Source organism: Rhinoraja longicauda, chromosome 6 (genome assembly GCF_053455715.1).
Source record: "Rhinoraja longicauda isolate Sanriku21f chromosome 6, sRhiLon1.1, whole genome shotgun sequence".
Taxonomy (NCBI): Eukaryota; Metazoa; Chordata; class Chondrichthyes; order Rajiformes; family Arhynchobatidae; genus Rhinoraja; species Rhinoraja longicauda.
In genome coordinates, this window is record NC_135958.1 from 16,973,171 (window position 1) to 17,043,832 (window position 70,662).

Genomic DNA, 70,662 nt, shown 5'->3' on the forward strand with positions numbered 1-70,662 from the left:
ATGTTTGAAGTTCCTTTCTGCCAGACTTTCAAACATGTCCACAACACACAATATAGATTGACACCTCTCCAACGCATACAAAACCAGGACATATTCCAACAGTCAGGATGGACTGATAGCTCACTGCATTGCCCATCAAAGCAAACTATCGTGGGTACTGACAGCTGCTGCAGAGACAGAAACAGAGTCAACTTTCCAGGGTAACGGTCTTTCAACAGAACTCGAAGATGATAAAAAAACAGCTTATAAATGGGGACAAAGCCAGATAGGAGAAAGAAAGAGACTGTATGGAAGGGAGTCCAGCAAGTGGCTGGAAATAAGGGCCAGGAAATTATATAAAAGAGGTACCAATATGATGTATGAGAAGATATGAGCCCAGAAATGGGATCAAATGGGCATTGTGCAGTGGATTCTTGTGGGTGTGGGTAAACAAAAGAAGGAAGTCTGCTCAGTAATCCAATAGATTATAAATTGAGAAAGGATATCTTTAATTTTGCTCGGATGTGCTCATTTTGCTCAACTGAGTAATCTCAAGCAGCTATTATGTGTTAGTTGCCAACAAGATCTTTCAGTTGCAATCTCACAAAACTGATAATGAGCCCAATCTGTTTGTAAAGAAGCAAACTTATTGTGGCGAGGAAAGGAATGATGTCAAGGCCGCACCATCGCCCGTCTGCACCACCCATCCAAGGCAGGTCAAGTGAAGCAAGCTGCTCAGTCCATTTGGTGACACAACAGAGAGCTTTTATAAAAAGGTCAACAGGAAACAGATGTGAGCATGTTACTGGTAAACAGAAGTTTCCTCTCCTTAAAGTAATTGTAAAGGTTCACAGCTTCACCACCCAGTGTTATATTCATCACAGGCCTTTCCAGGTCCAACTTCACACAATGAAGGCAGGTGGAATTTACATCCTTCCATCAATATTATATATCACCCACCTAGATCTTATAAAAGCCTCAGATAATAATCAGCAGTGGGAAATAGGGGAAAAATCAAATTCAAAACCCATTTATACTAATCCTATATTAATCCCATTATTTTATTCTTGCCACATTGTCATCAACTCCTCCTGGATTCTATCACTCACCCATACTAGGGCCAATTTACAGTGGCCAATTATCCTCCTAACCCACATTTCTTTGGAATGTGCGAGGAAAGTTGAGCACCAAGGAATCCCATCTGATCGCTGGGAGAACGTGCAAACTCCGCACTGATAACATCAGAGGTCAGGCTGGGTCTCTAGCATTGTGGGGCAGCAGCTCTACCAGCTATGCCACTGTGCCATACAGAACATTGAACTGGACAGCACAGGTACAGGCCCTTTGGCCCACAATGACTGTGCCCAACATGATGCCAAGATAAACTAATCTACTCTGCCTGCACATGATCCATATCCCACCATTCCCTGCACATCCATGTACAGATCTGGTTGCCCCAGTACAGGAAGGGTGTGTTTATAAATCAATTCAAACTCTGCACAGCTTCCAACCTCCTCCATTCTCCCGGTTGTCAACTCATCTCGACATGCAGCTTCCCTGATTACATTTCCCCATAGTAACTGCCAGTCTAACAGAAGCAGGCCCTGTTTGTGTTTTGTGCCTTGTATTACATATTCAGGTCGTAAGTGTGACTCCTGCACATGTGAACGTGACTGAGAAATGTAGGTTGATCAGCGCCTGTCAGATTTAGCAGATTTTTAAAGCGAAGATTGACAGGTTCTTGATTAGTAAAGGTGTCAAAGGTTATGGGGAGAAGGCTGGAGAATGGATTTGAAATGGAAAGATAGATTAGTCATCAATGGTTTAATGATTCAATGCTTCAATAGTTCTTTATTGTCACGTGTGCACCGCATAGTGAATTCGTTTTACATAGATTACACACGCTATTTTTTGGTACCATTTACACAAAGAACAGGGGACAAAGTTCGTCCACATGCTGGATGTACTGGAGCAGGATTGAATGGTGGAGTAGACTCAAAGGGCTTAATGGCCTAATTCTGTTCCTATGACTTATGAAAAAGTGCACGTATGGCCGTGGACAAACGGCAAACGTTTGTAATTTGTGAACACCATTATTTGAAGTGGTTTGTGTGTTTTCTTAACTGCTCACTGCTTCTTGCTGGCAAGCCCACTTAATGCTCACCCCAAACGGTTCCTAAGAAGGTGTTGTGATTTGTTTTCTTCAACCTTTGAAGTCCTTCTGGTGAAGGTGCTCCCACAGTGTTCTTGGGCAACGGGTTCCAGGACTTAGGCGCAGTGGCAATGAAGAGTGGGAAATATATTTACAAGTCTGGATGGCAAGTGGCATGGAAAGGAAACTAAAAGATGGGTGTTCCCGGGCACCTGACAGACCCATTTGAAGGAGAGACAGTGCGGGAAGAGGGAGGAGGGACAATGCAGGGCCGGGGGTGTGGGGTGAGGGAGGGGGTGACGGTGGGGGTCGAGGCGGGGACAGTGCAGGGGGAGGGGGGGGGGGGGACAGTCCGGGGAGAGGGAAGGGGGCAGTGCGGAGCTGGTGGGAGGATCTGTGCGGTTCGAGGGGGTGGGACAATGCGGGGCTAGGGAGGGCATGGGGGTGGGGTGGGACACTGTGGACTAAGGGACCGGGGAAGTGGGGAACGAGGGAAGTTGGCTGCACACTGTGTCCGGAGCTTTCGGCCCTGCCCCTGCCCTCCCTTTTCCTGACTGATGCCGATGTGCAGCATCCGAGGCCGGGCGCAGGGTTCCGGCCAGTTGCTTGCCCTCGCCCTGTGCCGGCCCTCTCTGTAGACCCATGCCCTCTCCCCATGCCCCCTCCCCACCTCCCCATGCCCCCTCCCCCTGCCCTCTCCCCATGCCCCCTCCCCATGCCCCATGCCCCATGCCCCATCTCCCCATGCCCTCTCCCCATGCCCCATCCCATCCCCATGCCCTCTCCCCATGCCCCCCCATGCCCTCTCCCCATGCCCCCTCCCCACCTCCCCATGCCCCCTCCCCACCTCCCCATGCCCCCTCCCCATGCCCCCTCCCCACCTCCCCATGCCCCCTCCCCACCTCCCCATGCCCCCTCCCCACCTCCCCATGCCCCCTCCCCACCTCCCCATGCCCCCTCCCCATGCCCTCTCCCCATGCCCCCTCCCCATGCCCTCTCCCCATGCCCCCCCATGCCCTCTCCCCATGCCCCCTCCCCATGCCCCCTCCCCATCTCCCCATGCCCTCTCCCCATGCCCCCTCCCCATGCCCCCTCCCCATCTCCCCATGCCCTCTCCCCATGCCCCCTCCCCATGCCCCCTCCCCATGCCCCCTCCCCATGCCAGCTCCCTATGCCCCCTCCCCATGCCCCCCTCCCCATGGCCCCCTCCCCATGCCCCCCTCCCCATGCCCCCCTCCCCATGGCCCCCTCCCCATGCCCCCCTCCCCATGCCCCCTCCCCATGCCCTCTCCCCCCGCCACTGGAGCCTGGTTTCTGAGTCTCTGGAGGGCACTGACGGAGCGCCGGTTGTCCACTCTCCTCCTCCTCCTCCTCTCCTCCCCCTCAGCTCCCCGCCCCTCTGACCGCTCGTCAGCACCCAGAGCCCGTCGGCGGCCGAGCAGGGGATGTCGACAGAGGCTGCGAACAACGACAAGCGAGGTAAGGGAGCGGGCTGCCCACAGCAGCCGTACCGCGAAGCCGCGGCTTGTGTGTCGCCCCGGGAGCCGGGGGCTCGGCTCCACCTTGGGGTCGTCCATCAATTGCCCAGAAGTTCAGAGCCGCCCCGCTGCCAGACAATAACAGACTGCGGCTGTGGGCGCACGGTAACTGAGGGGCGACAAGCAAACACCAGCATATTACCCGCTGTCCCTCTCTCTGACTGGGCGATGAGGGAGACAGACAGACAGACAGACAGACAGGCAGATAGCTGGGGTCTGGTTTAGTGAAGGGACAGGTGCTTCTGAACTCCTTCGCTGCGTTTAAACGAGAGATTCTTCAAATTCATGACTTTCCCCTGACTTTCAGTCTGAAGAAGGGTCTCGACCAGAAACGTCACCCATCCCTTGTCTCCAGAGATGCTGTCTGTCTGTCTGTCTGACCGACCGACCGACCCGCTGAGTTACTCCAGCAGGCTGTGTCCATCTTCGGGTTAAACCGGCAGCTGCAGTTCCTTCCAACACATAATGACTTTAATCAGCCGCTTGTCCCAGAGTGAGGTTCTCACTCTCTCTCTCTGACCCACCCACCCACACACACTCACCAAAGTCCTTCCTCTCCCGTCGTGTTTGCTGGGGCAGAAGCGTGACCCGAGGAGTCGCCCACCCACCCACCCACCCACTCGCTGCCCACCCACCCACCCACTCGCTGCCCACCCACCCACCCACCCACCCGCTGCCCACCCACCCACCCACCCACTCGCTGCCCCTGATCTGTGAAGGGATTATTGGCGAGGTGTCCGGGTGGGGATGGCTGGTGGAGGAGGGCGGGATGGATGAGGTTGCTCGGGATTATGTGGGCTGCTCTCGCCGCGGGGTCTCGCTGCTCTGTATCGGGGTGGACGGGGCAGGGATGTGCGCCAAGCTGCCTTGCAGAAAGTTATTTTGCCTGCGCCCACACACCGGGGTCCCGCAAGGCCAGTGTGTGGAAGGTGAGTGTGTGGAAGGTGAGTGTGTGGGAAGGAACTGCAGATGCGAGTTTACACCGAAGATAGACACACAACACTGGAGTAACTCAATAGTCAATAGTCGTTTATTTGTCACATACACATAAATGTGTAGTGAAATGAAACATTACCCGCAGTTGAACAATAAGACCAATAAGAATAATCAATAAAAATGCAATAACACATACAATCACAAACTAACACCAAACAGCGGGGCAGGCAGCATCTCTGGGGAGAAGCAATGGGTGATGTTTCTGGTCCAGACCCTCCAGTGTGAAGAAGGGTCTCAACGCGAAACGCCACCTATTCCTTTCTCCCAGAGATGTTGCCTGGCCCGCCGAGTTACTCCAGCTTTTTGTGTCTTCTGGAAGATTTGCTCCAGTTGTTTGAACACAGACAATGTACCCACTGTTTTTAAAATAGAGACAGGAACCCTGGCGGAAATGAGCAGGCAGCGTATTGTCGGAGGTTGACCAGACTTCCCTTTGGGGAGCTAATGGCTGGGGTTAGATCCGATGCCGTTATCGGAGTATGATTAGCCACATGTAAACAGTGTACTGTGGTGTCGTGCGTGCATGAACCAGGTTCACCGGTCTGCAATTAAGCTTCATCCTTTGCATCCCAGAAGCAGCGTTGCCCAGCGCAGACAGAGAAGGTCCCGACCCACAGCACCTGGTGACAAAAGCCCAATGACCCCTATTTTAAGTGGGGTATTGTAATGTAAAGTAGGGGTGGAACAGATAGGTGTCTGACGTCAAGCGATGACTTTAACCCCGATCGAGTTTAATCCAAACAAGTGTGTGAATGTCAGGGGGAAATATACAGACCCTCAAAGCCAATGATGTGCAGAGGGATCGGAGGATCCAGGTCCATAGCTCCATGAAAGTGGCAACACAAGTGGATAGAGTGGGAAAGAAGGCGTATGGTATTCTTGCCTCCGTCGGTCAAGGCATTGAGTATAACAGTCACTGAGTCACCCAGCAGCACCTTAAAAAAACACACCTTGATTAGCCCGCGTTTGGAGTACTGTATTGTGTGTGGTCCATTATGGGAAGGAGGTAGAGGGTTTGGAGAGGATATAAAAGAGGTTTACCAGAATGCTGCTGGAATTAGAGGACTTAAGCTACAGGGAGAGATTGGACAGACTTGGATTGTTCTCTCTGGAATGTGTGTGTTTGATAGATGTATATAAAGTTATGAGAGGCATAGATTGGATAGACAGAATCTTTTTCTCTGGATGGAAATGTCAAAGACGCGAGACAGTAGACTACAGACTCACAGCTTTAAGGTGAGAAGAGCAAAGTGAGAAGGAAATGTGCAGGGCAAGTTTTTACACAAAGTGGTGAATGCCTGGAATGTGTTGCCGGGGGTGGTGGTGTACGTAGATACTATAGAGTACAAATGGATTGGGTGCCACAAGTTACTGATGAAATCAACAATCCATATTACTTGTTCATGGAGTACCTAAACAAACAATACTTGCTGATGGAAAAAACAAACCAAATACTTCTTGGAGGAATATCTTAGCCAGTAGCTTGTACATCTGAGCCCATTATGCTGATTGGTAGTGTATTGACCCACAGTATATGGCTGATGGTGTACCTGAACCTGTCGTACTTGCTGAAGGGGTGTTTAGACTGAGGCTAACTAATGGGCCGCCCTAAACCATTACAATTTGCTGATGATGTGTCTGTAAAAACAGTACATGAGGACCTGTGTTCGGGGTAAATAATAGTTCTTTCTGATCACTTATATGAATCTTCAGTGCTTGCTAATAGTGTATCCAGTTGGTTTCTCCTTTGATTTATTTGTACTTTTCTTTGGATGGTTGGGACCTTGCGCTCATTCTCCTCTGTGGTCCGATCCTGTATAACCCCTCAACCATTCTGCCACTTCATGATTTCTAATTGCGATTTCACATCTATCCTTCCTCACCGCCATTACGGAGCTCACACTGAGTACCATCTTGCTCTCCTTCTCTCAATATGTTTGTAAAGATCTTTAGCTTTGCCTTGATGTCCTTTCTCTAGGTATCATTTTCTATACTTGCCTTCGGGAACCCACTGATTCACAGAGAGTTGAATCTTGTCTAGTTTTCATCACCTTATAACATAGAAACATAGAAAATAGGTGCAGGAGGAGGCCATTCGGCCCTTCGAGCCAGCACCGCCATTCCTTGTGATCATGGCTGATCATCCACAATCAATAACCCGTGCCTGCCTTCTCTCTGTTTCCAAGAACATCTTCCTTCCCTGGGTTTGTTGATAATTGGCTCTAATTTCTTCAGTAGAGCACTTTTTCTATGAGAACAGCTTCCATCAAATACCATTATAAACAGGTTTCCACTCCTGAGCTGCAGCTTAATCCACTCACAGTACAACTGTCTCTGTTGTAAAGGATCCCTCCCAAAGCTATCTTCAGGTAAAGTGAAAACTTGTTCTATTGTATGTTCTCTTTTTAGTACCTGCACTGATGTACAGCACTTTGGTCAACGTGGGTTGTGTTTAAATGTGCTATACAAATAAAATTGACTTGACTTGACTTTCCGAAAACTTTTTGGAATTCGAATTTCATTAAATTCAGTGTTTTATGCATAGCCGCAGAATGATTAACGGTTACACGTGCTTTGGTTTGCATACATTTATTAAACCACTTAATAAGTGTAATGTTGTGGGGAGTAACAAAGTAGTCAGGGCAGAGTTATCCGTGTGGTCTGGGTGATGTATGAGGGTTTCTGATGCCTAAAATTAAAAATGTTTCTATCTGACAACTTGCTGAAGTGCACCTTTCTCTGTGAGGTGATGATGGGATCAGGCGTGGTTGTGGCTCCCCACACAAGCAAACTTCCTCCTGACAGCCCCAACCACGTATGATTAATGGTCACCTGGCTGAGATGTTGCCAGGCGTGAGACTGGTGCCTATTAAGAGTCAGTCAGTTCCCCCAGGAGAGGAGAGACTGTAGCAGTTGGGGAGGGGCTGGTAATTAGTGACATTGCCACATATGGCAGGGTAGTGCTGGTCTCTGCAGTCAAACAGCAGGATGTTGCAAATGCCAGCTGACAGAAGAATATTGGATGACTTTGCCAAGGGCTGCTGCCATCTGTATCAGTTGTACTCCAAGCTGCTCCCTTGTTTTTATCTTCCTTTCTCATTCTCTTCCACTCCATCTTTTTTCTTTTTTTCCTCACGTTCTCTCTCCTTTTACTCTTTCCTCTCACCTTCACAATTTGCACCCACTTCATACCTCTAATCATTTGCATTTTATTCTTCTCTCATTCTCTCTCCCATGCCCCTTCCCCTCTTTATTGCATAATTCTCCTATTCCTGTCTTCCCTCTCTCCTTCCTCTCTGCTTATTTCCCCTTTTCCTCATTCCCGTCTCCTCCCTTTCTCCTGGGCTGAATGTTGCAGTCAGTGTAAGCGGTTCAGTATTCTAAGACCTGACCAAATTCAAGGGGTCAGCAGTATCTCAAAAAACTTAACAAGGGCTTTCTTGGTGAAATTTGAAGTACAACATATGAAACGAAGCAAAAAAAGATTTGAAAATGCTTTCCACAACTTCATGCCCAAACTACTGTATAGGCAATGACATGCAGTGCCGATGAAAAGGTGAGAAAAGCAACAGCCAATTTTTACATACAAACAGCAATGCAAAAGATATCTGCCTTCAGCTCTGTTGATTGAGGGATAACTACGAGCCAGGACACTGGAAATACTCGGAGACAGAGACTTGTCCCTCGTCTTTGCCAGTTAAAAACCACACCTGTGACAAGGCAGCATTCACTCAGATGCAGACCGGAGAGTTGCTATTATTTGAGGTCTTCCCTGCGAAGAGAGAGAGACACACGCACACAGACACAGACACACCTGCTTATTTTTCCATCCAGTAGTACTAATGTGTGCACTTAAACAGACAAAACCAGGAATGGTAAGTGCGCCTACATTACTTGGTGAGTGAAGGATATAATGCCTTGCTTGTCGCATTCCCTGAACAACAAATTCTAAGCACTTAATCACTGATGCAGAGTCACTGTGAGCGGTCTAGAAAGGGAAACTTTTGTTAATGTTCCTCTGCATAAGATATGTTCAGCGATGGTAAATAATTGTTCCATTTCAGTGTTGCTAGGCTGTCATTAGTGACCTTTGCAGTCCTCTTGCTCAATATCGATCTTGGCTGCGGAATGATTTCAGCACAGAGTGATTTCATTTGCACTGACTGATGCATTACCTCCATAGCATGCTGCCCTGCACTTCCGTTAGCACTGGCAGGCTGCACGTGAAGCTGTTTGTTTTGGATGAAGTGACTGATGTGGGGCAGGCGACCACACTCTTTGCATTGACTGGATTTATGTCAAGAAAGAGAATGGGTAGGAGTGAAGCACTGCCCACTGCTTAGACCCTTGCAGCTTGTCTGCAAGATTTGTATTCACATCCAGTTTGAGCAGATGGAATGAGAGCCTCGAGGATGATTCTAAATATATATAGCTAATGAGCAGGTATCCCCTAGAGTCATAGAGTATGGAAGCAGGCCTTTCAGCCCCACTCATCCATACCGACCAAGGCGCTCATCTAAGCTAGTACCATTTTGCCTGCAATTGACCCTAATGTCCTTCTATTTGTGCCCTTTGATGTGGTTTGCCAAGTGCCCCAATGGTATCATCTCAATATTTGTATCCCAATTCCAATATTATAACCCTCTGAGAGCAATGAGTTTACTGGACTTTCTCTTGCACTAAACATTATTCACACTGTTCCCTTTATCATGTATCTGTACACTGTGGACGGCTCGATTGTAATCATGTATTGTCTTACCGCTGACTGGCTAGCACGCAACAAAAGTTTTTCACTGTACCTCGGCACATGTGATAATAAACTAAACTAAACTCAAATTCAAACTCAGTTCGACGTGCACATGTTCTTTTATCCAAGCATTTGGTGCATGAGGTAAATAACTAATTGCTGGAGGACCCAATGGAACCTCAATTCTCTAAAATCAGCCGAAAGCCCATGAAACTTTGCTGCAGGAGTATGATCATTTACAAATGTTAACCAATAGTGTATCGCATGGGATCCCTTCCAAAAAAACTCCCTCTTCATTAAAAAGAAGGAAGTACCATGCTGTTAGCACATTACCATTTGGTTAAAACTGACAATCAGATTTAGTCGCCGGAGACTGCAACTGCTGGAATCTGAAGCAACAAACAATCTGCTGGAGGAACATCTGTGGGAGAGAAAAGTATAGTTGGTGTTTTGGATATCAGTTTATTATTGACAGGGAATGGAATGGAATACTTTATTGTCACATGTGGCGAGGCACAGTGACATTTTGTTTGCTTGCATACCCAAGGTATGCAAATAGTGGACACCGAAGGCACTGACAAAGTTACAAAGTACACCGGCTCCTCCATTGTTCTCCTGCCTTCCCCACACCGGGTCCTCCATGCCGGGTCCCCATTGTCCGTTGTTCTTCCTGTCCCTTGCAGCGATCCCCCCATGCCCTCACCGATATGTGCACAGAGATACAGTGCACTTTGCTCGTTACCTTGGCGGATCTTACCGTACGTGAATACAACAGGTAGTGCAACAAAAAAAAAGGAAAGAGTGCAGAATATAGTGTTTCAGCTACAGAGAAAGTACAGATAAAATAAGTGCAAAGTCTGCTACATGGTAGATTGGAAGATAGGTAATATCCCTGCAACAGATTTAGTCAGTTTAAACTGTGAACCAAAGCAGAAAAAACAAGGCTACGATTCTCAAAGGCGAACACTAGTTTTACAGAATTCACAAGGCGCCTGAATATTAAAGAAAGAATCTGAACACCAGAGTTTCATTCAGGTCCTCCTTTAAAATCCTTGCCTGCTCTTATCTTATAGTGTGAACCCCAGAGTGAGAATCCCAGTAGTATTCTTCAATTACATCACTGTCATTTCTTAGTTATTAACGATTTGATAATTAAAAACTTAAGAAATCTTCAACAGGATGAGTTTTGTTCTTGGGAGTGAACTAAATGTAGGTTTGAACCTTGAGATTGAAAATCTGTGCCTGAACAGGGACTTGAACACTGGACCCTCAGGTTAACAGTCTGATGCTCTACTGGTTGAGCTATTCAGGCACCAGGACAAGGTCTCCCTAATGTCCCAGTCAGCTGGACTTTGATGCACTACTTTGGAAAAGTTCTTCCAGAAAAACAACACTGGACTAGAAGGCCATCAGGAAGTGGTCAGCACGGAGTGTCCTCCAGACAAAGATGTGATGGACGCTATGTGGTGGCTCCCAGAGCAGAGCATCCAAGTGATCTGTTGGAATGCCTCACTGCTAAAACTCACCAACAAGCACCCAGATCAAGTTGGGTGGGCAGTAAGAGGGGTCCTCTCTGTCAGGTCCCTTCTGTATGTTTGGAATCGTTCCCAATGAACTCTGCGCTCAGAATGGCCACAATGAAGAGGAGATAGTCGCCCACCTCTTTGCAGTCTGTGGATTGGCAAAGAGGGTCTGAAGAAGGATGCAAGGGTCTTTGTCACGGTTCCTCCTGAGTAGCATGTAACCGATCTACAGGCTGTTCCCAGGGACACACGAGAGATGGACAGCAAATGCTGCTGGAAGATGATCAACTCAGCAAAAGGAGCTCTTGGTCTTCCTGAAACTCGTTAGTGTTTCGACAAGATGCCCATAAAGGATATTGCCGACTGGCACATTCCAGGCTGCAGGAGTACGTGCTGAGGGATACACTGAAGCTCGGTGCAGCCATTGCAAAGGCTCTGTGGAGAAGAACTGCAGTCTAGAATTCTTCCGCTACTGGGCATTGAGAGGCTGAGTCCAGTGGGAAGACTTTTCAAGCAACTGGAGTTTATATCTTCCCGGTAAGCTGCATTAGTGGTAATGATGCCCTGTACACAACAAGTGTGCTAACATTGCTAATGTATAGAACCAACTGTGTACGTAAAGACTGAATGTAAATAACCTTGAAATGAGAAAAACTGAATGAATAAGTCCTTCTTAATCATCAGCAAATTGAGGCATTAGCTTACTTTTAATACTTTCGCAGATCCAGGAATATATTTTCACATTTGTCGAGTCAAGTTGTGTTTATTGTTATATGCAGCATCACAGGCACAGAGACTCAGACAGCACACAAAACAGAATTATGCGTAAAGTTTACACAGGTTATACAAAATAATGGAAAAAAAAACAAGACATTCGTGCAAAGATACAGTAGAAACAAGTCCAGGGTAGTGCATTTGCTGGCATGAACGGCGAAACATATGCCTGTTTGATAAGCTTGGTTTCACAGGCTATTGAGTCATTGCTCAAGAGACCTCTTGTGATTAGATTTCAGAGTGAGGATAATATCCATTTAAAAGCCAACTACTTTAAAAATTGCCTGAAATAATGGACTTTCCAGAACTGATAAAGGGTGAGATGTTTGCTTTCAGTAAAGTTATCCTGGTCTTCCTACCCGACGTTAGAGGCAGTTCACTTGATGCTGAGCCTAGTTCCCCCATGGTAAATTGATCTTAATCGGTAGAGGCTGAAGGTCGGCACAATGTCTCAGCCAGCAGAGCTGTTGCCTTGTAGACAATAGACAATAGGTGCAGGAGTAGGCCATTCGGCCCTTCGAGCCAGCACCGCCATTCAATGTGATCATGGCTGATCATTCTCAATTAGTACCCCATTCCTGCTTTCTCCCCATACCCCCTGACTCCGCTATCCTTAAGAGCTCTATCTAGCTCTCTCTTGAATGTATTCAGAGAATTGGCCTCCACTGCCTTCTGAGGCAGAGAATTCCACAGATTCACAACTCTCTGACTAAAAAAGTTTTTCCTCATCTCTGTTCTAAATGGCCTACCCCTTATTCTTAAACTGTGGCCCCTGGTTCTGGACTCCCCCAACATTGGGAACATGTTTCCTGCCTCTAACGTGTCCAACCCCTTAATAATCTTATACGTTTCGATAAGATCCCCTCTCATCCTTCTAAATTCCAGTGTATGGGTAGCTGCAGTGACCCATCACCTCTCCTGTTCTTGGGTGCTGCTGTCCGTGTGGGGTTTGCATGTTCTCCCTGTAAACTCATGGGTTTGGAACCCAGATGCTCAGTCTTCTCTCACATCCCAAAGATGTGTAGATTGGTGGGTTAAATGATCACTATATATTGTTCTTGGTGTGTGGATGAGTGATAGAATCTGGGAGCGGTTCAGCGATATGTGCGGAGAATAAACTGGGCTTGGTGTAAATGGATGCTCGATGTACAGGCCGATGGGCCTGTTTTGCGTTGTATGAGTCTATGATGAATGATGGGGAAAGAAAGAAGAATACAACAAGGTTATTAATAGAAGGTGAACGTAATGCACAAGGGGACGGTCGAATAAAAGCATATTTATTTATCTTCCAAAAATGCAATTTATTCATCAAAATATATACAAGAAATACAAAGCAAAATACGTTTTCCTTCATATTCATGGTGTCATGCAGTCTAGACGTTCATCATATTGTCAAGTCAGCACTTTCACAATGTCAACCAGTTATTACATTCTGTGCACAAAACACCAATCCACTTCTGGCCTCTTTAACATTGCACCCTTTATGGGATATAATCTGTTATGTGCCTGACCTGCAACCTAGTAAATAGGAAGGTGGCGACATAAAACTGGTGGGCCAAGGGAGAATCCCATAATCACTTTTGATGCAAATTTTTATCCACCATTTACTCCGCATGGCTGTGCTTGAACTGCTAAGTAATGACTTTGGAATTATGCACCTCAGACTGAATGTGTCCTTTCAATCTGTTGACATTTGAATAATGGAGCAAGTGGCAGCACTGAGTGCTCAGAAGATTGATGAGGTACTCTGAATGGGAATATGAACGTGTTTATTCCAGAGCAGGCTCTTCCCGTAAATTCAGCACCTTATCCGGCTGGAGGCTTCCTGACTCGGTGTAATCTGCAGCGCCTTGTACTGTGTGATTCCGTGTATTATGCTAACCAAGTTAAATTACCAGCCAAGCACCTCTGGCAGGGTAATATCTTTTCTGTTCCATGCGCCAATTTGAAATGAATCTGCTGCAAAGCCCACAGCTGGGATTAAGGAAGAAACAAGATAAATATTTGCACTGCATTTTAGATGGAGGCTGCCTGTAAGATTTAATTGTGCGTTATTACCTGAAGCTGTTGTGTGTAGATTCCCCCTATTCTTGGGTCTGAGGCCAAAGGTTTATTTCTGTGCCTGACTAACACAGTGTACCAACACCAGTTGCCAACAGTAGGAGTTTCTTAGAGATTGTTCTACACTGTCGCACTCTCCAGTTTAATGAAATTCATTCAATGACCTTGCACACTTTTTTATTTTAAAGCTACAGCATGGAAACGGGCCCTTCGACCCACCGAGCCCACGCTGACCATCGATCACCCTTTCACACTAGCTCCATGTTACCCCACTTTCGCATCCACTTCCTACATCTTGGGTGCCACTCACAGCGGCCAATTAACCTACAATCCGTCACGTGTTTGAGATGTGAGAGGAAACCGGAGCACCCGAAGGAAACCCACGTGGTCACGGAGAGTGTGCCAACCTCCACAGACAGCACCCAAGGTCAGGATCGACTTTGCAGATGCTGCCTAACCACTGACTTCCTCCAACAGTTTGTTTTTCAATCCATCATATTGTAACTGACCAACAAACGATTGCAAAGGATTTATTTTAGGGTTGTTGCTTCTTCACTGAAATCACACTGTCCCAGAGTTTAATCTTTAATTCCAGGAGAGTTGGCAAAGATTGTACCCAGACCAGAGGCAGCAAAAGCCTGAAGTCACGGGAGAAGACTGGAATCTCCAACCCAGCCTCCTTCCCACATCCATCTGCCATTAAACATTTGTTTTCATCCTGTACATGTAAAACAACTACAGTATTATTTTTGATCACACCTTCTTTGGCTTCTGTAAATTGTGCCCTTGTGTAGGGAGTGGATGCAAAGGTCTGATAAAATAGAGTTAGTGTAAATAGGCGATCAATGGTCAGAGTAGACATGGTGGGCCGAAGGGCCTGTTTCCATGCTGTATCTCTTAAAATAAAAGAATAGGGAGATTATGCTCCAACCTTTTCAAGCATTGATCAGCTGGTGTCATGTGTGCAGTTCTGGTTACTGCACGACACTAAGAAGATGATGTCACTTTATCTAATATTCCCCGATCCTAACTTTTTAATGGTTCAATTAAATCTAGTGTATGGCGAGGCAGAAGTCCTAAGCTGTGTGAAACAACTTGTATGATTCATCAAAAGCTTTCGGTAACTGGCAAGGTGTCCCATGTACCTTTGCGACTGAGCGACTGTGATTCCAGGGAGTCTCGGCCTTTCAGTGTCAACGATGTTCAGTAGTAGATGGCTAGATGACAAGGCCCATTTGTTATCCATTCGTTTTGATATGTAGCTTTTAGCAGGCTTTGCTTGGTCAGTGGGATCTGGTAGCATACAGCATACTTTCCTTCATCAATTAGAAGATTAAGTTTAAAAGTTGAAAAATCATGTCGTTGCTGTATAAAACTTTTGTTCGGAATCTTCTAGAGTACTGTGTTCTGTTCTGCTTGCTGCACAACTTGAAGGGTGTTTACATTTTAGAGAGGATGCAGAAGAGGTTTATCAGGATTTTGGGGATATGGGGAAATAGCCGGAACGGGGTACTGATTTTGGATGATCAGCCATGATCATATGGAATGGCGGTGCTGGCTCGAAGGGCCAAATAGCCTACTCCTGCACCTATTTTCTATGTTTCTATGCATGGATTAGAATTTGCCATAAGGAGAGGTGGGATGAACTTGATTTGTTTTCCTTGGAACATCGAAGCTTCAGGGTAGTCCTGATAGAAGCGTATAATGTTATGAGGCATAGTTAGGGTGGCCAGTCACAATTTTTTTTTCCCCACGGTGGAAATGTCAAATGCCAGAAGCCATAAGTTCGAGGGGAGAGGGGGAAAGTCATACGGACTTGTGCAGGGCAAGTACTTTTACCCAGAGAGTGATTGTTGCCTTGAACATGTTGTCAGGGAGTGGTAGTGGAAGCAGATATGACAGCAATGTGTAAAGAGGCATTTAGACAGACACATGAACGGGTAGTGACTAGAGAGATATAGACCACATAATGGCATTAGTTAGATTGGCATCACAGCTGGCACACAAATTGTGGGCCGAAGGGCCTGTTCCTATGATGTACAGATTCACATTCTGTGCTAATGCTATCCTGCTGACTCCAGCCTGATGTCCAGCACATGTGAGAGGGGAGAATGGATTGTGAGATGAAGGAAGGCCTGAATCTGATACCCATTACAGTCCATTGTCTGCCGTTTGATTGCTAGGCTGGCTCAGCTGATGAATGGGAACTGCCCAGGGTCCAGGGAACCCGACAGACTATCCCTTTGGCATTGGGATGGAAACTCCAAGAAATAGAAGTCAAGCACCAAAGTGACTTGGAAATCTTCCACTATTCTTTCTTCGATGCTGGGCAAAATCATGGAATTCCTTCTCTATGAGGTTGTGGGGAATACTTCACCACAAACACTAAACAATATCCCTTCCTCAGGGCAGATAGGTTTGAGTTAAATCCCTAGCAGCCAAGGAACCCTTGATGGAATGAAAACAAAGAACCATACCCATTATTTGGTTTTGTGGCGTCTTGACTTATCTGTACTTAGGAAGAAGACTCAACCTTCTTTAGTTTAGTTTAATTTATTGTCAAGGGTACCATGGTGCAGTAAAAAGATTTTCTTGAAACCTTTGACCTCTATAACTATGAGGTTAGGGTTAATATGGAGGAAGGTGACACTGTTTCCTGGTGTTTCTCCATCAGCATCTCCCATCGTTGACTGATTGAGACTCGTCAATCTACGTCCCCCCCTCAGCTGACACATTATGTGCCTCTCGTTTCAAGTTCAGCCAGAATACTGAGCAACAAGACAAAACAATGCTAAATGATTTGATTATGTTTCAGTGGCCACGTGTCTGCTGTGGGTGGTTATCTGCGAGAAAGAGAACTGTATGTTTCCAACCCATGATCTTCCAGGTCTTTGTGTCTGAGTTCAGGGAATATCCATCCTTAAATCAGAGCTAGACACAAAATGCTGGAGTAACTCAGCGGGTCAGGCTGCATCTCTGGAGAAAAGGAATAGGTGACGTTTTGGGTCGAGACCCTTCATCAGACTGAGAGTCAGGGAGGGGGGGGGGGAAACTAGAGGCATGGGAAGGCACAAAACAAAGCAATCTGAGCAGTGTTCACTGGAGTTTCGGTCACATAGGCTTGAGATCATGTTATTAGAGGTGTTGCCTGATCCTGGATTAAGTATTGGCAATGCTACTACCACTCCAAGCATCTCCGTGAGGTGACCAACAGCTGAAAAGGCTCTGCTTTTAGATCCCTTCATGGCTAACCATTTCTCAATAATGTTTGGGCTTGACACTTAAGAGACCAATGTCCCTCTGCCGTCCAGCTTCCAGCCTGTCCTCGCGTTCTCCACCATTCATGACAACCTTGTTGACGTTCTGATCAAAGGGTCACAGATTCCAAAACAAAGAGTGCAAAATGAGTCAGTGACTTCAGGAAAGGAGGGGAGGAAGCTGAAGGGAAGTAGCATCAGGGGAGAAGTAACAGCAACCTGTCGGATGCTGGACACACTAAAAACAGAGACAAATGAAAGGATGTTGTAGTTAGTCAGAGTTATTTTTGAATTGGTTTTGGAAGGGCAGATGCATAAGCTTCCTCTCTATTGAAGTAGCAGTGGCTTCTTCTGGTCTTGCTATGCATACCATATTTTGCTTGCTTCCTCAGTTAAATCTTAACATTTATTTTAACTCAGTATCTTGGTCCTTACAAAATTGTTACAGTCTTTACATTCACCACATTTTAACTGAAAGGTAATCCATAGATCAAGGTCTGTTCACTTTTCAGGGGGTCTTTACATCTATGTGTGTGCTAGCGTATCCCAACTGGAATTACATTTGACTCTAGATGCCTGAAACAATTGCTGCAGCTCTCAAACAGCTGCTCCTTGTTACACATCGCCTGACACTTGGAGAGGGATTGCTCGAATTATTCATCATTCAGGCAGACCCAAGCAATTGTACGAGCTACATTGAAATGTTTCCAGTCTGAGGAAGGGCAGTACATAAGACGTGAAAGTTATGTCCATGGGTCCATTGTTGATGATAGTACTAGACTGACAAGCTGAGGGTTATGTTGCCATTGCATTCCAGCTAGTTTAGAAACTGAAGCAATAAAGCTGGTAACGTGTGCTGATACTAAAGAGAAATGACCATGAAGGCTGCTGTGCTGCTGCAAAAACACAATTGCTTCTGTGATGTCCCTCATCCATCTTTCGCAGCGGACTTTAAACCAAAGCCTGCTCTATCCTCTCGCGTTAATAGGAAAATCCCAAAGCATTTTTTTATGCAGAAGTAAGGGAATTCTGTAAAACATCCAATCCAATATTTATAACATCCAACATCAGTAAAGTGGCTTGGTATAAATGTAAAATTGTTCCTAGTTTGTGTAGGGTAGTGTCCGCTGGTCGGTGCGGACTCAGTTGTCTGAAGTGCAGGCTGTATCTCAAAACTAAACGAAAGCAAATTATTTTGTTATCTCATTATGATTTGTTGGAGTTAACAGTGAGAATATTTGTAACAATACGTTGTGTGATCACACTAGAAAGACGGCTGTAATAATGCTGGGATGTGCTGTGCTTGTGAAAGGAGCAATGATAATCTTAATCCATCGATCTTTCTCCACTTCACTCACTTTCTCGTTCACTGTCTCTTTTAACTTTCTTCTCCCTCCCTCTCATTTCTTTTTCTTTTCTCTTCCCTCTCTCTTGCTTCTCTCTCTCTTTCTCTCTTTCTCCTCTTTTACATTTGCCAGTTCCAGCCGATGTCTGACTCTAAGTCGTGAGAATATGATCGGAATGGAGAGAGTTCAGAGCATCACCAAGTTGTTGCCTGGGTTACATATAACAGTACACATAAATATTAATGGTAAACAAACAGTAAATACAGTGCATGCAAAAGAACCGAATGGTGCAAGACTGCAGTGTAAAAACTGAGGAGTGCAAAAGTATATTAAAGTAGAATGACAGAATAACCAATGAAATAGAATTGAGAGTAAGAATACGTGGCACCACCTCTGGGAATGGGGTGTGAAAGTGGAGATTGGTTCAGAAGTCATTCCTAATGTGGGCAAATAGGGTTAGTGCAGATGGACTAAAAGGTCCACATTGAAATGATGGGCTGAAGGGCCTATTTGTGCGCCGTACGACTCTGTCGAACGCTCCTTGATCATTATTGTGTCCAGATTCTGGTCTTCCCCACCTTAACGACACACTGGGAGTACCTGCACCAGTAGGCAGGAACATGCCATCAACTGCTTACAGTTGGCCAATCACTTGGAAAGCCCCAAACAATCTCTGATATAAAACAACGCAAGAGCCCACGTGGCTCAATGGGGCCGTTCAGAATATATCTGATGCCCACAAGATTTAAATAAAATAAATAATCGAATGGAGACACAGGGGACTACAGATGCTGGAATCTTGTGCAAATCAGCATGACGGGCGGCACGGTAGCGCAGCGGTAGAGTTGCTGCTTTACAGCGAATGCAGCGCCGGAGACTCAGGTTCGATCCTGACTACGGGTGCTGCACTGTAAGGAGTTTGTACATTCTCTCCGTGACCTGCGTGGGTTTTCTCCGAGATCTTCGGTTTCCTCCCACACTCCAAAGACGTACAGGTATGTAGGTTAATTGGCTGGGTAAATGTAAAAATTGTCCCTAGTGGGTGTAGGATAGTGTTAATGTACGGGGATCGCTGGGCGACACGGACTTGGTGGGCCGAGAAGGCCTGTTTCCGGCTGTATATATATGATATGATGATATGATATGATGATATGACTAGATGGGCTCAATGGCCGCCTTGAACGTTGTATTTGTTCAAGAAACAGCCGTTGCATATAATACTCTCGATTTTGTCGGGAATGAATGGAAAGGGGAAAACATCAAAATAAAAGCAATTAATGGAATTCAGATTATTCCATTTGTGAGAAGAGTTATGCAATTGTTCTATGTTTTTTTTACATTGTTATAATTTTAATGTGCAGCACGTTGGGTTCTTTGTACAACATGATACTGGGTGAGTTTTGCTGTACAGCTTGGTTTATCATGACCTTGGAGAGTGAACATGTACTTGTTCAGTTACAGAAGGAAATGACGGCTTGCATTTACCTTCACTCCCTGCTATTGGGAAAAGCTTTCATCTGTCCGGGTGCAACAAAGTCACGGGCTGGCACGATGCAAAGTTCCAAGTGGCCTGAGCAATTCCTGAGCTGTGCGTGGCCTCCTAGCCTGGCCAGTGTTTGTTGCCCGGTCTGCTACATTGTCACAGGTCTGAGATATTGCAATGGAAGAGCAAGAAGGTGGGCACACACCACTGGGGTGACGCCAGAATGCCTTGGATCACACAGGAGTTTGCTCTCAACAATAGCCATTACTGTTGTCTCCACTATCTACATGGATCTGTGGTGGGTGCAACTTCTGGACCTTGGCTTTGGAGTTGGTGTCAGCATTCGGGGGGGAAACCGAGCAACATCCAGCAGTGGCAGAGGAGAAGCCAATCACTTGGAAAGCCCCAAACAATCTCTGAAATAAAACAACGAGCCAAGAGCCCACGTGGCACAATGGGGCCGTTCAGAATATCATCCTGGCTCTTTCTAAGGTAAAAAGGAGACTTTCGAAATAGAAGAGAAGGCATTTTTTTAACGGTTTTGTCCACTCTGTTTCCTCCAGACAGCGCATGGCCTGAGCTGGAGAAGGCTGAAAAGCTGGCTCGAGGAGCTGCCTTAAAATGGGCCTCAGGGATCTTCTACCGCCCAGACCAGTTAGAGAGACTGGGCCAGTATCGCAAGAGGGAAACGCAAAGAACATCCTCCATTCAATCCAGGCTGAAGGCAAGTGTGAAAAGGATAGTGCGAAACTGAGACTTTAAGGCGCTCATTACAGCAAAAACATCACTCTTTCAGGTGCAAAGGTCCAGCAAAAAAAGTGACCCACCCCTCACAAAAAGGGAAGGGTAGTATCAAACCTAAGGAAAAGGCCAAAGGGAACAGAAAGCCTAAAGGTTGGGCACAGGAGAACCATGAAATTGATGCAGAGAGTGAAATTAGAACAGGGGGTAATCCAGCAAGATACATAAAATGAGAATGGTGATGTTCTATAGATATGTAAAACTGAAAAGACTGGAATAGCTTGTACCTTACAGCCTGAGAAAGAAGTGTTGGGAAAGATGGAAGCGGCTGCAAAGGTAAACAAATCTTTTGTGCCTGTCTTCGCAGCAGAAGATGCATGGAAATTTAAGAATTTAGCATTAATAAAATTAGTACTAGAGAGATGAGTGTGACTGAAAGGCAATAACTCTGAAAGATCTGATGATCTGTGTTTTGTGGAATTGTTGACAATCTGATTCTCACCTTCCAAAATTACACTGCTTTAAGAAAGGTTTCCAATTACTGAAGGTTGCACGCGCCATTACTTAAGAACATAGAGAGAGAAAAAACAGTCCCTCAGTTCCAGTCAACCTGAGATCAGTTGTAGGAGATTCTATACTCCCTTTTGACAATCATGACAGCCATTGAGCCCATCTAGTCCTGCTAACTCTCAGAGTACGACCACCTTCACTGATTTTCCTTGCAACTTACCCATTGCCATGAACCTCCTACCCCCCTCCCCCCACAGATTCTACCACTCACCTACACATAGATGGGAGTTAAGCTCTCAAATGCACGTCTTTGGGGTTTGTGAGGAAACTGGAGCGCAGCGGGAAACCCACACAGTCTTGGAAAATGTGCAAACTCCATGCAAGTAACACCCAAGGTCGGGATGGAACATGGGTCAGTGGAGCCTTGAGGAAGCAGATCTACCAGCTATGCCTTAAATGAATGGTGTGGTAGTGGCACCTGACATCTCGCACAGGCTTAGGACAATGCCCCTATCATCTCCATCCACAAGGTCATCGGCCACCACCTTCCCTCACTGCAGCCAACTTCCCATTTTTTCAGAGAGGAATTGGATATAGGATGCTGGTAGAGGATCTTCCCTCTCCTGTTGGCCTGGCTGCAGACCTCCAGTGCCTGTGTATCTGCCATCTGCTGCTCCAAACCATCGTGCACTGAAGCCCGGAACCAAGTGGCGATTGCTAGTGTCCCATCCAGTGACCTGCCACCTACTGCCCCCAAAGTGGGATGGCTCCCCCCAAGGGCCTCAGACTGAGGGAGGTACAAGACTGGAGTGGGGGAGTGAGAGGGCATGTGGGCAGATGCTCTTCCGAACAAACTGGTTATCGGTTTGAAGGGATGGAGGGATGGGATGCAAGGATAATTAAATATTAGCTTGCTATTGTTTTTATGGATTCCTATTCTACCTCTGCTCATGATTCCTGGCATCCTGTTCTCCCAGCCTGTGGTCCAATGGTCAGCACTGGCTTCTACTGCTGCCTTCTCTGGTTGTAAGCAACCTGGACTGACAGGACATGGGGGAGGTTGTTTTAATGTGTTGTGTGCTATTCCTGCTGTTGTCAAATTGCTGGAAAAGTGTGCATAATGTAAAGTGTTAAGTTGGGGGATGGAATTTGAGGTTGCCTCCACTGACCCCATCAAACTTTGGGCCTCAGTGTGGGATGTTGAGTGCTTCAGTTGCCACCCCTCACTGGCCTTGAGGCCTTCTCTGGGCAGCACCTGCCATCAGCTTTCCGTCACTCCACAACTAGTGAGGCTGGGACATGTTTGGCTGGTGTGGACAAGTTGGGCCGAAGGACCCGTTTCCACATTGTTTCACTCTATGACTATGACTTTATGACTCCAGCAGCACCAGGAGGCTGGTGCCAGTAGTGCCACCCCTGGTGCTCCATGAGCCGCATGGAGGTCACTGGAGGGAACGCAGACACAACATGAGAAGTGGCAGCAATCTCCACTCGTCCCATCCAAACTGTCCACCAAACGGTGGCCGAGCTTGCACCATGCCGTCCTTGTCCTGCCCTAGCATGGAGTATCCGTGCCTCCTCTAAAATCCAGAGATCTAGCCATAGCTGTTCCAAAGCAATCAATGACTGAGCATCCACGGTCCACTGGGACTGCGAATTCCCATGACTCAGCAACTTCTGTGTGAAGACATCTCTCCTCATTTCAATCCTCAATGGTCCAACCCTTACTTTGTGTCCACCAGTTCCAGGTTCCTCAGCCAGTGGAAACCCCTTCCCCATATCCATTCTGTCAAAGAGTTTTGTGTGTTCCAGCAACATCACCTTTCATATTTCTAAACCATTTAAAAACATTTCAAAAATAAACTTTATTCGTAAATATATGGGCAATAAGCACAAATATAAATTCATCCATTTGTTTTAATGTTCTCTATACGTTTGTGGTGTAATTTGGTCTAAATATTTGTCGTTATTTGTAACTATAAGTCAATGGATATTTTGTAAGGCGGAGATTGACAGAGTTGTGATTAGTACAGGTGTCAGGGGTTCTGCGGCGAAGGCAGGAGAATGGGACAGGAGAATAGATCAGCCATGATTAATCAGTGGAGTAGATTTGATGGGCCAAATGGCCTAATTCTGCTTCTAGAACTTATGAACTTATAAATCCCAGAAACGTGTCTGCATTCTACTCCCTTTATGGGAAGCATGCCCTTCTTTACGCAACTTGTGCATGATATTCCAGGTGTGGGCTCAACTGCTCCTCATGTAATTGCAGGACGATATCTTAGCTCTTATTGCTCAATTAGCACTGTAGGAAAATAACTGCAGATGCTGGTACAAATCGAAGGTATCACAAAATGATGGAGTAACTCAGCAGGTCAGGCAGCATCTAGGAGAAAGGGAATGGGTGACGTTTCGGGTCGGGACCCTTCTTCGGGCGGTGCTCAATTAGCACTGGTCACTTTCAGCAGGTGCCCGGAATTCCTGAATGTACTCCTGCTCACCATGAGCTAACGGGTCAGACGTCGTGACCGGTCCTTCCTAAATGCAGAAAGAGATGAAAGGCAGACACCATGACAGTGGAACAGAGGACAGGACCTCACATCCAGATCTTTTTCAATGGGCTATTGAATTTTCAGCCCACTGACCGTAGAGATTCACAATACAAAGGTCAGCTTGAGGAATGTGGGGTTTGTGATCCTTTGGCCCTGCTGCTCATCAATCACACAACACAATCTTGATCAGGAACCTGAGCGTTCCAATCTCACCCTGTCAAAAACGCAGCATTAATGTTTCAGTTACTCCCACCTTTAGTTTGGAACATTCAAACACTTACACTCACAATGCTACTATATAACTCTGGTTCCCAAGCAGATATATACGTACTCGCTCTGTCTTGTAACATTCAGCAGCATTGTTTCCAACAATTTCTATTGTTGCAAGTCACATCTCCATGAAGTCACAGGACCTTGTCACTTTAGTAAGTGTTTTGCAGGGTGTAAGGAAGATTCACTAGAAATATGGCAGGGCCAAGGGCTTTGGTTGCGCCGAAGCGAGAATTATTCTTATAATCAGAAAGATTAAAGGAAGATTTAGGGCAGCACAGTGGCGCTGCGGTAGAGCCTTACAGCACCGGAGACCCCGGTTCGATTCTGACTATGGGTGCTGTCTGTACGGAGTTTGTACGTTCTCCTTGTGACCGCGTGGGTTTTCTCCAGGTGCTCCAATTTCCTCCCACACTCCAAAGACGTACAGGTTTGTAGGTTCATTGGCTTCATTAAAAATTGTAAATTGTCCTTAGTGTGTTGGATAGTGCTAGTGTGTGGGGTGATCGGTTGTCTGAGCAGACGATCAGCGAAAGGGTCTTCGCTGGGGGAGGAGAGGGTGCTGCACCAATGCAGGAGAGGTTTGGGCCCAACTTGGTCTAGTATACTTTAAACTGCTGAGATCCTTATTTATATGAACAGAAAGGAAAGGGTGATTTTGAAAGGGTTCCGATGGAACTTTGTTAGGCAGTAAAACTAGATCAGAGTTGCACAGGATTTTTTACTGAACCAATAACTGGAGTACCTAACTCTTAGAAGGATAGAGGAGACAGAATCCATCCTATCATTTAATTTGCACTTGGATCTGCTCTTGAAGGGCCTTGCCTAGCAGGATGCAGACCCGGGAAGTGAGATCAATCAAACATTTGGGCACACAGCCTGTTGAATGTCCATTTAACAGAAATTTATAGTGTTTTTTATTGAAAAGCTCCTTCAAGGAGATAACATAGGTGATGGGCTGAAAGGTCTTTTCTGCAGGATAATGTTCTGATAACAGGGAGGATCCAGCAGTGAGAAGACGTCAGAGTGCCTCGTTATTCCCAATGGCCGGCTAATTTTTGGAAAGGATTCCAAGCTCCAGTTGGGGATGATGGGAGGGGACTCCTCACTCTCAGCCTGCATGCAACATGAGAGCACGAGGCTACTGTCCACCTGAGGGAGTTGTTGCTCTTCTGTTCTGCAGTCTGCTGTTCAGTCCTATCTGGAAGGGGTAGGGACAGGCCTCGGACAGCTGAGAACCTCCCTGAACGACATCCGAGCCATGGGCCGCACGATGGTGGAGGTCCAAGAGGAGTGCCAGAACAAGGTCAACGGCTTTGAAAGCATGGGGCAGCTGAGCAGCCTGGTGTCCGATCATGTCCAGCTGTCCACTGCAGTGCACCATCTGCATCAAGTCTTCTCAGGTAAGGAGGCCCAAAGTGTTGTCTCTTCACCCTCTTCCCATTGTCTAATTAATTCTCCATTATTTAAGTGTGTTCCACATGGTCAGTTCTCTCACAACTCAGGTCCTGGGTTAATTACCACGTCCGCCAGTTCATCTCAGTCCCAGTCCATGTGTCTTGGAGGATGTTAGTTACAGAGAGAGATTGTACACGCTGGGTTTGTTTTCCTTGGAATGAAGGAGATTGAGTGGGTGATCTGATAGGAATATATAAGATTATGGTAGATAGTCAAAATCCTGTTCCAAGGTAGGGGCATCAAAAACAAGAAAGCATAGGGTTAAGATAAGATGAAGGAGTTTTAAAGGATTGGTTCTAATCTTCTTGACTGCAATTATATCCAGTCAATAAAAGTTGGATTGGTTTTAATCATCCTGACAGAAATTATATCCAGTCAATAAAAGTTACAAATAAATTATAAGTCAATTATTCCTTGGAACGTTGCCAACCTTGATATTGATCCTGGTGGATGCGTGTTTGCATCGAGAGTCGTTGATATCTGGAACACACTGCCAGAGGAGATTGTGGAATCAAATAGTTAAGATATTTGAAAGGCGTTTAGACAGGCACTTAAATAGCAGCATGCAGCCTAATGTGGGCAAAAAGGATTCATTGAGGTGTGTAAGGTCAGCATGGATGTGATGGGCTGAAGGGCCTGTTTCTGTGCTTTAAGATTCTGGTGTTGACCAAGATAGGCAGAGTTCTCCTTTGATCAGTGAAATAGTGATGTGCAACAGGTTTAATACCTCATCCAGGAGACAGGGCATATAATGGATAGCTCGGTCAGTGTGGCAGGAGAATACCAGCTTGGATTACTTACTTAAATCTTCGGAGTGGAGCATGAGCTCATAACATCCTCTCCCAACAACCAGTGACCAGTCTGAGCTGGCCCTCCAATTTCCCCAGTACAGCTGGAGTCCATGTCTTGCTCCAGCCTTCTTGGCCAAGAAGGATAGATGGTATGGACAGGCAGGTATCAGAAAAGCACAGCTAAATTGGAAGTGTATAAAGGAGATTGAAAAGCAGTGCAGGACCTGAAGGATGGTTACCAGTTGTAAGTCGGATGGTTGTCCTGGATTAGAGCATAAATACAGAAGTTATGATGAAGGAAACGAGTCCAATCAGCATCCATATGAATCAAAGTACAAGAGGAGATCACTGTCATCCATGATCTCCTAGGTGAATACAGAAGCAAAATACTCATTTAGTATCTCACATCCTCTGACACCAAACGTAAACTCCCTCCTTTCTACATCAGTGGTCCTTATTCACGCTCTTATTTTTAATGTACGTACAAAAAGCCTTGGAATTTTCGTTAATCCAACTCGCCAATGACATTTCATGGCACCTTTTTACCCTTCTAATGCCCACTTTAGTTATTTCTTGCTTGCTTTATCTTTCTCAAGGTCCCCTTCTGATTTCATCTTTCTAAACCTTGTATATGCTTCCTTTGTCCTTTTGACCAAATTTAGAACCTCTTTGGTCATCCAAGGTTCCCTTACCTTGCCATCTTACCCTTCCTCCTTATTGGAACATGCCAGTCCTGAACTCTGATCAGCTAGACATTAAGCAACTCCCACGTGTCAAATGTGGACTTGCCCAGTAACAACTGCTCCCAATTTATTATCCCAACTATTTCCAGTTTTTACACAGAGCAGTGGATGCCTAGAACTGTTGGTGGAGGCAGATATGATAATGACATTTACGAGGCTTTGGAATAAGCACATGGATATGATGGGATATGGATCACCTGCAGGCAAAGATTCGTTTGACTTGTCAACATGTTTGGCATGGACATTGTGGGTGAAGGGCCTGTTCCTGCGCTGTACCATTCTGTGTTCCATGTTCCCTGCTGTGCCTCAGGGCTGTGCCTCAGGGCCATGCCTTATGCCACAGTCCTGACTACTGCTGCTGCTCTCCTCTCTATGGTCATTCCCACAACCGTATTCTGAAGTGCATACCTGATTTCAAGGGGAATGGCCACAGAGGATTCCTGTACTAACTGCCTACTCCCTTTTCTAGTGGTCACCCATCTACTTTCTGCCTGCACCTTGGGCGTGACCATCTCACTGTAACTCCTACCCTTGGCACCCTTATTGTCCCGGATGACCCTGAGATGTCCATGCAAAGCTCGAGTTCCCGCACACGGCCAGACAGGATTGTTATTGATGGCTCACAGTGGCTGTTATTCCCGGTAGAATTGCTGCAAATAACAGATGGATATTGGACTGTTTCAGCCAAAAATGGAAGCGATGTCAAGGTTGGCAATATTCCAAGGATTAATTGACTTCTTGTTTATTTATAATTTTTATCGACAGGATGTAATTGCAGTCAAGATCATTGGAGACATTTCAAAATTGTTTTTTTGGTGGGGGTTGGGATTAGATGAGGCTCATTCTAAATAAAGCCACAGTGAGGGCAGCAATGTCATCAAGTCTCCTCCTCACAATGTACTGCTGCAGTAGAATGGCGCAAGTTATCCCAGTGATAGTTTATCCCAGTGATCCCAGTCCTGCCTGGTTCATGGCCTATTACTGTGTAAGACAATGCTTCCTTTGCTCTTCCTGTTTTAAGTAGGAAACATATATTTTCCTGTAGTGGCTTATCTTGGGCACAGACATATCATTGGGAGTGAGCAGCCAAAGTCATTTATTAAATTGGATGAATTATTTTTCTGCTTAAACAAAGACGTCAGCATTACGTTTAAGAGGCATTTAGACAGACACTTAAAAAGGCAAGGCACAGGATACGGTCCTAATGCAAGCAAATGGGATTAGTAAAAATGTCGACATGGACATGATCAGCTGAAGGCCCTGTTTCTGGGCTGCATGACTCCATGACTCTACTACTGGTTCTCTGTACAGTTAACATGGAGTCAACTCCTGGAGTCTTCCCTCCCTTCCCCTCCTCCTTCCCAGATCTCCCTCTATCTTCCTGTCTCCACCTATATCCTTCCTTTGTCCCACCCCCGACATCAGTCTGAAGAAGGGTCTCGACCCGAAACGTCACCCATTCCTTCTCTCCCGAGATGCTGCCTGACCTGCTGAGTTACTCCAGCATTTTGTGAATAAATCACATTTCTATATTTACTTCTTGTCACTTCCAGCTTACTGATGATTTATAATGTCTGTCTTTTGGGGGCTCTGGTTTTCTCCCACACCCCAAAGACATACTGGTTGGTAGGTTAACTGGTTGCTGTAAATTAATCTTGGTGCAGTTGGGAGAACCAGGGTGGACTTCATGGGCATGAGAGAGGTTTTGGGTTGTATATGCTGTGGCCAATGTACACCGCTCTCTTGCTGTCCTCTGCACTCTTTGCTGCCTCGTCCACATCCTTCAGGTGGCCATGAACCACACCATAGGTCCACATTTCTCACTATCTTTCAGCTTTATAACGATCTTTCTTTCCTTCGTTCCTCCAGTCATTTTGATGTTGGGGAAACAAGAAACTGCAGATGCTGGTTTACATAAGCAAATACCAAGTCCTAGAGTATCACAGCGGGTCAGGCGGCATCCTTGGACAACATGCATAAATCAGAACAATGGGAAAAACTCCTGTTGTTCTTCACACGGACTTGAGCATCTTTTATCCTCCAGACAGGCAGGGTCCAAAATGTGGCCACTTTGCTGACTTGGGACTCTTATGTTATAGCACTGGCGTGACGGTCTGGATAATGCACATTCAGTGGGCTAACATAAGAGAGGGGGGGCTAATTGGACAACTGTTTCAAAGGAGCTCGACAGTCACTGAGGCTTAAAATGCAATTTTTAAATTAATGATTACATTCTTCACCCCTTCAAAAGGAGGGAGAGTGTGCTGGCATTTTGGTCGACAGCAGTGGGCGTTGCATGCCTTAAAATTAGGGGGAGGGTGGTTTTTTAAAAAAAGGAGGGTGCAAAAAGATGGCAACAAGGGACGGGGAATGAGTGAACCAAGCTTGCAGCACAAATGTCAGATTTGATTAAATGAGGCGATTTGTCTGAAATTCAAAGGAGATTACAAACTGAGTGAACTGTTTGCTTGCAGTCCCTGAGGTTGTGGCAGAGACACGGCAGCTGATCGAGGAAAGGAGGCTACTGGAAGCACACAGCAAGCTGATGGAGATGGAGTGCTGGCGTGACGATATTCTCTACCAGCTGCACCGTGCCGGGAAGCAGAACACAGAAGGAGAGCAGGTCGTCCTGTCGTACTTCAGTGGTGTCGGGCAGCTCAACGAAGACCTAGTCAAGGAGCTGTGGGACGTGGTGAGCTGCGGACTGACCCTGGTAAAGCAGGACCCTGCACTGTTCGTCTCGGCGATCCGCGTGATCGAGCGGGAGGAGAAGATCGACCAAGTGACCTTCGACGGTCAAAGCCGACACAAGTTTCTCCCACCTGGACGGCCCAAGAACCTGAGGCAGATGTTTTTTAAGGTTATCGAGCAATCAACTGCGGCACAGTTCAGAGCAAGGCACACTGACACAAAGGGTCCAGGGCTGGCCAACCATTTGGCAGCTTTGCAGAACAATGTGCTCAATGATTTGAAAGTTGTCAAACACTTAATGGTGCAATGTTGTCCTCCTCACTACAATATCCTCCAGACCTACGCGGTGCTTCACCACACTTGCCTCTCAGGACATCTGCAGGATATCATATCCTGGGACCTGGAGAAGGGTGAGATCTACACTGTGCTGAACTGGATACGTCACGTCTACCACAGGTAGGTGGCAGGGCAAATGCTCATCTTGACTGGTTGCCTTTGGGAATACCATGCCTTGCAAAATTGAATGGTATGGTTAGAATGGAAAATGAATTTGTTTTCATTCTCAAAGGTAGAGAAGGCCAGGGATTTGAGATCAAAGCAATGGGGATTTTGGCCATAGATAAAGTCATAAAGTCACAAAGACATACAGCAGGGAAACTGGTCCTTTGTCCCACCAATTCCATGCTGACTATCAAGCACCCATCAGCACTAATCCTACATTAATCCCAGGTAGACACAAAGTGCCAGAGGAACTCAATGGGACAGACGGCATCTCTAGGGAGCAGGAATGGGTGACGGTTCTGGTCTTCTTCAGACAGAACCGCAACGTCACCCATTCCTTTTCTCCAGAGATGCTGCCTGTCCCGCTGAGTTACTCCAGCATTTTGTGTCCATCTTTGGTGGAAACCAGCTTCTGCGATTCCTTCCCCTCTATTGATCCCTATATTGTTCTCCCGACGTTCCCTTAAACTCCCCTCAGATTCTACCTACATTCCGACACTCTAGCAGCGATTTACAGCGGCCAATTAAAAACTACCAGCTCTCTGTCTTTAGGGTGTGATATGAAACTGGAATTCCCAGAGGAAAACCATGGAGTCACAGGAAGAATGTGTGAACTCCATACAGACAGTGCCCCAGGTCAGGATTGTGCCCAGGTCGCTGAGAAATCTTGAGTTAATAAAATGAATTGAGGTTGGCTGTTTGCGATGCAGGAAAGATTTTGAAAAGAGTGTCCATTGATAATTGTGGTTCAGGATTGCATGTTAAAAGTGCCTTGAGTTTAGGGCTTCACTTGTTTATACGGTGATAATGTTGAGCATGAGAAACCCTGTGCCGGAAAGCCTAGGAACTGATGTTTGACCATGAGAGTAAACTGGCACAAAACGTAAAAGTGGATTGTAATACCTTCTATAGGTGTGTAAAAAGGAAAAGATAAACAAGGGCAAATGTAGATCTCTTACAGAGAGACGGAAGAATTGATGATCAGACATAAAGAGATTGGAGAGGATTTAAACAACTAAGTTATAACTCCTACAATTGAAGAAGTTACCAAACCAGGTATTCCAGAAAACGAAGCAAACGTAAGAAATAAATATTTGTTTAAAAAAAAGTACTCGGGGAGAATTTGTTGAGGCTAAAAGCTGAGAAATCCCAGGGTGTTAGGAATTACGTCCCAGGTTTATTGAAAGAAGTGGCTTTAGTGATAGTGGATATTTGTTATTGACTGTCTTGATCAAGGGGAGCTAATGTTATATTTTCCAGTTTGCTGATGATACAAAATTAGGTGGGATTAATAAAGATGCCATAAAGAAATCTCAAGGGGATATGGACAAGCTGAACAAGTGGATGAGGATGTGGCAGATGCAATGAAATGTGGAATAATGTGAAATTTCCCACATTGGTACACATAACAGAAAAGCAAAGTATTGTTAGCTGACAAGTTGTTCAGAGAGATAGGATTGTGTTAATAGACAAGTTCAATCAGGTGTAACTAACAATTAGGAAGGCAAATTGAATAAGTGCTTTTATTACAAGAGGGTTTGAGTACGGGTGTAAAGATATCTTACTGGAGTTATGTAGGAACTTGGTGAGTGAGACCACATGAAGTATTGTCCATTTTCTTTGTCAACCCATCAGACAAATTTGCTCCTTAGTCTGCTTACAATCCACCAGATCTCCTCTAGACTTTCAAAACTGATACTGCTTTCTATGGTCTGTCACAGGATGAATTGCCAGGCAGACAAAGAAAAAGATTCACGAATGTCCTCAAAGCTTTTGTGAAGAGATGCAACAGCCCCCATTAGCTCCTGTGAATCTCTGGTCTACAGGTGCACAGAGTGGGAACGGAGCACTCAGGATTGTGTCCTTACATCAGAGGTGTGGAGAGGCCCATGTTAAATGGTAGAAGGAATGTACTACCTCACAAACTGCCCAGCTACCCCTCAACCACCTCCTGCCCCATCTGTGCAAGAAGTTGTGGGTCCCACAATGGTCTCAGTGGTCACATCAAACCAACAGAAACCAGAGTGGAAGCAAGTCACATGCGGGCAGGGGGAATTAATTTAGCTGGGCATTATGATTGGCATGGACATTGTGGTCCAAAATGCCTGCTCCTGTGCTGTCGTGTTCCATGTTCATCCTCGATCCTGACAAACTCCTCAAATGAAGAAGAGATCTCCTCCACTTTCACTGACTCCACAATTGTTAAATTCCCACAACTTTCTCATCCCCTGACTCTATGAATAAGCTGCGATTAAGCAATCCCTTCTAACTCATTTGGAAGGAAGATCATTGATGAAGCAGCTGAAGATTAGTGAACCGAGGACAATGTTCTCTGGCAGCAAAGTCCTGAGAGTTCCGCTGGTGTCCTGTGACACAGTGGTGTATTGCACAACAGGGTGGTTTGTCATGAGGTGTCCGAGGTTATGTGCAAAAACGGGTCAAGCCTATATGCAACATGGGTCTGGTGGTACTTTTGCAGAGCAGGTTCTATTTAATGAACAAGAAATCAATAAACCTGTGGAGGCTGGAAACAGAAATGACAACAGAAATCCTGATAACATACAGCATGCCGGGCAGAATCTGTGGAAAGAGAAACAGTTAAAAGTTCATGTCCAAAGCTCTTGTCAGAATTAATCTATTTAAATAACTAAATTAAAATTTTAAGACGGTGAGGTTTGAATTCATCGCTCCTGATCATCAGCCCTGGGCACAAAGTTATTGACGAGCAACAAGACCGTCTAAGCTGCAGCATTAACTGCATTGTGGTAACCGATCACAATGATGTCAGTGAGGGGAGGGGAGGTACTAGTGCTGGGTACAAAACCACAGGGGTTATAGTTGATGGATTGGTACTCCAGAGAATGCAAGTTCAAATCCCACCATGGCACTTTGAGGAAGGAGAGATTTGTTTACTCGGGCGGCCGGGGAGTCAAAAGTCTGATGATTGATGAGGACTGCGCTGTTTTATTTGGCCAGCCAGGTTCACTGGCAGTCACCAACAAAGGCTGTTCCAGCTGCTTAACGCTTAGACAACAGCAATAAAACAAAACTGATATATTTGTCAAAACCCATTCAGTCTCCAGGATGCCGAATGTTGTGTTATCTTTTCTCAAATATTATTCTTGCAGAGACTCCCTACTCATGCTTAATCTTTCTGCCTGGTTTTATTGTTTGAGAACCTCTCAAAACATTGATTTAAAATGGCTTCACATGCATGAGCTAGTCTTGCCCCCATTCTTGAACTGACCCCGTGGCACGATAAGACTTCTTGCTCTTGGCTACAAAAAAACTATTGTAAGCCCCGATATTATGTCATTCCGTAGTTTTTTTAAAAACTTGTTCACTTCTATGAGCTGCATTGCTAAAGCCAGCATTTATTGCCCATCCCTAATTGCCCTTGAGAAGATGGCGATGAGCTGCCTTCATGAACCATTAGGGCAGCCACGGTGGCAAAGCGGTCGAGTTGTTGCCTCACAGCGCTTGCAGCGCCGGAGAACTGGTTCGATCCAAACTACGGGAGCTCTCTGTACGGAGTTTGTACATTCTCCCCATGACCGCATGGGCTTTCTACGAGACCTGCTCCCAAAAACCCATACCTCCAGATTCGGGGGCAGTTTCTTCCCAGCTGTTATCAGGCAACAGAATAATTCTATCTCCAACTAAAGAGCAGTCCTGACTCACCATCTACCTCATTGGAGACACTTGGACTACCTTTAAGCGGACTTTATTGGAATTTATCTTGCACTAAATGCTATTCCCTTTATCCTGTATCTCTACATTGTGGAAGCTTTGATTGTAATCATGCATAGTCTTTCCTCTAACTGGAAACCATGCAACAAAAAAGCTTTTTATTGTACCTCGGTACACGTGACAATAAACTAAACTAATCTAAACATCCCAAAGATGTGTGGGTTTGTAGGTTAATTGGCCTCTGTAAATTGCTCCTAGTGTGTCGAGAGTAGATGAGAGAGTGGGGTAACTTGGAACTTGTGTGAATAGGTGACCAACAGTCTCCATGGACAGGGTGGGCCGAATGGCTTGTATCCATGGTCCTTGTAAGAGCTGAGGGAAATAGGTGCAGGAATATGCCCCACTGTTCAATATGAACATGGCCGATCTGTCCCAAGCATCTCCTTACCTAGTTCCTCTTTAAATACCCCCCCCCAATGATCTGACCTCCACAACCTTCCAGGGTGAAGAATTCCAGTGTTTCACCACAGTCTGTGAGCAGGAGCTCCAAGGCACATTTATAAATGGCCACCTCCCCTCTAACCATGTCCCCTCATTCGAAAATCTCCCACAATTGGAGGTTTAGCTTAGTCGCAGAGATACAGCATGGATACAGACCCGTGGGCCCATCGAGACCACCTTGACCTTTAATCACCAGTCCTATGTTATCCCACTTTCTCACCCATTCCCTACACACTAGAGTCAATTTGCAGAGACCATTTAACCTACAAAACTGCACGCTTTCGGATGTGAGAGGGGACCTGGAAGGAAACCCGCGCAGTCACAGGGAGAATGTGCAAAATCTACACAGGCAGCACCCGAGGTCAGGATCGAACCTGGGTCTCCGTCGCTGTGAGGCAGCAGCTCTACCAGACACTACACTGTGCCGCCCATTTCTCAATAACTTCCCTATGACTGATTCGTCGAGTGGTAGAGTCATGCAGCACAGAATGGGTCCTTTGGCCCATCAGGTGTTGACCATTGTACCTGGCTGTACCAATCCTTTCTGCCCACATTACATCTGTAGTCTTCTGCTGTGGATCTTGTACATTTCAATAAGATCACTCCTATTCTACGAAATTCCAAAGATCCTGTGCTTTCAGTTTGTTTCTCCTTTCACTGTTCAACTAAACTGTCCTCCTCCCTTACATTCCCCTCCTTGGTTTTACACATTCCGACTGACAGGAAATATCCAGTGATTGAAGGGAAGGAGCCCCGCCCGTCTATGAAGCAGCCTGTGCTTGTACTACGTTCAGTCAATGTCTCCAAACGTTGATCCTTCCTGATAGTGTTATCGCATCCCTGCTTCCTGTTTTTCTTTTTGTTTTCTTTTCCCCCAGCAGTCCTGAAATGATGGATCATCCGGATCTCTTTCCTGACGTTGATGTTGCCTCACTGGGCCCCCTCATTTCTCAGGATGCACTGGACCAGCTGCAGAATAAATACGTGAACGCCGTCCGGGTGAGTCCACAAGGCTTTGACCTTGGGAGAACCCGTCAGGACTTGGATTTATCTGATGCTTTTTGTAAAAACCATAACTTTAAGCAGCAGCCACATAAATACTCCTGAGGGAAATCAAAGCAGTGATTCACAGTGTGAAACTGGGCTCATAGAGAAAGAGGTGAGTGCTGGGTTACTCTAGTGTAGTGGCTAGATTACCAGGCTGGTATGGAGCTGGCTGCCTTGATCCAAAGACAGGGGACAAAGCATAAACCAGGCAGGATTTAAATTCAAGTATTATTTTAAGAAGGCTGGGAAAAGTGACCATGAGAGGAGAAGGAGAAAAGGGCAAGAGGTGAGGAAGAGAGTGGAGAGAGGAAAAAGAAAGGGGAGCAAAGGAGGAGAAGAGGGAGGAGTGGCAGAAAGGAGGATGCAGGAGTTGAGGGAAGATGGAATAGAGTGTAAGGTGCAGCAAGAAAGGGAGTGAAGAAGAAATAGGAGGTGGGGAGAAGGCAGAGGAGTGATGGGGAAGGAAGGTGGAAGAATTGAGGGAAGGTGAAATAGAGGGGTAGGAACATGGAGTTAGACAGTGAGAGGGGAGCTAGGATGGGAGGAGAGGAGAGAGGCAGGGGGGAGGATGGAGATGGAGACTGACAGGGCAGAAGGGGCGGGAAGGAGAAAGGGAAAGACATGTTTATGAAAGACTTGCAAATCCCTGTCAAAATATCCCAAAGCAGTTCACAGCTATTTGGGAACTTATGTTGTAGGAAACATGTCGCCAATTTCTCCACAGGAGGGGTGACTATTAGCAGACAATCTGCTCTAGAAATGATGCTGAAGGAATGTCAGGCTAGAGGAGAGGGGCTGGGGAGGGGACAAGAAAAGGGAGATTTAAAGAGTGGGCAGGAAGAGCAAAGGGGGGATTGGAGATGGGGCTGAAGAAAGAGGGAAGAGAACTGGGCAGAAGGGAAGAGAAAAACAGTGAGAAGATGCAAGAATCTGTGGTGAGATTCAGCCCGGCTAAATCTCACATGAGGATAACAAAGTGTAGGTGCTTCTGATATGTTGCTTGGTAAAGGACAGAGGGAATGGTTTGAATCCACAACTTCAAGTTTCAGGACGGTGAGGGCTGTTGAGTGGATATCTGTGGAGAGGAAAGTTGATGCATTGCAGCTATCTGTGGCAGTTGCACCCTGTGCAGCCTGCATTTATAGCTGGTCTGATCATTCCCCCTCCTGTGTGGCAGCATTAACAGGTCCGCCCCAGTAACTGCACCTGCTGAATCTGCAGCAGAATCCTTTGTGGCCCATTCTACCAAAGTTAGGCCTTCCTGAGGTGCCGCGGTTGTGGAATCGGGAACCGGCCGGAGGACCCGGTCTGAAGGCCTGGCGGACCGCGGAACCGGGAGAGAGCTGCCGAATAGACAGACGCCAGGAGCAAGAGGTGGTAGGACGGTGATCCAGGGATAATGCCTCCAGCACCTTCAAGGCCGTCTGCAGGAGGCACCCCTGGGACACGAAGATGGCCGGGCGAGTTCGTGGGCCGATCTGGTGAAAGGCGATGGAGGGAGGCCATATAGGAGGCTGGGGCCTACCGGGATTGGGAACTGCTCTGGTGGACTGAGCGCGTGGGCGGACAAGACTTTGGACTTTGGAAATGGCGCCGAAACATGATGGCGCCTGCATGTGTAAATATGGAAAAAGAATTTCACTGTGCAGATGCACATGTGACAAAAAGCACCATTGCGCCACTTGTGAATCTCACAGAGTGGTGTCTGAGTACAAGCTCATTCATCTGAGTGAGCAGGTGACCTGCTGAGTGATTTGCCTTCCTCGGGAGAGAATGCCGGCACCCACTCACCTATTCCAGGGAATGTCGTGATTAAGAGGATGGAGTAACAATTCTCAATGATGTTGATGGGTTGGAGGGCTTGAGTTAGAAGGAGACATTGTAAAGTCTAGGAGATGACATGAAGAGATGTATAAAATTATGTGTGACGTGGACGGGGTTAATAGCAGAGAGTCCAAAGGGGTATCAAAAGATACAGGTTTAAAGTGAGAGGTAGGAGATTGAAAGCAGATCTGTGGGTAAGCGTTTCACACAAAGTGTAATATAGAATGAACTGTCAGAGGAGATGGTGGAAGCAGGAACAGTTGCAACATTTACGAGACATCCGAACCGACACTTGAATGAACAGGGCACAGAGGGATAGGGAATGAATGCAAGCGTGGGATTAGTATAGATGGGCATGATGTTTGGTATGGATGTGGTGGGTTGTCGTTTCTGTTTTTATGCTGTACAATTCCATGACTATGCAGAGACAAAATGACCTGGTGCCATTGTCTCCAGTTCACCACATGAGCCAGGCCATTGCACAACCAGCCCCCAGCTGTATGTCCAGCACAGGCACAGACCAAGTATAAAAGACAAGGCCAGGGTAATAAATCTGCCCTGCATTGGAAGCAGAGCTTTGCTTGAGGGAAGCTGTGCAATTGGGTAAAAGTTGCAGAGAAGGCAGCAGGGTTTGACACAACGCCTTGATGTGTGTTGCTTGTCCATTGCAGGTGGCTGTGTCGGACTGGATGCAGAAGGCGCTGGAAGCTGAGGTGAGCGACTGGTATAGTGAAGGGGAGCCAGAGTCCGACCACGAGGGCTACTACCACTCCAGCCTGCCGGCTATTGTGACGCAGGTCAGTGTACAGCGAGCAAGCAACGGTTCACCCGCTTCAGCGTTGTGGTCAGTGCAGGGGTTTCAAGGAACACAGCACAGGAACAGGCCCTTTGGCCCAAAATGTCTGTGCCGAATATGATGCCAAGTTCAGGTAATCTAAAATGGCCATAAAATGCTGGAGTAACTCAGTGAGACAGGCAGCATCTCTGGATAGAAGGAATGGGTGACGTTTCGGGTTGAGACCCTTCTTCAGACTCCTCTGCCTGCACATGATCCATTTCCCTCCCTTCCCCGCATATCTATAGGTCTGTCTATCTAAAAGCCTCTTAAATGCCACTAACATATCTGCTTCCACCATCAACCTTGGCAGCATGTTCCAGGCACCCCTCAACACTGTGTAAAAAAAATTGCCTTGCATGTCTCCTTTAAACTGTTCCCCTCTGATTTTAAAGCTATGCCTCTAGCACTTGATATTTCCACACTGGGAAAAAAAGTTCTGACTGTCAACCCTATCTATGCCTCTCCTAATTTTATATACTTCTATCAGGTCTCCCCTCAGCCTCTGATGATCTAGTGAAAACAATCCAAGAATGTCCAACTGCTTCTTATAGCTAATACTCTAATCCAGGTATCATTCAGTCATGAAATGACTCCTGGAGAATGTCAAAGGATGTGTTGCGATATGCTTAGTGTGCGCTTGCATTGACCTTCAAACGTTGCCCTTTTCCAACCAGATGCTGGAGGAGAATGTCCAGGTGGCCATTATGATTGGCGACCGTCTCAGGGACCAAGTGGTGATGATGGCTCTGCAGGAACTCGAGACCTTCCTCTACAGGTAACTTCCACTAGGTAAATGGAGGAAGAAGTTGTATCTTCTCCACTGTTCTCAACTCACATCCAAGATGTGCCATGATTTCCTGAGATAATCTATTGGTAACGGATAAGTCATTGTTTGGAGCTGAAGTTGAACACACAACTGGTCGTGAAGTTGACTTTTCACGCTGGTTGGACCAGCATTTACTGTGCCGCCACGTCGAACGTACAAACTCCGTACAGACAGCACCCTTAGTCAGGCGGGGTGGAGAGGGGGGAGAAGAGGAAATAAAATTAATGAGAAAATAATTTCAACCAGCTCTGGAGAGATGAGCTGCTGCAATCTCAACTCTTTTCCACTTGTCCACTCTCTGTTTTCGTGACTTGAAAACCATTATCCAAACTGGAATTCCGATGGACTGAATATTTTGCTATGACAGAACCAATTTATCAAAAATACTGCAATCCAAGGATATCCCACAATACACACTATGATAAATTGAATGCATCATTCATAAAAATTTGCAATGGTTGAAAGTTTCTTTTCATTAAAAAATGCTTCATTATCTTTCCAGGTTGTCAGTGTTTCACCGAGCTGCATGAATTGTGATGTTGTGATACATATAATGTTCATTAATATTTGCGTCTCCTTCCGTTCAGCTTGCAGATCCCTGAAATATACTTCAGAACAAAACTAATGCCTGCAATAGCGGGGGCATTTAATGTTATGCACACACAATGCCTCTGCGTTTGCTCACTGCAAACAGTTAGTGCATTTACCCTCTGCAGGTGGCTACCTGCAATAAGCATAGACTGTATCAGACTCTGCCTATCCCGAACCACTCCCGCTTTAATGACCTGGTTTATCTTTTAGGTTGCGAGAGGCTGTAATCTGTTTTGGGAAGGAGCGGAGCAAGGATTCGCAGCCTAAGTATTACTTGCTGTACCTCCTGGCTGCCGTCAACAACTGTATCGCATTCAGGTACCAGCAGCCCTCTGACCTGATCAGTCTGAAGAAGGGTCCCGAATCGAAACTTTCTCCAGAGATGCTGCCTGACCCGCTGAGTTTCTCCAGCACTTTGTGTCTATCTCTGATCTGATCAGCCTGAAGAACAGTCCTGATCCGAAACATCACCCATCTGTTTTCTCCAGAAATGCTGCCTGCCCCGCTGAGTTACTCCAGCACCTTGTGTCTATCTTCAGCACTCTCATCATATCATATCATATCATATCATATATATACAGCGCGGAAACAGGCCTTTTCGGCCCACCAAGTCCGCGCCGCCCAGCGATCCCCGTACATTAACACTATCCTACACACACTAGGGACAATTTTTTACATTTACCCAGTCAAATTAACCTACATACCTGTACGTCTTTGGAGTGTGGGAGGAAACCGAAGATCTCGGAGAAAACCCACGCAGGTCACGGGGAGAACGTACAAACTCCTTACAGTACAGCACCCGTAGTCAGGATCGAACCTGAGTCTCCGGCGCTGCATTCGCTGTAAAGCAGCAACTCTACCGCTGTGCTACCGTGCCGCCCATCTGTTGGATGTTGGTCAGATACCTTGGACAAGAGAATGATCCCTGCATTTCTTACAGTTCCTGAGTACAGGACAATGGAAGCTGCTGTTTGGGTCCATGTCCTATCTTCATGGCCTGCTGGACCATGGAGCTTCATCCTTCTCCTGGCCCCGCTGATTAGAGAGCTCCCAGCACTCGTTTAGCCAATAGACCAGAATTTGGGGATTGACTGGGGGCACTCGTGGGTAAAGTCTATATGAAGGAGAGGTGTTGCAGGGGGAGGTTTGATGTCCCTGTTGGCTGGATGAACATATGGCATAGAACATAGGACACAGAACAGTACAGCCTGGAACAGGCCCTTTTGCCCACTGCGTCTGTGCTGAACATCATACACTAATCCCTTACTCTAATCCCGTTAGGTAAACTAATCCCTTCTGCCTGCATTTGCTCCATATCCCTCAAATCCTTGCGTATTCATTGCCCATCTAAAACCCTCTTAAACGCGGTCATCGTATCTGCTTCCACCACCACCACTCTCCATGTAAAAATATTTGCCCCACACACCTCCTTTAAACTATCTCCCTTTGACCTTATAACTCTTTGACCTTATAACTCTGGCCTCTAGTGTTTGACGTTTCCTCCCTGGAAAAAAGGTTCTGACTGTCTATGCTATCAATGTCTCTCAAATGGTGGCCTCTTCACCTGCTCACTGGTCTGGAGCCTGGTACTGAGCTGTTCCATACAAGGAACAGCAGATGTTGGTTTACAGAAAAAGACACAAAGTGCTGGAGTAACTGAGCATCTCTGGAGAACAGTCTGAAGAAGGGCCCCGATCTGAAACGTCACCTGTCCATGTTCTCCAAAGATGCTGCCTGACCCGCTGAGTTACTCCAACACTTTGTGTCTTTTGTGTATTAAGGAACTGCAGATAGACACAAAATGCTGAAGTAACTCAACGGGTGAGGCAACACCTCTGAAGAAAAAAGTTGGGTGACGTTTCAGGTCCGGACCCTTCTTCAGAGTCTCCAGAGATGCTGCCTGTTCTCCAGAGATGCTGCCTGACCCTCTGAGTTTAGTTTAGTTTAGAGATACAACGCGGAAACAGGCCCATCGGCCCACTGAGTCTTTGGTGCCCAGAGACCCAAGCACACTAACACAATCCGACATGCTCGAGGGACAATTTACAATTATATCAAGCTAATTAACCGACAAACCTGTACGTCTTTGGAGTGTGGGAGGAAACAGGATAATCCAGAAAAAACCCATGCAGGTCACGGGGAGAACATACAAACTCCATACAGACAAGCACTCGCAGTCAGTATCGAACCCGGGTCTCCGGCGCTGTAGGGCAGTAACTTTATTGCTGAGCCACCGTGCTGCAGCACTTTGTGTCTTTTGTTCCATTTGGACACTCGTTGAGTGGCGTCACCCTCTTGTATTTCAGGAAGTCAGTCCAGTGGTTGCAGCAGCAGAGTGACGGGTGCACGAAAGGCTCTCACTCCATTGACACGGCCGTGGATCGAGCTACGAAGAAAGGCTGCAGGCTGCTGATCGATAAGTTGCTTCTGGAACTGCAGGTACTAAACTGAGCAAGCACTGGGAAGGCACTGAGTGGGCTAGACTAGACCAGAAAGACTAGTTTCACGCTCTGGGAATGGTAGTGTTAATAATAGATTGTCTCAGCCAATGAACCCAGTAAACAGTGAGTTCAGATCCCTATGTGCCAATATAGGAGTTGGGAATCAGTTTACAATCCTGGCAACAGTAATTGAAGCTGCTTGGATTGGCATTAAACAAAAATCTGTTCACTAGGAGGTCGGGAACTTTGACTTGTGTCCCATGCCGAGATGGCTGACTATTGACTTTCCTCAGAGACGGCCTGGAAATGGTCTGTTCAATTCAGAAACTAGTCAGGCGAACAAACTTTTACTGTATCACTAACTCGTGCCGTATCTGCATTGGGAAGGTTGAATCCAGGCAAGGCAGAGCAAACAATGGAGGATAATCCCATTTACCCATTCAAAGAATTTTCATCTTCTCTTATGCGAGGTTATGTGCCAGCTTAATCTTGTTATTAGCTGTGTGTTGGTGTTGCTTATTGGGCATTAAACTCACTGGGAATCCTCTCTCCAGCCTCATTTCCTCCAGTTGCTGACTGGGTCCTGGCTCTCTGGCTGCGAGTTCATTGATTCCACCTGCACTGTTATCGACACGTACTACAGCTACTTCAGCCACATCCGGGAGCCCATCTTTCAGGTGAGAGTTGATCTCCTTCATTCACTTAGTGCCTGCCTACCGTCCATCTCTAATTCGACCTGGCAAGAAGATGGTGAGCTGCTGTTATGCGGGAGGAAGAGTGACCCACAGATAACCCAGAATTAGCTGTTACCCAATACCCAGTTGGAACCAATGCAACTTCGTTACCAGTAGGTCAATCTGTGCCATTTTATCAACAATGCTCATTTTATCTCCAACTTGACACGTTTAACTCCGTTTCTCTTTCCACAGAGGCAGCCCGACTTGCTGAGTATTTCTGTTTTTATTTCAGATTTCCTGCATCTGCGTTTTTATTTCTTGCTCATCATTTTATCTTCCTCTTGTTTTTTCTGTTGCTGATGTAACAATGCCTGAAGGGAAATCCATCAGTGCCTCTTGTACATTATTTTTAATTTATTTTTGGTCTTCATGGTTGAGAGGGATTAGCAAGGCCAGAACAATGTGGATTTGTGACAAGAGAGATTGAATGTGAAAGGCACGTTATCACCCTACAGCTAGTAGTTGTGAGGGACTCACTGGGATCTAGAAACTCCAAGACTAAGTGACACTGGGGCCAAAAGGGTGGTATAGTAATGTAGCAGTAGAGTTGCTGCCCTACAGCGCTAGAGACCCTGACTACGGGTGCTGTGTCTGTGGAATTTATACGAAATGTCCCTTTTAGGGTAAAACCGGGGTGAGTGTGGAGATAAGTTGTAAACCAGTTCTTCTGGTCAATAAGTGAGTGTGAACAGTGAGAGAGGGAGGCCATGGACAAATAATGTGGGGGATGTAAACACAAACTGAGAAGTTGGACACAAAGCGCTGGGGTAACTCATCAGGTCAGGCAGCATCTCTGGAGAACATGGATAGGTAATGTTTCGGGTTGAGACCCTTCTTCAGACTGATCCCTCAGATTGAAGAAGTGTCTCGAGTCGGAACGTCACCTGTCCATGTTCTCCAGAGATGCTGCCTGACCTGCTGAGTTACCCCAGCGCTTTGAGTCCTTTAGTGTGTTAATCAGCATCAGCAGTTCCTTGTTTCTCCAAAACGAGAAGGTGGACCACACTGGACAAAGTGCAACTTTTCTTTGTTATTGGGCATCAATAAGTTTCTGGTAGTATAGTAGGCTTGAGGGCAAGAAAAGGGGAAGATTAACCAAGCAGGTATATAATGGAAGGGATAGTAGTGATGAATGAGGTGAAGCTCAGGAGGAAAGGAGTTGAAAAATAATTTATTTAGTCAGAGGGTGGTGAATCTGTGAAATTCATTGCCACGGACAGCAATGGGGACCGTCAATGGATATTTTTAAGGTGGAGATTGACAGATTCTTGATTAGTACAGGTGCCGGGGGTGATGGAGCGAAGGCAGGAGAACGGGGTTGAGAGGGAAAGATAGATCAGCCATGATTGAATGGAAGAGTAGCCTTGATGGGCTGAATGGCCTTATTCTGCTCCTAGATCTGATGAATTTATGAACTTAAGCTGCCTGTTTGCAGCCACCATGTGTTCATGGGTGTGCTCACCATGCTTCTCTTCTGTGCTGCCTCCACAGTTCATGCTGGTCGAGGGGCTACGTCTGGTGGTCATTGAGTACATCCGCCGGCTGATGCTAAAGAAGATCATCTGCAAAAACGCTGGCGAGCGGGAGAAGGTGTGGCACAGGTTGTCACGTGATGCCACACAGCTGCGGGAGCTCTTCAGCAACCTGGTGAGTGAGCTGAGGTAACTCTGTCACTCATCACCATTGAAGCATTAACTGACCTTGACCCTCCCTCATTTTGTGTGCGACGGTGTGTCGTTCGTTGCTTGTGCAGGTGTGCATCTAAATCATCAGCGGTGTGTTTAAGGGATAGTCCTCGCTGCTCAGTCCTTGACCACCAATTTGTCATGGTAGGTCAGCTGGACTGGTGCTTTTGAAATATCATACCATAATCCAGATTAATGTTCTGTGAGCAGTTGTACACAAGCTGAAAATTTCTATATTTCCAGATGGCATAGAAGGCGACCATTCAGCCCATCAGGTCTATGTCAGCTCGCAGAACATTTCCATTCCCCCATTAATTTTCCCTGCAATCTATTCCCCCATTGTCCCATCAACTCCTCCCAGTTCATACCTCTCACCTACTCTCCAGGGGTGCAATTTACAGAGGCCAGTTAACTTCCCAACCCGCACACCTTTGAGATGTGGGAGGAAACTGGAGCAGCCAGGGTCAGAGGAAGAACATGCAAACTCCACACAGGCAGCACCAGAGGTCAGGATTGAACCTGGGTCTCGGGAGCTGTGAGGTAGCAGCACTATTAGCTGCATTACTGTGCCACACATGTAGTGAGATTGCCTTTAGACAAGGCGCACCTGCTAGGCAACAGACAAGTCCAGCATCGCAGGAAGGCCTACATTCTCCACAGTATATGTCTTGCCGAGAGCCTTTCCCTTGTGGAGATGTGTGCCACTGTGTTTCCTCTCCACCATGTCCCGGTTCTGATCTACTCCACAGGGGCTGAAGGCTTGAAGCAAAGTCACACCGTTTCAGCAGCTGCCACATTACTCAATGAAGATCTTAGCACCAATGATGCTATTGGTCATTCTTCAGCTATCAGCAACCTAGCGAGTGAGCTGAGGCAAGACCGTCACTCATCACCATCGAAGCATTAATGGACCCTGACCCTCTTTCACTTTGAAATTAGTATCGTTTGTACTTGACAGTTCGTAATGACGTGATGGGTCAAAGAGCCTATCCCTATGCTGTAAGGGGCTCTGTGATAGTCATGTGTACAAGGATTGAAGACAGTGCCAATGAACACATGAGTGTAAGAAAACAGGAACAAGAGCAGGCCACTCTGCCTCTGCCCCTCAAGCCTGCACTGCCATTCAATGGGATCATGGCTGATCTGCCCCAGGCCTCAAATCCTCTTCTGTGGCAGTTCCCATAGATCTCAATTCCTTGTTTTTCAAAAACAAAATCTGCTTTAAATCCTCCCCCCCCCCCCCTCCCCCCACCATGATTTAAATCTTCCCTTCAGATCCAGTCTCCACAATTACAAACTCTAAATTGTAATTTTAAGTTTTCAGGCCAATATCAAAGAAAGGACATTATATTTATTTATACTAAAACAGAGAAAGCAGTTGATGAATGTTAGACATTGTGTGCGCACAGAAAAGGCAGAGGCTGTAACCCTGACATGCTCCTAATTGGAACATCACGAGCTCTACGGGATTAACTACTTTTGGTCTGGTAAAACATTGCAATATAAGCTGCAGGAAGGATACCATCTAAAGATTCCGTACACAACCTCAAAAAAGAGGTCTCGGTCTTTAACATCGGTTTTATTTTGCGACGGTTGTTTCTTTCCTGGATATTTGTTCTAAGTCTTCAAAGCTGCTCCTGTTCCTAAATCTGCTTTTGCTTTGACGAGTGAATTAATGGTATTTTGGATGCTGTAAATGGACCAATACAGGCAACTCACCTTCCTGCCCAAAGTGTCGACAATCGCTGGAGGAGCGACATTCTGAGGAACTATCAAAAATCCAAGTATAGTCAACAGCCGCTAAAAACATGAATTATTGATTTAAGATCATTTGGTTCACTCGCATGCTCCATTGAATGAAATCTGCTCTCCCGAGCTTGCCAGAGCAATTAAGATGTATTTAGTCAAGCACATGAATCACCAAGGCAAAAGAAAACGTTTGGAACTAGTGTGGGTTATTGGGATTAGTAAAGATAATCTTGGGATTAGTAAAGACATGGATGTGGTAGGCTGAATGGCCTTTTTCAATGCTGTAAAACCCTATGATTCCAACTGTATCTTCCAAATCTTAAATGTTCTAGCCTTTCACTCAATATTGAGATAATTCCCGTTGACTTTAGAATGCTGCCCCCACCTGTGAGTCAGCAACCTTCCTGTTCAATAAACTTCCTTTGCCTTCTCTTGGCTTTGAAATGGAAATCCTTTTACAGATAATAACATGTGAACGTGCTATACTTCATTGATGTGAAAGCACTTTGGTGCAACCTAGAGGTTGTGAAATGAATTACATCACTTTGTCAATTTCTTTCAGTTTAGTTTAGAGATACAGTGTGGAAACAGGCCATTTGGCCATGCTGACTATCAATCACCCCTACACTAGTTCTATGTTATCCCACTTTTGCATCCTACACAGAAGGGGCAATTTGGAGAACCTACATACCTTGTGTAGGAAAGAACTGCAGATGCTGGTTTAAATCGGAGAGAGACACAAAATGCTGGAGTAACTCAGCGGGACAGGCAGCATTTCTGGAGAGAAGGAATGGACTGAAGAATGGTTTCGACCCGAAACGTCACCCAATCCTTCTCTTCAGAGATGCTGCCTGTCCCACTGAGTTACTCCAGGATTTTGTGTCTATCTTCACCCTACATACTTTCATGTATGAGAGGAAAACCACATTTCCTTTTTTGAAAACATTCCTGAAACATTAGGTTGCCTGGAACGGTGCATCGTGCATGTTCCTTGAACAAGTAATGTATTTAAAACACACCACATGTTACTGCAATCTCTGTCCTGTGCGATGGGGTAAGATCTCATAACTGCTGACACACTTACTTTCCACAGACAGGAGACTAACTGTTATTAAGCCCCCAAGTTTTATACCAAAGACAACCCTATCTATTTGGATTCACCTAAAACCTCCTTGCTGGGTATCTTTTCTACTAACTCTATTGGAGAAGGGATCCACCACAATGCCTTGTGTGACAGTAAGCACGATGATCCTCTGAGGGAACAAAGAGAGACTTCATTTATTTGATCTGAAAGATGGCATTTCCAGCAGGACATTTCGGCACAAATACCAAAGCAAGTTGCAAGGAATCTGCAATTTGCTGCCAAGGTGTCCGGCCTTGCTGTGCTGAAGCTGCGGCGCTGGAAGGTAAGGGCAGGGTTCATTGGGTTGAAGCCTGACCTTGCTCCTGGTCCTGACCGCTCATCTCTGTTTTCTGACTGCACCAGGGACTGGAAGAGGCCGAGCGGCTGACCAACGCAATTTCCTCTGTGTCAGAGCTCATCAAGCTGAAGGACAGCTCCCTGCTCAGCCTGGAGGTTTCCGGCCTGGTGGCCAATTACCCCGACATCAGGTAACTCTCCCCTCGTCGAGCCCCCAACTGCCCTTCCTTCGCCAGTCTAGACCCAGCAGAGTATGCACCAGAGACATTGCCACTCAATCAGCTGAGAGGAATCTGACTTGCAACTTGGTGACGTAGCTTAGAGGACTAAGAGTGTGGAACTCAAGCCTGAAAGTGTGAGAGGGCTCTGGCCCTTTATCCTGTTACTGAGACTGTCTAAATGTGAGATGACAAGTTAGTTAGTTGACAACAAAGGACACTCCAGCCTTTTCTATTTATATAAAGATGGCTACATTACCGATCCTAATTGCCCTGGAGAAGGCAGTGAGCTGTGTTCCTGAACATAGAAACGTAGAAAATAGTGAACCACTGCTGTCCTTCTGAAGAAGGGTCCCGACCTGAAACATCACCTATCCATGTTCCTCACAGATGTTGTTTACCCGCCAAGTTACTCCAGCACTTTGTGTCTTGTATTCATAGATAGTTAGGTCCTGAATTTCATTGTCATTCTCTTCAAACCAGACCTACTGTTTTGGAGTAGATTAACCAATAATTTCTCTCAGATATTCTGGATGCTGTGAGCCAGGTATGGTTTCTATTCATTGGGAACTGTGTGTGGGGTATTGAACAAGAACAGCTATCTTTGTGCTATCCTGTGATGGAACTACATGAGATTCCTTCAGAAGAATGAAGGGTTGCAGCAGTAACCCTGCTGATAATGAGGAGGTGTAATGCTCCGTGTCCACCACTGAGATGACAAGAGAGTACAACTCTCCATCTACGCCACTAAGTGTCTGTAGTGCCCACTGGCCAGGAGAGGTGCACTTAAACGATGAACTGGTGTAGTGCTCTCTCTCTACCCCCAAGGTACAGCAGTGCCCACAGATATTTTGAGGGTGTGGATACTTTGGATCTGAAAAATCTAAATAAATAATCGAATGTGCTGGAAATTCTTAGTAACCCAGGCAATATCTCTGAAGAGGGAGATAGAGTTGGTAGTTCATCAAAACTTCTCATATTTTATTCATCACTCATGTTTCAGGATCTGGGTCATCACTGGCAATGCCAGCATTTATCGCTCATCCCTGATTGGCCACATTTATTACCCATCCCTGATTGGCCAACGTATCTCCCATCCCCGATTGGCCAAAATCCATTGCCTGTCAATGATTGGCCATCATTTATCTCCCATCCCGGATTGGCCAGCATTTATCATCCATCCTTGGCTTGTATTTATCAGTCAACCATATTGTTCAAACAGGAGCCACAAAGAGGTCAAACCATATAAAGATGGCAGATTCCCTTCATTGGAAACCTTTAATATCTATATATTAAAACTCTTATTTGTTTGTTCCTGAACTACAGCCAAAACGGTATATGATAGTGCAACAATTTTAGGCCCACCTTACTCACCGTCATCCCTTTGGTGCGAATGAAAGAAATTTCATTGAAATCGGTGTTATATTTTTCAAGTTATTCACATTTTTAAGTTAAAATCTATCTCCTAGGGAAGGAGGGGGGAGGGCAACATCTGTGGAGAGTAATGGGCAGAGGACGTTTCAGGTTGGAACCCTTCTTCAAACTGATTGAGTAGAGGGGAGAAAGCTGGTAAACAGAGGTGAAAGGAAGGGGCAGCAAGTCTTAGGTGGATTCAAGTGAGGAAGGGAGATTGGCAGATGAGTGTAAATAGTAACAAGGGCTGGAGCTGAACTGGAGACAAATGGGTGCAGAAGTGGAATCAGATAAGAGGAGGGGTGATGGGGTGAAAGGGAACAGGGGACGTAAAAGTGGGGGGAGGGGGAAGGGGATGAAAGGAAAATGGGGGGTGGGGATAGTTGGGAGGAGTGGAAAGAAACTGGGTGATGAGGCTGTGGGACAAAGGTGTATGCATGGAAGTGGGCGGGGAAGAAAAATCAGGTGGATGAGAGGGTGGGGATTACCAGAAACTGGAGTTGGTGCCTTTGGGTTGTAGGCTACCCAAGCATAATATAAGGTTAACAGAGACATTCGTGGTCTCCTCCCTTAATCACTGAAAGGTTTCACCATTCTCTTCCCCAGTGACGAGCATGTTTCCGTGCTGCTGGACATCAGGGGGGACGTGTCCAAGGAAGTTCGCGGCACTGTGCTGGAGATGCTGGAGCAGAGCAGCCAGACGCCTCCTGAAGACTACCAGCCCATCTTCTCCGATATCCTGGTGCCAGCTCCTGTCCTCCCCTTCTGCCTCCACACTGTCAAATGTGGCTAGGTCGCCGGCCGTTAAATCTGTCCTTGGAAGTGGCTTCCTCGACTGGCGGGCCGGAGAAATGGCAGGCGTTGGCGGCGGGCGGCTGAGGCGGCAGTGCCAGCCGGGGCCTTGCTCCATCGTACAGCCTGAGCATACGGTAGATGCGGAGCCCTGGTGGGACTGGGGACCAGGTTGGTCTGGCAACCACTAGCATGAAGCTGTGTTGCAGCGCATCAGATCTCCGTAGCTGATTTAGCTACAGTCAGCTACAAGTCTCGCCTATTTATAAAGCATGCCAGAATTTGCTGGAATGATCTCCCTCCTCGGCCCAGCTGCTAAAGCCAATGATCGTGCATCCCTCACAAGGGGGATGCCTGGGGTTCCTGATGGATCATCCATCATCGCATTCCAGTGGAGTCTGTAAGCAAACGCAGGGAGCACCGCTGGATGAAGATGGGCTTTGGCCTTCATCAGCTGAATACCCCACCTGCACTCCTGGACAAGACACCCCTGAGGAGGCTGGTGTTGGAGGGAACAAGACAAATGGGATTAGTTTGGATCGGTATTACAGTCGGCACAGGCACAGCGGGCCGAAGACCTGTTCCTGTGCTGCCACGCACTGGGACACCAAACTCTCCCACAGACGTCTGCTGGGCAAAGGGTAGCTTGGCAACATCCCGCCAACTACTCTGCCACCTGCCCACGAACTTGAGCATGCCCTTATTTCCAGGCTTCTGTGTGCCTTTGGGAGTGAAGCTCCAGGAATGCTCTCTGTGCAAAGAGCTTCACTCCCAAAGACATGTAAAGGGCTGGAAATAAGGGCATGCTCAAAGGCACTGTCTCACGGGTGGTCATGGGATTGTCAGCATTAGACCATGGGTTAGGGTGGCCAATAAAGTCCACTGGGATATCAGGTTGGGTTGAGTTCTCATGGAACTGGGCGGAGATAGGGTATGGGGTTGGCAACATGGAGAGGAGTGGAAGGGAAGTATTGCTTGCTTTGCCTTGATTCCCCCAACCCTCCCAACCATCCAAATTACCCTCTGCTTACCTGCACCATGTCCACCAACACTTCACCCCCATCTCTGCCTCCATGCACGCCCCACTGGTTTGTGCCCCACCCCCCACCCTCCTCCCAGTGCATTTGATCTGACAGATCAACCAGAGTCCCCGAATAAAGAGCCACGGTTAACCCTGATCCCATTGATAAATAAAAGACTAGGGCTGTAAATTTCTGGAGGAGTCATCAGTTGCATCAATGCCAATGTCAGCTCACTGACATGGACGGTGGAGTCTGTGGTAGAAGATATCTAAAATAAATGTCATTGCAGCAAGGGGTCCATCACTATGAACGTTGCTTTTAACATCAAAATACATTTCTTGTGGATTTATCTTGGATTAAAGTTCATAGGTTGATATGTGATTGGAGCAGAATTAGGTCATTCGGCACATCACGTCTGATCTATCTCTCCCTCCTAACCCCATTCTCCTGCCTTCATCCCATAACCCCTGACACCCGTACTAATCAGGAAGTGATGAGACCGCTGCGCTGTTTGACCTCTTGAAGACCTTCTGAAACAGACACTGTCCGATCACATCTGGTAAGTTGCAGGGAGATGGCACCGAGATCTCCCTGTCTGGTACTCATTTGCCAACCGCGGGCAGTACCCATTTGAGTTGGGACAGGGCTAGGTCATGCTTACACAACCTGGACTGTGGTGACCTGGATTTCTTTGCACCAAAGTTCCTAGAGCAAAACCAAATGACCATCGGGTCAAATCCAGAGCCAGAGTGAGTGTGATGAAACTCTTTGAGCACTATACAGCTTCCTCATTAATTTCTGCCTGGTTCAACCCTGTCCTCTCAGTTATTGGAGAGGCTCGAGAAAAAAGTCCTTGGATTGGAGAATTGTTCCCTTCCCTCTCACTGAAAACCACTGCATTGTTCTCACAGCAAACTTTATTAACAGTACATCTGCTTAATCCTTTCCTGACCCTCTGAGAATTCACTGCTCAAGTATCTCAACCCCTGTGAAATCCACTTCCTGTAGCATCATCTGTGATTGCTGTCGTTTTTTTAATAGCGCACCAGCTTTCTGCTCTGATTGCAGGAACGTTCTCTTCAAGATGTCAGCCCTCTTCATCCTTGTCCTGAAGGCCAACCCTTCCCCACACAGCCACTCATGCAGCAACAGACGTCCCCCCGCCCCTCGGTCCCCTCCCTTGTCGTACTTGATCCCCAGCGGTGAACCCTACCTCGGGTAAGCTGGTTTCTAGTTAAATATTTACTTGTGCAGTGGCTCTCACTTGGTCTCCTGCCGCCCTTCTCAGCAGCCACCCATACTTCATCCAGAGGTGCAGAGTGGATGATCCATCACTGCTTCCTCTTCAGGTCCCCTCCATCACAGAACTTGTCTTCAGCCAAATTAATTCACTCCATGCAATATCAAGATATTACTGTGAGTACAACAACAAAGGCTACAGGGCCGCCTGCTAACAGGACTAAAGGCCTGCAATCCAGACACAGTTGAGCTCCCTGCCAAGCTGTTCCAATACGGTTACATCACGTTGTCTCCCCGCCAAAGTGGAACAAGTCCTGGTCACAAATTGCAGCACAAATCCAAATGAGCTAAATACCCCCTAATGAGTCCACTCTGGAGCCTGGATGTGTACAGCTCACACAACTCTTAAAAACCTCATCATTAGCCAGGACCAATGAGCCAATTGATTGGTGCCCCATACTCTACCCTAAACATTCACTCCATCTCGGAAGCATAGTGGCTGTGCAATCAACAAAATTTGCTGCAGTTACCAGCCAAGTCTACTCCCACAGCACTGTCTGATAGACCAATGTTGTCAGCAGGTGCAAGGTAACACCGCCACCTGCAGGTTCCCCTCTGACTCACACGCCATCTTGACTTGGAACTATGTTGCTGCTCCTTCATTGTCACCAGGGATAAATTCGGAAGGTCACTCGCAGTGGGATTACTCGAACCAGAAGGGCAGCAGCAGTTCAAGGCGGTGGCTCACACCCACCTTCTCAAGGGTGATTGGAGGTGGGCAATAAAGGCTGGCTACTTTCATCCAGACCAGCGAAATGAATAAATGAAAATGCCTCATCTGACTATCCATCCCCACCGCTCCCTCACCTGCCCTCTCCTATATGAGTCTCCTGCCCCGTTCCCTCCACCCTGCTGCCCAATTATCACACAGTAGTCAACACCAAGCCTTGATATCCTGACCACATCATCAGATCCACCCCTACAACCGTGACCGGGACTCAGACTCAAGACTGGGGCTCCCTACATAGGTCTGTAACTGTGCACGGTTTCTGAGGGCCTGGGGCATGAGCAGTCCTGCAGGTTGGTCCATGAGGCCCTGTTACAAACCCGTGTAGGAAGGAATTGCAGATGCTGGTTTAAACCGAAGATAGGCACAAAATGCTGAAGTAACTCAGCAGGACAGGCAGCATCTCTAGAGAGAAGGAACGGGTAACGTTTCGGGTCGAGACCCGTCTTCAGTCTGAAGAAGGGTCTCGATCCGAAACGTCACCCATTCCTTCTCTCCAGAGATACTGCCTGGCCTGCTGAGTTACTCCAGCATTTTGTGTCCATCTCCTGTTACAAACCCTATTGGCATAAAGGCAATGCCACAGTCAGACAGCCGCCATTCCCAGGCAACATTCTCTCCTCTGCGGCTATGACGAGAATTAGCAGGAAGTCACTGACCTGAGTAGGTGACTCCTTCTGTTGATCAGTTCATGTAAGGACCCAAAACACTGGAAAAGCCAACTCTTACGTTTATCAAACAGAACCTGGATTCAGCTTACATTATCAATGACAATCAGAATGTAAAGAAAGGCGTATGTTTATGCCAATCCTTTCCTAACTTCAGAATGTACCAAAGGACTCCACAACGAGTTCAGTGGTGTGGTCCACATTAATGTAGGAGTTGTGGCAGCTGATTTGTGAGGTATCACAAACAGCCATGGTTTCATAGTCATATGGCACTATAACTGGCTCTTTGGCCCATTAAGTCTTTGCCAACCACCAACCACTGATGTACGCTAATCCTATTGTTTTTTCCGCACATTCCAATCAACTGTCAGATTCTGCCTCACCCATACACGAGGTACAATTAAATCACCATCCTCCATGTCTTTGGGATGTGGGAGGAAACTAGAGGGGAAACAGCATGCTCACAGGGAGAACATGCAAACTCTACAGAGCAACACCTAAGGTCAGGATTGAACCCTGGTTCTCTGGAGCTGTGAGGCAGTAACTCCATCAGCTGCACCACCCTGCCATATAGTCTGAAGGTAGACACAAAATGCTGGAGTAACTCAGTGGGTCAGGCAGCATCTCGGGTGAGAAGAAATGGGTGACGTTTCGGGTCGAGTCCCTTCAGGTATGTCTATTCCTACACATCCTGTCACATAGACCAATCATTTACTGATTTGATTTTAGGAAGGGACACTTACAAGCCATGGCCCTTCCTCAATATGCTGTTGGTGGAATGTTACTCATCTGGCAGGCACTCCTCCACCAGAGTATTGGCCTGACTTTGCACACACTCTGCTGCCTTGATTTGTGAAGCTGGGACTCCTCAATCATGGGATAGCAATGAGCCATAGCAGATGTATTCCAGATTGGGTCATAATCGGCCACCTCGATAAAAGGTAATCCTGAACTTCAGATGCGCCTCCACCTGAATGTGATACATGGAAACCCAGGTTAAAACAGGATATATGGTGATACGGGGCTGTTCCATCCTCCAATGTGCACACTCTACCGTATTCATTCTGTGGTATTAAAACCTCCAGGACCAATGCTCCTCATTTGGGGCTTGTTGGATACAAATGACTGTTGCCTGTGAGACGGAACTGGCTTTACTTGGTGGAAGATTTCCCTTTCCAATGTCCTGGACTTCAATGTAAATTAATGCAAAGTCAAAGAGCAATTGAAAAATTTGTCCCGACGTCAGGGTGAAGCAATTCAGTGAGGCAGCCCGTGAACTGCCTGTGTTAACTGAATTTTCCATGGGTCCCGGAAATATTGTCCACCCTGGGGGAAACTGATGGATATTTTTGGTTCAGAGGTACTTTTGCTTACTTGCTAGCCATGTTTGCTCCTGTCTAAAAATAAAAGCCCAATGGACTATGACACTTTGGTCCCTTTGCAAATGGCAACTTTCCAGCCATCGGTGCTGTCAGGGAACTGCATGTAATGGGCATGGGCAGAATAGTCCCACACATGCCGCATTGTGCAATGATCTCAAATTTGCAGAGATTGGGACTGAAATTGTGTCAAGGTACACTTTTCCCAAATCACTCTGGCGATTTAAGCAGGGTTTTACCTGATTTTGTTGATAATGGGGATGCATTTATCTTGCATACACTCAACAATAACTTTCAATGGTATTCAAGTCCAGTTGAGTTTATTGTCATTTGCACAAGTACAGTGAGGTACAGGTACAACAAATATCTTGCTTGCAGCATCATCTCAGGAGCATGGATTCATGCAGCACCACAAAAATATGATTTATACATCAATTCAACAAGGTATTGAAAAGAAAAAGACTGCATAAACAAGACTATAGTGCAAAAATACACAGGCCCAAGTAGTGCAAAACGTGGCCCATTGTTAGGGTTGCCAACTGTCCTGTATTAGCCGGGACATCCCGTATTTTGGGCAAAATTGTTTTGTCCCGTATGGGACCACCCTTGTCCTGTATTAGGCCTGGAGGGCGCTGTAGGCCCAGACACTGTAGGTTTCTGACATTTTCGCTCCGGACAATCTAGGTCCCGATGCCCGGGTTCGGAGGTTTTTTAAAAGTTTTTTTTACATGTACATCAAGTTCTTTATTCACAATGTTTTCAATAGTATATTAGTTTCTATCCAAACATGCATGTTCCTTTAATTGTATACAATACTTCCAAAATAGGCCAGTACCAGTCAGAATAAGACATCACGTTTGACACATACATCACAGCCACTGTCTGCTAAATCAAACTAAGATAAGGATTAAACCATTCTTTATTGAGAAACCACCAGTTATACCATGTAGAAAACAAAATTTTCAAAAGAGTTAAAGAAAAGTTTTGTTACATTAACAAAATTACGCCTTTCAAATCAAAAATTCAATCTTCAGTCTACAACATCATCTAAATGCATCTCCGTATTTGTTCTTAAGCTGACCGTTTACATATTCTTCTGTCTGTTAAGTGCTATGTTCATATATACATCCAAACAAGCTAAAACACCTTGGTAATTCACACCCGAGTTCAGTTTAACCACCACTGGCCTCCCTATGATTTGTTTTAGAAAATCCCTGGGACTGGGCGTTTGCTTTCGCAGCCTCAGTTTGCATCCTTCAGCCTATGCATGGTCCACTGATGGCTTGATTTGAATGCGGCCTGGACGGTTCCAAATCCCCTGCACCCGGAATCCGGAGGTTGCGTAGCAACCTGCCTCCCGGCCCGGGTGGCCACCATTGGTGAACGGGAGCATGTGGCCACTGGCTGGGTGAGGTCACCTTGTCCCGTAATTGGGAGTGAGGAAGTTGGCAACCTTACCCATGGTGTTCCGTTGCTGAGGTAGGATCAGTGTTGTGCAGGTCAGTTCAAGAACCTGATGTTTGTAGAAAAGTAACTGCTGCTGAATTTGGTGGTGTGGGAATTCAGACTTCTGCATTTCCTGTCCAGCAGTAGCAGTGAAAAGAGGGTAAGGCCCAGATGGTGGGGATCATTGATGGTAGATGCCCCCTTCTTGAGGCAGCACCTCATGTAGATGCTTTTGATGATGGGGAGGGCTGTACCCTTGATGGACCCAGGCTAAGTCCACCGCTCTCTGCAGTCTCTCCCATTCCATGCATTGGAATTGCCATACAAACCATGATGCAACCAGTCAGGATACTTTTGGCAGATGAAGGGGGTGAGAAAAAGTTATCAAAAGTGACAAGAAGCACAGGTTTTTACTCGCAGACGTGGCGATGAATAGACAGGGTGGATGTGGAATGCACTGCTGGGTCCACAAAGGAAACTGATTCAGTTGTAGAATTCAGAAGGGAGATGGTTAAATGTCTGCAAATAAAGAATTTGGAGGGCTGTGGTAAAGGGAGTGTGACCAGCTGGATTGTTCTTGTGTAGAGTGTCAGGGATTTAATATATCGTAGCTTTATTCTGTGTTGTAATCATTGTTATTCCTTGTGAGATTCCACTGCAAATGTTGCACTACATACTGTGGTTTACATTATTAAGGTCTGTTTTACCTAGAATAACTGGCAATTTACACCGATCAGCCAAAACATTATGACCACAGACAGGCGAAGTGAATAACATTGATTATCTTGTTACAATGGCAGCTGTCAAGGGGTGGAATATATTAGACAGCAAGTAAACAGTCAGTTCTTGAAGTTGATGTGTTGGATGCAGGAGAAATGGGCAGGAGTAAAGACCTGAGCGACTTTGACAAGGGTCAAATTGTTATGGCCAGGCGACTGGCTCAGAGCATCTCTGAAACGGCAAGGCTTGTGGGGTTCTCCCAGCAGTGGTCTGAGGAGGAACAAAGCACAAACCGGCGACAGGGTGTTGGGCACCCAAGGCTCATCAATGCGCGAGGGCAACCAATGCTATCCTGTCTGGTCCAAACCGACAGAAGGTCTACTGTGGCACAAGTCACAGAAAATTTTAATGGTGGTTACAGGAGGAATGTGTCACAACACACAGTGCATCGCACCCTGCTGCATATGGGGCTGCACATGGAGGACCAACAGCATATTAGGCAGGTGGTCATAATGTTTTGGCTCATAAGGTCATAATGTTTTGGCTGATCAGTGTATTTTATATTAATTTGTTGGCACCAAAGAAAAGCAAGGTGGAGTGCCTTAACGACTACAATCCAATGGCTCTTGCATTATCATGACTTCTGGAGGTGGGGCTTGACACAGATTTGAACTACAAGGTGGTCAGGGTAAAAGACAGCAGGGAAGAAGGTGTTGATAATCATGATGGACACAAAATGCTGGAGTAACTCAGCGGGATAGGCAGCATCTCTGGAGAGAACGAATGGGTGACGTTTCAGGTCGAGAGTCTTCTTCAGACTCATGTATTGTCTTTCCGCTGACTGGTTGGCACATAACTGTTCACTGTACCACGGTACACATGACAATAAACCAAACTTAAACTACACTGAAACTCAAACTGTTGCCAAGGTTGGATCTGCCGTGATCTTACTGAATGCAAAGCAGGTTGGAAGGGGCGAATGGCCCACTGGTGCTTCTTCTGTTCCTTGTCAGGATGTTATGTTAAAGGCATCATCGCCTGGGAGAAGATGCTGGGCTTCGCTTTGGCAGCTTACAACCCAGCGGTATAAGTATTGATTTCTCTAAGTTCAAGTAGCCTTTGCTGCCCCCCTCTCTCCGTCCCTCACGCACCCTAGTTCTCCGACTAGTTTCACAGTCCTGATTCATTTTAGTCTTCACGCGGTGATGTGCGCAGGCGCGGCGCACGGCCAGGTGAACTCCACGCACACACCTGGTCTGGGGGGCGGGGCCTCGGCTTTCTGACGTCAGCCTGGCGCCCGGCCAATGCGCTCCCCACGACGACAGCACTGTGCGCCGGAAGCGGCCTGGAGCGCTGACTGTTGGTTCGGCGGTAGCGGCGCCGCTCACCGAGCCTCGGGAGCCATGGCGGTGAGGGTGCAGCCAGCGCCGCGGGGCCGGCCGGCCTTGCAGCAGGCCACTTCCAGGCCCCAGACTGAGGGCTGCGTGTGGGGTTTGCGGGCCCGGGACCAGAGGAGAAGGGAGGAGGACCGCGGGCCCGGGTTCAGGGGAGGAGAGGGGGACCGCGGGACCAGGGGAGGAGAGGAGGACCGCGGGCCCGGGTTCAGGGGAGGAGAGGGGGACCGCGGGACCAGGGGAGGAGAGGGTGACCGCGGGACCAGGGGAGGAGAGGAGGACCGCGGGACCAGGGGAGGAGAGGAGGACCGCGGGACCAGGGGAGGAGAGGGGGACCGCGGGACCAGGGGAGGAGAGGGGGACCGCGGGACCAGGGGAGGAGAGGGGGACCGCGGGACCAGGGGAGGAGAGGGGGACCGCGGGACCAGGGGAGGAGAGGGGGACCGCGGGACCAGGGGAGGAGAGGGGGACCGCGGGACCAGGGGAGGAGAGGGGGACCGCGGGACCAGGGGAGGAGAGGAGGACCGCGGGACCAGGGGAGGAGAGGAGGACCGCGGGCCCGGGTTCAGGGGAGGAGGACCGCGGGACCAGGGGAGGAGAGGAGGACCGCGGGACCAGGGGAGGAGAGGGTGACCGCGGGACCAGGGGAGGAGAGGAGGACCGCGGGACCAGGGGAGGAGAGGGGGACCGCGGGCCCGGGTTCAGGGGAGGAGGACCGCGGGACCAGGGGAGGAGAGGAGGACCGCGGGCCCGGGTTCAGGGGAGGAGAGGGGGACCGCGGGACCAGGGGAGGAGAGGGGGACCGCGGGCCCGGGTTCAGGGGAGGAGGACCGCGGGACCAGGGGAGGAGAGGGTGACCGCGGGACCAGGGGAGGAGAGGAGGACCGCGGGACCAGGGGAGGAGAGGAGGACCGCGGGCCCGGGTTCAGGGGAGGAGGACCGCGGGACCAGGGGAGGAGAGGGGGACCGCGGGACCAGGGGAGGAGAGGGGGACCGCGGGACCAGGGGAGGAGAGGGGGACCGCGGGACCGGGTTCAGGGGAGGAGAGGGGGACCGCGGGACCAGGGGAGGAGGACCGCGGGACCGGGTTCAGGGGAGGAGAGGGGGACCGCGGGACATGGGGAGGAGAGGAGGACCGCGGGACCTGGGGAGGAGAGGAGGACCGCGGGACCAGGGGAGGAGAGGAGGACCGCGGGACCAGAGGAGGATCGCGGGCCCGGGTTCAGGGGATAGGGGAGGAGGACCGCGGGACCAGGGGAGGAGAGGGGGACCGCGGGACCAGGGGAGGAGAGGAGGACCGGGTTCAGGGGAGATGGAGGGAACCGCGGGCCCGGGTTCAGGGGAGGACCCTGGGACCAGGGGAGAGGGGAGGAGGACCCCGGGATCAGGGGAGAGGGGAGGACCCTGGGACCAGGGGAGAGGGGAGGACGGACGCGGGCCCGTGTTTAGGGCGACATGGTTTGGGGAGCAGGGGCAGGTGCAGAGCCCCGGTTGCTGTTTTACCACATTCCCTCAGAACTGGACCATTAGGATAAATCATTTGAAGTTTAGTCCTCCCCATAAGGGAGCCCATAGTCCTTCGACCGTAGAAAGTTCATGTTCATAAGTCATAGGAGCCGAATTAGGCCATTCAACCCATCGGGTCTACTCCGCCATACAATTATGGCTGATCTATCTTTCCCTCGGTATTTATTCACAAAATGTTGGAGTAACTCAGCAGGTCAGGCAGCATCTCGGGAGAGAAGGAACGGGTGACGTTTCGGGTCGAGACCCTTCTTCAGAAACGTCACCCATTCCTTCTCTCCCGAGATGCTGCCTGACCTGCTGAGTTACTCCAGCATTTTGTGAATAAATACCTTCGATTTGTACCAGCATCTGCAGTTATTTTCTTATGTCTTTCCCTCGGAACCCCAATTTCCTGCTTGCTCTCTGTAACCTTTGACACCTGTATTAATCAAGTACCTGTTAATCCCTTCTTTAAAAAACCCAAGGACTTGGCTTCCACTGATGTCTGGCAATAGTTTCCACAGATTCACCACCCTCAGGGTAAAGAAATTCCTCCTAATTTCCTTTCTAAAGGTATGTCCTTTTATTCTGAGGCTGTGCCCTCTGGTCCAAGATGCTCCAATTTGTGGAAACATCCTCTCCACATCCACTCTATCCAAGCCTTTCATTATATGGTAAGTTTCTATGAGATTTCCCTGTCACCCTTTTAAACTGCAGCGAGTACAGGCTCAGAGCTGTTATATGCTCGTCATATGTTAACCCATTCATCCCCGGGATCATTCTTGCAAACCTCCTCCGGGCCCCCTCTAATGCCAGCACATCCCTCAGCCTAAAACTGCTCGCAATACTTCAAATACAGTCTAACCAGTACCTTATAAAGCCTCAGCATTACATCCCTACTTTTATATTCTAGTCCTCTCAAAATGAATATGACCGATTGTCTTGCTTACTACCGATTCAACCTACAAATGAACCGTTTGGGAATTCTGCACCAGCATTCCCAAGTATCTTTGCACCTCTAATTTCTGAATTCTACACTACCTGCCCCACCACCTATCTTCATATTATCCGCAAACCTGGCCACAAAGCCATCACTTCCATAATCCAAATAATTAATATACAAAGTGAATAGGAGTGGACCCAACAGCGACCCCTGCAGAACACCACTAGTCACCCGCAGCCAACCAGTAAAAACCTTTTATTCCCACTGTCTTCTGCCATTCAGCCAATCTTATATCCATGCCAGTATCTTCCCTCTAATAGCATGGGTTCTCATCTTATTTAGCAGCCTCACATGCAGCACTTTTATCAGAGGCCTTCTGAAAATCCAAGTAAACAACATCCACTGAATCCTCTTTGCCTATCCTGCAATTTATTTCCTCTAATTTCAACAGATTTGTCAGGCAAGTTCTCCCCTTTACAAAACCATGCTGATACTTTGGAAACTGCTGGCACAATATGATGAGTCCCCTGTCCTGTAAGGTAGCAATTTGGCAATGCCAATAGTATCCATTTGTGTTCTAAATATCCTGGTACCCAGTATCCCTCTCCGTGATTGAGCACCCAGTATTGTGAAGATGATTTGTGGGCTGGGTGCTTGCTCTGATGTTACCAGTCAGTCGTCAGAGCAGTTTCCATCTGGAAGATTGGTACTGTTTGTGGGGTTGCTGTTGGAGAACTGATATTGTGTGATTCTGTACGATGGCTCTATGGATTAGGGAGCCAATCAGATGTAAAATCCAACTTCATTAATGTTGGCTGATGAGTTTTTGAATTTTCTATTTATGTCTTAAAATTTATTTTGAGGTGGTGAGAGGGTCGGGTGATTCTTTTAAAAGTATAATGTTATTCTCTGCCTCACCAATTCTGATGAAATTATTTCTCGTCGTTCAGCTGAAAACCGGCAAGGTTGGAACAAAAGGCAAGAAGCAGATTTTTGAAGAGAACAAGGAGACACTGAAATTCTATTTGAGGATTATTCTGGGAGCTAATGTAAGTTAATGCTTTTGTGCAGTGGTTTCTTATCAACAAAGTAGTGTGCCACAGTGGTGCAGCTGGTAAAACTACAGCCTCACACTGCCAGAGACCCCAATTCAGTCCTGACTTCCAGGGCTGATTGTGTGCGATTTTCACATTCTCCCAATGTCCGTGTCCTGGTTTTCTGCCATGTCCCAAAGGCATGTGCACCAATGGACACTATCATTCTGTGATGTGAACCTTTCCACAAAATCATTTGACTGGTCTGGGTTTGATTTTTGGCACATTCCTATCCCTTTTCTCATAAGTAGTTAGTCTGGTCTATGTGCCATTTTATTCTGTTGCTTCTCTGGCTTTTTGATCCATTCATTTATCTTGCCATTCACAGCATTCCATGCCTCCTCTATGGAAAATGATGCCTACAATGGTCCTTTGGGGTAATCTCTATATTAGACTTTATTTTAGAGAGACAGCGTGGGAACAAGCCCTTCAGCCCACCTAGTCCTTGCCGACCGGCGATCACCCCGTGCACTAGCACGGGTCTCTGGCGCTGTAAGGCAGCAACTTTGCCAATGTGCCACCTCTAATCCGCTCCTGTATTTTGATGTTATATTAACCTTCTCTGTGCTCTCAACTTTTACTAGTGCCACAATATCTCGACATATGTTCTTCCCAATTCTATTCTGCTTTATTTTTCTGTCAGAGCTTGATTTCAATCAGGTGGAAGGGAAAGCATAGATAGCACTCATGAGGTGTGCTCTGTGTGAATTTATTCTCTCATCTTCCACTGAGATGTGTGGGCTTCCTTCCCACTACTTATGCACTTTGTCGGAGAACAAAATCAATGATGTAGTGATTTCCCTCTTTCTGACAGCCTCATTGTCTTTTCTACAGGCTATTTATGGAGCAGTGAACCTCTTCCTTTTCTACAGTTCAGTCACATTCTGGACCTGGGTGAGTCAAAATTCTGTTCTGTCTTCCGTTGTGGTTCCTAAATCAAGATTGAACCTGATGATGAACTCACTTAATTTTTTACATAAGCACACATTTTGACGAAAGCCCCGAGTGAGTTTTATTTATCTGATGATATGTAGCCACGTGGTACTGAGGCCAATTCTTTATGATATTAAACGTCAGGCTTAACCTCAAATTTTTTTTCCCCACAATTATCTTGATTCTGAGATTGAACACTCTGGTGTTATAGACACAGATGCTTTTTGTTGTTTCCTCCCACACTCCAAAGACGTGTGGTTTTGTGGTTTCCTCCCACACTCCAAAGACGTACAGGTTTGTAGGTTAATTGGCTGGGTAAATGTAAAAAATTGTCCCTAGTGGGTGTAGGATAGTGTTAATGTACGGGGATCGCTGGGCGGCGCGGACTTGGTGTGCCGAAAAGGCCTGTTTCCGCGCTGTATATATATGATATGATATGATATGATAACTAAGTGTCTCTTTGTGGTAATGGAAGTAATTAATAGTGGGCAATTTGCCTACAAAGAGCATTACAGGAGGGACCCACTGAGTGTCCTAACATGAAAAGTCATGGTCCTCGTAGGATTCTGGGCATGGTCCCTGCAATTTGTCCAGTTTTTGGACTAGGAGAATGGGGTGAATGATGGGAGTATGAATCACACGTCATTCTTAACCCAAAGCCCATGCAAGCTTAGCTATCAGTTGTACCAGAATGATGTTCTTCATTGTTCTCTGAAACTTGGCCGCTGAGGTCGAGGACACGGTTACATGTGGTATCTGACTATAAAAGGTAGTTTTGTATCTCTTGTCTCCCTTCAGTAAAGCCCTCTCTTTCTGTGGCAGGGATTGCTGGCCTTTGCCCTGGTTGTCTACAGCTTCAGCTATCGTTGGATGCAAGGAATGGCCCATCCCGTGTTCTCCCAGGACAATGCCCTCCTCGATGGTGGCATTGACCTGAACATGGAGCAGGGTATGGCAGAGTGAGTGTCCACAAAGCACCACAAAGTGGATGCAGTAAACTGCTCATTGTTCAATTATTTGAATGTTGTTAGATTTTGGTAATTTAGGCAAAAGGGGAACCAGTGCAATTAACTTTGATTTGTGTTATCAGAACGTCTTGCTTTTATTCTTTTCTCTATCGTGACTTTCATTATCTTGTTGTCACCCTCTTCTGACTTGCCCTGTTATTTCTCCTTTTGCTAACTCACCCGTGATCCATTGATTGTTCCCTCGGGTCTTTCTCTGGTTCTGTATTTATTTAACTTGTTTCTCTGAGATCTGATCTGAAAATCAATCATCGACCAGACCTGCTAACTCTTTCTCTCAATATACTTGTTGCCTCCTTTGGTGAATGCAGCTTTTTGTGGGTGCTTCATAATTTGAGGCAAACAGGCATCACTTCCAACAAATCCCCAGTAGAAATATGGCTTACCCTCGGAACTAATGGGAATATCGCTGCTGGTTTATGTCCACAGCATTGGAGTACAAAGGTGTTGAAATTCTGTCACAGTTACACCAACCCCTGGAACAAAACCTGGAATAGTGAAAGTAATGCTGGGCACCACATGTTAGGAAGAATTTGTAGGCTTTCTCCCGTGTAGATTTACTGAAGGACCACCAGAATTCTGTAATTTAACATTACAATGTTGCATTCACTGGAATTTGTGTGATCTGATTTCCAAGATCTAAAGACATATGACTAGGTAGGAGGGAAACAATTTCCATTTGATTTGGTTAGTTCGATCTTTGGAACACATGCTAATTGTTAAAGCTTGGCTCTTCAACGGGATTTCAATGGAATTTGATTTGCCCTTTCAGACCATTAATTCTGAGTCAGAGGAGCACGAAAGAGAGAACTTTGTGAACTTTTCTCTAACCATCTCTTAATTCCGACAGTAAATGTGATGCTCCTGTCTTAACTTAATTCAAGTGACGTATTCTGCACACTGAAGGTTGGAAAATGCAGAGCTCAGCTGGGCCAGTTGTTAATTTAAAGACTCGAGTTTAATAATTAAACCTTTTATGTGATAAAGCAAAGCTCTGGAGGTGGGTGACAGATTAGTCACAGCCTCATTAATGCAGCAGTCTTGAGGGACAAAGAGCGTGTGTGCCTAAATTATTGTTTCTGTAACTGAAAATTGTTGTGCTTTTAAAGTTCACTTCTGTAGAAGTCGGTGTGATTGGGGCTAACCACGAATTCTTTCCCTTGCAGGCATTTAAAGGATGTCGTTCTACTTACTGCCATTCTACAAGTCCTCAGCTGTTTATCCATGTACTTCTGGTATCTATGGTTCCTAGTAAGTTCTTATTTTATCTACAACATTTTGGCAATTTTAAGGCATTTTTTCTGGGGGTTATTTGAATGGTGATGGAGGGCATTTAGAGAAGGAACTAAGGTTAGGGGCATAAAGTCGTATGCAGGAGGTGATGAAAAGATCTTTGTCCAGCCCTAACGGCTAGTGAGGCATTTTGGTTTAATGGTATTGCCTGCGCGCTATATAGGCTGAGCTGCATTTGAGGCCAAACAACTGTCTGGAGTAGGACATACACAATGAATGGTAAGGTCCTAGGAAGTACAGTAAACCCTTGCTATAACAGACCACAGGAAGGGGAATGGTGTTCTTTATTGCCGATTGTCCGTTATAACCGAGTACAGCATTATCATTGTATGCAGTTGAAACAAAGAACTGCAGATGATCATTAATACACAAAAAGGCGCAGTGCTGGAGTATCTCAGTGGGTCTGGCAGCATGGCTGGAGAACATGAATAGGTGATGTCGGGATCCTTCTTCAGACTGATGAATTACTCCAGCATTGTGTCATTTCACCTTAAAACTTGGCGCCGATACCGCTAGTCCGCACCTGTGAGCCCTTCTTCACCAGTTGCAGCAGGTGGTGCAACTGGTGAAGAACCAAAATCCATTTCAAGGTGTATGTTAAAACAAGGGTTTACTGTATTAAGGAATAGGGAAATCTTGGTGAACCAGTCCAAGTATCCATGGAGATGGCATTACATTTACATAAGGTGGTGAGCGAGTATGTTGGATGCTTGTCTCAGTTAGCTGCAGTGTCGGAAACAAGAACAGGGTTATGGTACAACATTATAAAACATTGACTAGGCTGCGGCTGGAATACTGTGTGGAGTACTGGTTGCTGAACTATAGGCAGTACAAGAGAGGGTCCAGAAGAGGGGCTGAGCCAGGTGAAGTGGTAGTTGCCCAGAGGCTGGGTTTTTCCATGGAGCAGGGGAGACTGCTGGGGTAGAACCTAATAGAGATATACAAAATTATAAGAGGGGTGGGTGGGAAATAGGGTAAACAACAAGCACTTTTGACTGTGGCATAGGTATCTAAATCAGAGGGAGTAGATTAGGATAGGGGTTAAGAGGATATAGAGGATCTAGGTAAGAGTGTTTTTACCCAGAGGATGCATGGAATCTGAATTGCTGTGCCTCAGCGGACAGAGGAGACAAGTAAGCAACATGTAAGCAGTATCTGGACAGGCACCCGAATCAGTTAGACCATAGAATATAATGGATAGGTCTAGGCTGGTCATGTATGTGGTGAGCTGAAGGGCCTATATGAGTTACAGGACTCTGACATGCTTTCCCCCCACCCCGAGCAGTTCCTCAGAAGTGTAATAAGACTCCTCATCAATAACTACACAGCGGTAGTTGAGTAATTGGCCCAGTAGTACAATAGGCAGCACATTGCCGCAGTGGTAGAGCTGCTGCCTCACAGCGCCATAAACCCAGGTTCAATCCTGACCATGGGTACTGTCTGTGCTGCATTTGTATGTTCTCCTGTGAATGCGTGTTTTTTCTCTGGGTGCTCTACTTTCCTCCCACATAACCAAGCCATGCATGTTTGTAGGTTAATTGGCTTCTGTAAATTACCTCTACTGTGTAGGACATAGAACGTCTGTGTGATCGATGGTTGATGTGGACTTGATGGATTTGATGATCAAATGCTTCTTTTTCCTTTACCCACACACACCCAAAAAAGATTATTGCATTTTTAACCCTTTGTGACTTGAAAGAACTTGTAGTCAGTGCGGCACTCTATTAAACCTGTATTCCCAGATTGATTCTTTTTTAAATTTCAGGCACCAGGGAGAGCTCTATACCTACTGTGGGTGAACTTCCTTGGACCATGGTTTACTGCAGAACCTCCCACGAACCCAGACATATCGGAAAAGAAACAGAGGAGGCAGGAGCGACGACAGATCAGGAAGTTGCAGTAGGAGACTGGGCCATTCCTAGGCACTTGTTTACAGATCGCTTACCGGAAGCCAGTCACCTCCTACCCTTCCTCCCATCGCCAAGGTTCCCAGCCACCACCTCTTGTTAAGAGCTCTGGCTGTGCTGGGGGACTCTTGCTGCTTCTCCACCACAGTCCCAACTTTACTACACTGCATTTATTCCCAGCCTACAGAGTACTGCTGTGGGAGATGTTGAGCATGCTAGGTGGCTCTGTGTCAGGTGTTGCTTAAGCTTCAAGTCCTGCCTTGTTGTGTCACTGAACCGGTAAGTGGATCGAAGGTAAAACTATTGGGACTTGTGAATAAAACTTAAATGGCAATGAATTACTACCTCATGCTGTGACATCTGCCCCTGTAGCTAGCCCCTGTTCCTTGCAGTGCTCTTCCCCAATTCCTCATCTACTCAAGGTGTCTTTCTCGACTGGGACATAATTCCTCTGAAATTCATAATTTTTTAGGATGCAATTGGACATTGCTAATGGGAATATTGGGCAACAGAAGAACAATGATTGAACTGGATTCTACGTCAGTGCCTGTAAATACTTTACAGTGCAGAGCCAGAGCGTGGGGCTGTTGGTGCCACTGGAGACTCATCTTTAGCTCAGCTGAACTCTAGTGAAACCGCGGGCAGTGATCAACCCCAGAACCTCTCGCTCAGTGACCAGGACCTGAGATTGTTGCTGTTTGTGTTTACTGATGTCTCCGAGCTTTTGCCAATATTGCCCATTGATGCTTCATTGCCACTGCAACTGCCTGTCTCCTGCGTACACCCTCGCTGCCTTCATCTCGCACGCATGTGCATCACCAGCTACAAGTTAGTAAACCGCGATCCAGTAGTTCATTTGCTCAGGATGTGGTGCAGAGGCCCAGTTCTTCGTGTGTGGTTGAGTGAAGAATAGAAACAAATATGTTCCTCACCCTCTGCACCCTCTTCCAGCATTCAATATAATTGTGCTGTCCAGTAACTCCGTCCACCACTTTGGTTTTTATTCCCCATAGTTTTCTCAGCTAGCCAAAATTTATGATATTTATTTTAATGAATCAGCTATTAATTGCATTTTAGTAGAAGGGAATGCCATCCTAAATATCCTGCTTCTGATTTTTAAATTATGATTCCTTGTCAAGTGTGTCTGATCAAATCATTTCAAATTCTTAGCTACAATCGTATTATTTTGTATTCCATCAAAAACAAGTGTGGTTTGTAATAGCTCCTCAAAATCAAACTCCTGGATATCTGGAAACTTGCCTTTGCCAGTAGATTGGTCTTCAAAGCTTGCTTTCTTGATGCACTTCTTTCTTATTTACTCTTGGCTCAGTTGGTTGAACTCTTGCATCTTGCAAAACCTTGCTGTGAACCCTAGCACAATATTCCAGCCGGCATTGCAGTATCATTCTGAGTACAGGATGCCTCTGCTGAGCCAGTGTATTAGTGAAAGAGCCAAAGGCATTCATTTAGGCAGAATCGTTCCCAGGTGTCATGGCAAGTATTTATCTCACAGCAACATCTCTAAATCAGATTCTGGTCATTATCTCATTGCTGTTTGTGGGAGGTAGCAGCATGCAAACGTTTAGTTAGATTATTACATTGAAACGATACTTTCAATGAGTACTTTGTTGCCTGTGCCATCCTGGCACCATGAAAGGCATTACATGTGCAAGCCTGTCTTCAAGTGAATGAATCCCTACTTTACAAGTCTACATATTGCCATGGCAAAATGGTGTGCCGCTAATTCAGACACTGAGCGCCACAGATTCAAGGAGAGTTCTACAGCTGCAGAGACTGCATTGGAAACTGGCAGGATTGGCACAGACACCAAAGGTATTCACATTGACCCATCAAAGTCTTAATGCATGGACTGAAGTGCCGAACAAGTGAGGAAGGACACTTTGGAGCTGAGTCAACGGTCACCGCTGAAGGTCTCCGATCATTTACTGTATTACATCAGTGACAATTAATTTAAAGTTTTATTAAAATGACGCAATAAATTTACTGAATGAAATATTGAATAAATACTATATAATGTGCTACATTGCGATGTGCTGCATCAGATTTTATTTTTGGTCACAGGGCTGAGCGCGATCATTGGGAATTGCAAGGAAAATACATATATCTGGTTTACCAGTTTTCATGCTGAATCAGCAACTGTGTGGCTTTTTAAAAATTAATTCATGGGATGTCCTGAAGGTGAAGTCACAAAGGGCTGGAGAGGGCAATTTGAGATTATGAAGGTAGTGTTAGGGCCCATGAAACCCTTAGACAGTGATGGGAGCCATCCCAGGTTATTGAGAGAGGCAACCGAGGAGATTGCGGGAGCCTTGTCGAAGACCTTTGCGTCTTCTGTCACAGGCAAGGTCCTGGAGAACTGGAGAGTAACCAATGTTGTTCCTTTGTGTTATGGGCAGAAGGCAGGCACGGGTTACTGATTGTGGGTGATCAGCCGTGATCACAATGAATGGCGATACTGGCTCGAAGAGCCAAATGGCTTCCTCCTGCACCTCCTTTCGATGTAAGAAGGGAAGTAGAGGGAGTCCAGGGGATTATAGGCCATTGAGCCTCACATCAGTGGTAGGGAAGTTATTGGAGAGGATTCTTTGGGGTAGGATTTATTCTCATTTGGAAGAAAGTGGGTTAATTAGGCATTTACTAATTGATCACTTTTTTTTTAAATGACAAAGGTGATCCATGAAGGGAAGGCAGTGGATGTTGTCTGACACCTGTACTAAATAAAACAAATGAGAAGGGAAAGGAAACTTTTCCCAGCATTGCCCTGGACAGAAGGGCACAACTCTTACTCATCGTTCACTGCCCAATACGTGAAATTGTTGGGCAGGTTGTAAAGCAAGTTGATGATCATTAGCAGAGTTATGCACCAATTGGTAAAAATGGCATTTCACTCAAAGTTCTCCACAGTTATCCCAAAATCAAACTTTAAATATTGAATAACAGGCAGCGAAGTTAAACACTTTAAATATTTAAAGCTGCCACCAGCTTTCTGTGAAAACGAGAGTAAGGAGCTGCTGTTGCCTCTGAAGGCAAAGTCTCAATCTACCTTCCCAATGTAGGGAGAGTTGGCACTCGTGGCATATGTGAACAATCCCGACGTCTCATTTGTGGATGTCTAAATCTCAACCTTCCTTTCCCGATACTTCCAAGGATCTAGAAAGACATTAATAACCTGTTGGTGACCAAAGCACATAAACATCAGGTCAAAGGTTGCTCTTAAAAGTAAATGCAAAGGGAGCCAATGTTGATCCTCCCGTGTGCTTTGCAATCTGAAGGTTGCAGCTGCCTGGTCAGCAGGGTAGCTGAGTGTGCCATGCCTGCAGTAAACCTAGGTGCACGCCAGTCCACCATGCCATGCCAATCGCCTGCAAAAATTATCAGTTGCAAAGTAACGACCAAAGAT

At 46.6% G+C, this 70,662-nt stretch overlaps 2 protein-coding genes and 1 non-coding gene across 8 annotated transcripts; 2 read left to right on the forward strand and 1 right to left on the reverse strand.

Annotated features, from left to right (window-relative positions):
* The first annotated feature begins 3,541 nt into the window (after positions 1-3,541).
* exoc3l1 (exocyst complex component 3-like 1) lies at positions 3,542-51,234 on the forward strand. 3 transcript variants are annotated; one of them, XM_078401700.1, is made up of 14 exons: positions 3,554-3,610; positions 13,959-14,197; positions 20,420-20,580; positions 25,113-25,332; positions 29,396-30,068; positions 35,183-35,303; positions 37,847-37,972; positions 38,688-38,788; positions 39,641-39,748; positions 41,737-41,869; positions 42,426-42,548; positions 44,100-44,255; positions 47,529-47,653; positions 49,700-51,234. In XM_078401700.1, exons 2-14 carry the CDS (start codon positions 13,966-13,968, stop codon positions 49,884-49,886), a joined length of 2,466 nt encoding a protein of 821 aa, XP_078257826.1. In that variant the 5' UTR covers positions 3,554-3,610; positions 13,959-13,965; the 3' UTR covers positions 49,887-51,234. The 3 variants fall into 3 exon arrangements, with proteins under 3 accessions (XP_078257828.1, XP_078257826.1, XP_078257827.1); XM_078401701.1 differs by having other exon boundaries at positions 35,186-35,303; XM_078401702.1 differs by lacking the exon at positions 13,959-14,197 and having other exon boundaries at positions 3,542-3,610.
* Positions 10,652-10,724, reverse strand: trnan-guu (transfer RNA asparagine (anticodon GUU)). Its single transcript has one exon. It is a non-coding gene; the product is annotated as a tRNA-Asn (tRNA).
* Positions 51,235-58,465: 7,231 nt separating the features above from the next.
* On the forward strand, positions 58,466-69,277 carry tmem208 (transmembrane protein 208). Of its 4 annotated transcripts, none has more exons than XM_078400573.1 (6): positions 58,466-58,555; positions 61,940-62,038; positions 62,918-62,977; positions 63,839-63,975; positions 65,208-65,292; positions 67,100-69,277. In XM_078400573.1, exons 1-6 carry the CDS (start codon positions 58,550-58,552, stop codon positions 67,235-67,237), a joined length of 525 nt encoding a protein of 174 aa, XP_078256699.1. In that variant the 5' UTR covers positions 58,466-58,549; the 3' UTR covers positions 67,238-69,277. The 4 variants fall into 4 exon arrangements, with proteins under 4 accessions (XP_078256699.1, XP_078256698.1, XP_078256701.1 ...); XM_078400572.1 differs by lacking the exon at positions 58,466-58,555 and adding an exon at positions 60,382-60,720; XM_078400575.1 differs by lacking the exon at positions 58,466-58,555 and having other exon boundaries at positions 61,962-62,038; positions 63,871-63,975.
* The last annotated feature ends 1,385 nt before the right edge of the window (positions 69,278-70,662 follow it).

Bases quoted from the DNA above. Each gene is read 5' to 3' on its own strand.
- tmem208 (XM_078400572.1), top strand. From the start codon at position 60,622: ATGTCCTTTTATTCTGAGGCTGTGCCCTCTGGTCCAAGATGCTCCAAT. The intron at 60,721-61,939 runs GTAAGTTTCTAT...CTCGTCGTTCAG, and splicing joins TCCAAGCCTTTCATTATATG to CTGAAAACCGGCAAGGTTGG. The intron at 62,978-63,838 runs GTGAGTCAAAAT...TTTCTGTGGCAG, and splicing joins CAGTCACATTCTGGACCTGG to GGATTGCTGGCCTTTGCCCT.
- exoc3l1 (XM_078401700.1), top strand. From the start codon at position 13,966: ATGGAAACGGGCCCTTCGACCCACCGAGCCCACGCTGACCATCGATCA. The intron at 35,304-37,846 runs GTGAGTCCACAA...TGTCCATTGCAG, and splicing joins AATACGTGAACGCCGTCCGG to GTGGCTGTGTCGGACTGGAT. The intron at 39,749-41,736 runs GTACCAGCAGCC...CTTGTATTTCAG, and splicing joins AACAACTGTATCGCATTCAG to GAAGTCAGTCCAGTGGTTGC.